The sequence below is a fragment of the Arachis ipaensis genome, chromosome B7 (genome assembly GCF_059453495.1).
Source record: "Arachis ipaensis isolate K30076 ecotype BB chromosome B7, ASM5945349v1, whole genome shotgun sequence".
NCBI lineage: Eukaryota > Viridiplantae > Streptophyta > Magnoliopsida > Fabales > Fabaceae > Arachis > Arachis ipaensis.
In genome coordinates, this window is record NC_142442.1 from 126,625,934 (window position 1) to 126,692,615 (window position 66,682).

Genomic DNA, 66,682 nt, shown 5'->3' on the forward strand with positions numbered 1-66,682 from the left:
ATATACATACATACAACATCCCAGGTCCTGACCTGTTCAAGAGGTCTCTAAGCTGGCACCTAGGCTAGCCTAGACTCTATACTCACCTAGTCCCTCTAAACTTCTAAAGCAAGAGAAATTACGTTCTAAGTCTTCACAACTCAAGTCAGGTGGAACGTCATCAAAAGATAGATCATCTGCTACTCCTGTGCACGATCAGACTTTTCCACAAGACGTCTCTCTGGTACCTCATGAAGTAGCCACACAACAGGAGTCTCGTACACGGGATTTAAGTTAAAGTGCGCATACGAACGGGGTGCAAACGTTGGCTGGTCTCATAGTATATACATATAAACAGAGAACGATATTCACCCTAGACTCAGAAGACTATCTAGAGCAGAATCCTCTTCTTGCGAACGGTCATCAGCGAACTATGGTAAGGTACTCTTACTTCCATCTGAAGGGGGAAGGGAGAGAGAAGGGATAAGAACTGGAGAGTTCTTAGTAGGGCCGGGGTTATTAGTTACGTTCATTTATTTGGGGTCGATTAGTTGACGAATAACATAATATAGTGAAGCAGTAAATAGAAGATAAAGATAGAAAGAGAAAGTAGAGACAACAGAAAGCAGAACACAAACAAAAGAATACAAGAAAATAAAACATAGAAATAGCATACAAGCAGACAAACATAAAGAAGTAGATCACACACAGAAAGGAATACAATAGAGAATGATGCGCAGACAAGAATGATGCATGTCTAGCCCTAGCGCAGGCCATGAGCTCATGTGTTAGTTGGCTGCCCGCAATCCTGACATTTATCCGGTCACGAGTAATCCTGATTTCCCGGATACGATTTTCCGTTCCTAAATAAATGCGCATATAATAATAGCCGCTCATTTGAGACAGCCTCTGCTTACTGCAGGAAAATATATATATACTCTGCTCTGCTATGGAGAAGCGGAAAATGGCTGTCGGTAACTTAGTTTCCCTACAGAGGCTCTAGGTTGCATTAAGCAACTAATATATATATATATAGCTCTGGGTTGCATCAAGCAACTAATATATATATAAATATCTCTTTATTATATTACTCTTCTCTTTATATCTCTTTACTCTGTTCTGGTTTCTCTTTTCTCTGTATCTCTTTACTCTATTTTAATTACTCTGTTCTCTGTATCTCTTTTCTCTTCTCTGATTACTCTTTTCATCTGTACCTATATCACTCTTTTTCTCTTTATCTATTTACTTTACTCTGGTTACTCTGTTTTCTGTGTTTCTCTACTCTACTCTGATTTCTCTGCTTAACGTATGTATTTAAAGCTTATGTAAATTTTGGTATGAATAGTTAGTCTGTCCCAAGTATAGGTTCATTAAGTCTATACTGAAACAGTTTAACTTTTCATATTATACCTAACCCTAGTCGCAACTCAAGTACTAACTAAGTTGCCCTAGTTCGTTCACTAGTCTCTGTCTGTTTTTCTGTCGTTAAAATTTTACAGACTTTTTCTTTGGTTTTTATCTTTTCTTTAACTTTTTATCTTTTATTTATCTTTGCCTCACTAACATGTTATTACCACTCCCTAAGTGTTTTATGAAGGTAATTATGAGTTTATGCACTTAAAGTTGTCTTTCTAAAGCTTTTACAAAAAACTGCCTTTTCGCATTATTTTATTATTTTTATTAAAATATTATTTTTAATTAAATATTATTATTTATTATTTTATTATTAAATTTTCGAAAATTACCTTGTCTTTACCTTTTAACCTTTAAAATTAATTTTTTACCCCGGTAACTTTTAATATTTCTACTTTAACCACCTTAACTTTCAGAAATTACAAAATAACCCCTCAAACACCAAAATATTTACTTCCTTGCCCTTTCTAAGATCTAAAAGGTGTTCTTCAATGTTCTTCACCACACTCAAAGTGTTCTTCGTGTTCTTCGTATATTCTTCAGATTCTTTCTCTGTTTTTACCCGTTTTTTAGTCTTTTCAGCAACCGATTTTTACCAAAATTCAAAATAAATTCCCAGCTACTAAAATCCCATCTTCTCTACATGATTTTAACACAAATTGAACCCCAATTTAGGGCCTAGGGTTTCGTTTACCAGCTGCTCCAAGAACATGAACTCAAAGCTTGAATTTCATCAAATTTCATCAAATTTTCACCAAATTTTCAACAAGAATCACTCATATAAACAATCAATTTCAAGCATAGTCAAACCATATCATAATCACGCAACTCAAAAACATTCAATCAAGATTAAATTTGTCAAACCCTAGCTGGTTTTGCTGCTCCAAATTCAGTTATACTTTCAGGTTGTCCTTAAGCACTTTTTCCTCCTAAATCACATCAAGAACAACTTTAAATCCACAAATGCTCAACTGACCAAATCTCCATCAGCAAGTTAGGAAGGGATATCTCACCTTAGACTTGCTGTAAATTAATGTTTCTTGGCCCTCAAGTCAAGTTAAGCATGATTCCTAAGGAAGAACATCAAGAAAACACATGTTTAAGCATGTTTCCTTGAAAACTGAATTGAAGAGGGAGGGAGACAGCCATCTCACCTTATTTCCAGCCTTGATAAGTCACATGGTTATGTAGAGGAAGAAGAGAGGATCATTTTGGTGAAATCGGAGTTTTGATTTGAGTTTTAGTTCAGAAGAAATCAAGCTTTGAAGATTAAGTGTTCATGAAAGTTTCTCTCTTTTCTCTCTTGTTATTTTCGGCCAAAATGATGAAATGAGACAGCCTTGGAGGTCTTGGGGGTGTAAGGTGAGTTGTGATTGGTTGGCTTAGAGGTGGATTAAAATAATATTAAAATATCTCTGGTGTACAACTACTAAAACTAGGTGTATCGGAACACTCGTAAAAACATCTCTAAAAATTATTTTCTGAGCTACTAGCATAAATGACACTAGTAACATATTTATTATGAGAATAAAACATAAATAATTAGGCCTTAGCATTGCTAAAGTCATCAGAGAGTGCTGGTGCTAAGCTGCACCAGTAAACTGTAAACCCGGTTAAACCGATTTTCTGTTTTTAACTAAAACAGACCAGGTAACCTTATAATATCATTCAAGAATTTTCTAATACTAATACAATGATAATATTATACTATTATTTCTCTCCTCTCATGGATCGAGTCCGATTCATCAAACAGAGACTATTTACGAAAATCAGAATCAAAACTGCCAACCGATACGGTTCAAAAACTAGGTTCTTCGCGATTGCATTATCGAGCTTGCCTCAGAGGAGGTTCTAGCTTAAGGATGACATAATGACAATGAGGATTGAGATGCTTGATGATATATCAGAGGTGTTACCTTTACTGATCTTCCAGAGAAATCCGTACTTTCAGAAAAGACCTCACGTACTCGAAAATCAGGGTTGTTACAGGTTACCTCATTGGGAGTTCTCTGCACTCTGACATAGAGAATCCCATCTTTTCTTGTTTTTTTTCTGTTTATCCGTAGGAACATAGACAAGGAACCTCTTTTAGACTTTGATCCTGGGCCAAAAAAGACTCTCAAGCGGCGTTTGCAACAAGCAAGACTTTACAAGGTTGCAGAATCCACTATGGATCCTAATAATGCTGTTAATGCCAATGTGGCAAATTCGAATGAGAATGAGAAACATAGGAGAGTGCTTGGCTCTTACTCTACTCCTACTGCAGATCTTTATGGAAAAAGCATTGTGGTGCCTCCTATAGCTGCGAACAACTTTGAGTTGAAGCCACAATTGGTCACCCTGGTGCAACAAAACTGCCAGTATCATGGTCTTCCCCACGAAGACCCAAACCAATTTATTTCTAATTTTCTGCAGATTTGTGATACTGTGAAGACAAATAGAGTGAATCCAGAGGTGTACAAACTCATGCTCTTCCCGTTTACTCTGAAGGATGGAGCAAAGCTATGGCTAGATTCCCAACCCAAGGAGAGTTTGGATACTTGGGACAAGGTTGTTACTGAGTTTCTTACTAAATTTTTCCCACCAAAGAAGCTGACTAAGCTTAGGGTGGAGGTTCAAACCTTCAGACAGAAGGATGGTAAAACTCTTTATGAAGCTTGGGAGAGGTACAAGCTACTGACTAGGCAATGCCCTCCGGACATGTTCTCCAAATGGACTCAACTAGATATCTTTTATGAAGGTTTGGGTGAAATGTCCAAGATGTGCTTAGATAATTCTACAGGTGGTTCATTACACAAGAAGAAGACACCAGATGAGACTATTGAGCTTATTGAATTGGTTGCTAGCAACCAATATTTATACTCATCCAACAGGAATCCTGTAAACTCTGAGGCTCCTCAGAAGAAAGGTGTTATGGAAGTAGAAGCTCTTAATGCTATTCTTGCTCAGAACAAGCTTATGTCTTAGCAAATAAATCTACTTACTCAGAAGATGGGTGGAATGCAAGTCTCAGCAATCAACACCCAAAATCCACCTCAAGAGGTCTCTTATGACATGGCAGGTAATTTTGTGCAAAATGATAATTATGATTATGCTCAATCCTCTTCTGAACAGGTTAATTACATGGGGAGTGGTCCTAGAAATCCCAACAATGATCCATATTCTAAGACATACAATTAGGGGTGGAGAAATCACCCAAATTTTGGGTGGAGAGACCAACCTCAGAGAGCTTAGAATTTCAACAATAATTCTCAGGGCGGCTTCCAACAGAACAATCACAATAACCGCCAATTTCAGTCTCATCAACAACAACCACCTCAGTAGGGAAATTCTAAATCCCAAGAAGATTCTAATTGGGAGATGATGAGGAGTTTTATGCAGGAAACCAGAGCCTCCATTAGAAACTTAGAGGTGCAAATAGGCCAACTGAGCAAGCAAATACCTGAGAGGTCTGCAAGTACATTTTCAGGTGATACAGTGGTGAACCCAAGAGAAGATTGCAAGGTTATTCAATTGAGAAGTGGTAAAACAGTTGGCTCTGAGACAAAGGCCAATGAAGAGCTATTTGAAAAGGAAGCTCCAGAGGAGAAGAAGGAAGAAGTGGAGCACGCCCCTCCAAAGCGTGCAGACAACCCATTCCCTGACTCTCTTGACACTTATCCTACATTGCCAAAGGCTCCTGAATACAAGCCAAAAATGCCATATCCTCAGAGGCTTCAGAAGGCTTCCAAAGAAAAGCAATTCTCTAAATTTTTAGATGTCTTCAAGAAGCTACAGATCAACATTTCTTTTGTAGAGGCTCTTGAGCAAATGCCTCTCTATGCAAAATTTATGAAAGAATTGTTGACCCACAAGAGGAATTGGAAGGAACAAGAAATAGTGGTGTTAACCAAGGAATGTAGTGCCATTATCCAACACAAACTTCCTGAGAAGATGCCTGATAAACCACTATTTTATGGTTTATCTTGTGTTTAATTGAGTGGTTTAATCAAGTCTTTACCCACTTATTCATATGATTTGTATGATTTTACAATTCCTTCCTAAGTTGTTCTATGGTTGAAAACTTGCTTCCTAGAGATCTTTAATTTGTATATTTTAATTCTCCTTTATACCATTCGATGCTGTGATCCGTGTGTTAAGTGTTTCAGGCTTTATAGGGCAGGAATGACTTAGAAAATGGAGAGGAAGCTTACAAAAACGGAAGGAACACAAGAAACTAAGGAGATGACCAACGAGTACCGACGTGCGCGCATGGCTCACGTGAGCGCGCCGGATGGAGAAATTACAGCGACGCGTGCGCGTGCCTGACACGTACGCGTGGATTGGAGTCTATACAAAAGACACGCATGCGTGGACGACACGTGCGCGTGACAAGGAAATCATCCAAATGATGCGCACGCGTGACTGACGTGTAAGCGTGACCTGCGCGATCTGTAAAATTAATAGAAAATGCTGGGGGCGATTTCGGGCCGCGTTTTGACCCAGTTTTCGGCCCAAAAATACAGAATAAAGCCAGGAAACATGCATAGACTCAACACAGACGTACACACATTCTCATTAGGATAGTTTTTAGGTTTTTAAATTTGAATCTAGAGAGAATTACTCTTCTTCTAGGTTTTCTTTACATTCATAGTTTATTAGTTTTATGCTTCTGCTTTTGGATATTGAAGAGTCATCACCTCCGTTGAAGATATGATTCTAGTTTGTTTCCTTACTCTTTTATTTATTCCATATTCTTAATTCTTGTTTAGAGTGGTAATTGGATTATTTTCATGGATTGTTAATGAAAATGATTACTTTTATCATTAATTAATTTTCAAAGCTTTATTTTATTCAATTCATCATGTCTTCTTCTTATATTTTTCTGAGTATTATATTCATGTCAATGGAGTAGATTCCCTACTTGACATGGGGGTTGATTAAAAGGAGACACCTGAGTTGGAAGGCTTAAGTGATGGTTAAATTGGAAGTTATTGGCTAGTTCTGTATTTACTAACGCTAGACCTTCCCAAGGGAGAGAACTAGGATTTGCAAATAAGAGTTAGCTCAATCACTTGACTTTCCTTTATTTAGTAAGGGTTAACTAAGTGAAAATAACAACCTTTTTGATACTACACTTAAGAGATCCCAACAAGGATAGAACTTCCGATTAATCATTCCCCCAATCAAGGCTTTTTATTCTGAATAATATAAATTCCTTTTATTTTCATTGCACTAAATTACAATTGTTTATTTTCTGTTACTCAATTCTCAAAACTCTCGGAAAACTCCTGATTAATAAATTAGCACCCTTTCTAGCAACTCGTTGGGAGACAACCTGGGACTCATACTCCCAGTATTTTTATTTTAAACTTTTGTGACAACCTTTCTAAATTGATGAGGCAGATTTTAGCTGGTTAAGAGCTATATTCACAACACTGTTCTATTACATTATAATCTCTTAATTGGTCTAACTTCTGCTGCTCGTCAGTTTTTGGCACCGTTACCGGGGAGTTATAATTGTGTGCTAAATTATTAGTTAGTGTACATATTTTTATTTTATTTGCATAATTTATTTTATTTTATTACCATGAGCTATATGTTTCTTTCATTGAATGACGCGTTCACTGCCTGATCTGAGCTTAGCCATATTTGATCCTGAAATTAAAAGAACTATTTCACGTATTAGACGAGCTCGACGTAGGTTAGCCTCATCTGAAGGCGAATCTGAACTGCCATCTGAGGAAGAAACAAGCTCCTTTACTACTGATTCAGTTGATTCACGTGCAGATAACATGGCAGCACCTAGGAGGATTACTCTCCAGGAAGCTGGAGCCCAAGATGATACACTGCAGCCATATCAAGTGTATCATCCAACTCTGGCTGCAGATTTTGAGCTGAAGACTGCATTAATCAACTTGATGCCCAAGTTTCATGGCTTACCTGCTCAGGAGCCCATCAAGCACCTCAGGGATTTTCAGACAGCCTGCTCTACTATTAGGCATCATGGTGCAAATGAAACTTCTATTCTGTTAACCACCTTTCCATTTTCTCTTGAGTGAAAGGCAATGGAGTGGTACTACTCCCAACCTGAAGCAACTGTTACCAACTTGGATACGCTCAGGAGAGAATTTTTGGAAAAATACTTTCCAACTGAAGTTACAGACAGACTAAGGAAAGAGATCTCCTGCATTGTTCAAGGAGAATCAGAGACTCTTTATAAGTATTGGGAGCACTTTAAGAACCTTCTGGACGCATGCCCCCATCACATGATTGACAGGTTAGTGTTGATCAGCTACTTCACTCAAGGCATGAAGCCTAGGGATAAAACTACATCAGATGGTGCTAGTAATGGTTCTCTGAAAAAGTACAAGACCGCAGATGAAGCATGGCAACTGATCAGTGACTTAGCTAAGTCTACTAAGAACCACAGGCACAGGAACAACCACTCAAAAGCTGTTACAGAAGTTTCCTCTAGCACTGAGACTTCTGCTCTTACACAGAGTATATGTGAGATGACCAACCTACTAAAGCAGATGCAGTTGAACCAACAACAACAAACTCATCCTTCCCCACCACAACAAAGCCAACAGCTAGTCCCACAAAGGGTATGCAGAATCTGTGCTGATTATAGTCATTATACTGATGAATGCCCGCAGCTCCAACAAGAAGATAACACTGTGGTAGCTACTCATAACTTCTATGACCGCCCGAATCAAGGATACAATCAACAAGGCGGCAACTACAACCAAGGTGGGAACTATAACCAAGGATGGCAGGACAACTCCAACCAAGGTTGGAGAGATAATTCCAACCATGGCTGGAGGGACAACTATAACAGAGGAGGCAGAGATAATAATAGAAATCAGAGGTGAAATAACAACAATAGACAGCAGAATCAGAACCAACCTTACAGAGCTCCTCACCTAAGACAGTCACAAGGACCCCAGCATAACCAACAACAAGTCCCACAGATCACTTATCCTACTTCCTCATCAAATGACGAGATACTTCGTTCTCTTGCACAAGGACAACAAGACATGCAGACTACACTGAACTCTACTTTAAATGGTTTGAATGCCACTTTACAAGCTCTCGCTGCCCAGATAGATTCATTACCTACTTCCACTAACCAACCTTTAAGCTCCAGTGGAATTCCTTCTCAACCCTTACCTAACTCCAAGGGTGGCATCAATGCCATCACTTTGAGGTCCGGAACCACATTGCCAGAGAAGAATTAGGAGGAGCCAAGCCAAATAGAACACGCCCCAATTGAAGACTCAGTGGACGTGGAAGATGCTGAAATGGAAGATGCTAAAGAGGAAGAAGAAGTACAGAACAAGGTTGAAGAAGAAGTAGCTCAGCCAAGGAATGGAGCACCAAAAGATGCAGAAGCTGCAAGTGGCGCTATCCCTATCCCATTCCCACACCTTGCAAGGAAGTCCAGAAAGCAGATGGAACTTGATCCCAAAATGGTAGAAATTTTCAAAAAGGTTGAGGTAACTGTTCCCCTTTTTTATGTTATTCAGCAAGTACCTAAATATGCAAAGTTTCTGAAAGATTTATGCATACATAAAGACAAAATTAATGAATTAGAAACTATTCCTTTAGGTAGTTCTATATCTGCTTTAATGGGAGGTATACCTGAAAAATGTAGTGATCCAGGTCCATGTATGGTTAACTGTACCATTGGAGGTGTAATATTTTCTGATTGCATGTGTGACTTAGGAGTGTGTGTTAGTATAATGCCATTGTCTATATATGATACCTTAAGGCTCCCTCCCTTAAAAAGGTCGGCAGCTCATTTTGGGTTAGCAGATAAAAGCATTATTACAGTAGTTGGAATTGCTAAAGATGTATTAGTGAGCATTAATGGGCTCACATTTTCCATTGACTTCTATATCCTGGAAATGCCCCCTAATGACTCAGAAAAACCATCATCAATCCTGCTTGGAAGACCATTCCTGAAGACTTCGAAGTTCAAGCTGGATGCATTCTCAAGAACTTACTCCTTTGAGATAGATGGCAGAACAGTGAGTTTCAGTTTAAATGAAGCTATGAAGCACCCTCCGGAAGATCATTCTATCTTCTAGTGCGACATCATTGATGAAACTATAGCTGAAGTTCACCAAGAAGTAGAAGAGAAGCACATGGAGCAAGGTCCAAGTGTGGGGACACCCTCTGAACATAATGAAGACACTTTACCATTATCACTAGCCCCGGATGATCTAGAGCCTAGCTATGAGCAGAAATTGGAATTGAAGCCCCTTCCTCCATACCTCAAGTATACTTACCTTAAGGATAATCAGAAGTTCCCAGTTATCATTGTAAGGGAACTCACTCCACAACAGGAGGAGCAACTGCTCAGTGTACTGAAAAAGTACAAGATAGCAATTGGGTGGAGCTTGGTAGATATAGTAGGCATCATCCCTCAAGTTTGTGAGCACAGAATATATTTAGAAGAGGAATCAAAACCTGTCTGTCAACCCCAAAGAAGGTTGAATTCCACCATCCTAGAACTTGTCAAGAAAGAAGTGACCAGGCTACTTGAAGCAGATATCATTTATCCCATTGAAGACAGTGAATGGGTCAGTCCAGTACAAGTGGTGCCCAAGAAATCTGGAGTCACAACAGTAAAGAATGAGCATGGAGAGCTCCTGACAACTAGAGTGTAGAATTTATGGAGAGTTTGCATTGACTATAGGCATCTCAACTAAGCTACTCGCAAGGATCACTACCCCTTGCCATTCATTGATCAGATGCTTGACCGCCTGTCAGGTAAATCCCATTACCGCTTTTTAGATGGTTACACAGGCTATTTTCGAATTCATATAGCTCCTGAAGATCAGGAGAAGACCACTTTTACATGTCCCTTTGGAACGTATGCATACAAAAGGATGCCTTTTGGCTTATGTAATGCACCGGCTACTTTCCAAAGATGCATGATGAGTATCTTTTCAAATCTTATTGAGAACTATATGGAAGTTTTTATGGATGATTTTAGCGTATATGGTGATTCCTTTAACCTTTGCTTGGATAGTTTAGCTAGAGTATGAGATATGTGTGTTAGTTCAAACCTTGTATTGAATTTTGAAAAATGTCACTTTATGGTAAAACAAGGGATTGTTCTAGGACATGTTGTGTCTAATACTGGTATTTCTGTAGATCCAGCAAAGGTAGATGTCATTTCTAGTTTACCTTATCCCTCCTCTGTGAGGGAAGTCCGTTCATTCCTTGGCCACGTAGGGTTTTACAAGAGATTCATTAAGGACTTCAGTAAGGTAGCATTACCTTTATCCAGACTATTGCAGAAAGATATTGAGTTCAAGTTCAGTGAGGATTGCATGCAAGTATTTGATAACTTGAAGATCGCCCTGACTCAAGCTCCAATTGTGAGAGGACCAGACTGGAGCCAGCCTTTTGAGATTATGTGCGATGCCTTCAAACATGCAGTAGGAGCGGCGCTGGCTGAGCGTGAAGGTAAGGATCCTTTTGTAATTTCTTATGCGTCTAAGACCTTAGACGCTGCTCAGTCTAATTACACTACTACTAAAAAAGAGCTTCTAGCTATTGTTTTCGCTATGGATAAATTCTAAGCCTATTTACTTGGTACTAAGGTAGTAGTGTACTCAGACCATGCAGCTCTAAAATATTTATTAGCTAAAAAAGAGTCCAAACTAAGGTTGATATGATGGATACTATTGCTGCAAGAATTTGATTTAGAAATTAAGGATAAGAGTGGTAACCAGAATTTAGTGGCAGACCACTTGGGTCGCCTTGAGCACATTAAGGATGACTCCACTCCTATAAATGATACTTTCCCATTTGATAGTTTGCAAGCAGTATCCGAAGTAGTTCCTTGGTATGCACCTGTAGCTAATTATCTAGTTAGCCATACTTTTCCCCCTAATTTTACTAAGCATCAGAGAGACAAGCTGAAAAGCGAGTCTAAATATTATATATGGGATGATCCATACTTATGGAGGTATGGTACTGACCAGGTAATTAGAAAGTGTGTGCCCCAATCAGAATTCCAGTCTATTTTAGTGGCCTGCCACTCTTCTGAGAGTGGAGGACATTTTGGCCCTCAAAGAACAGCTAGAAAAATCTTAGACTGTGGATTCTAGTGGCCCACTCTTTTTAAAGATGCTGCTGAATTCTGTAAATCTTGTTCCCCATGCCAAAGGTTTGGTAATGTATCCAAGAGGGATGAGATGCCTCAACAGATTATGCTTTTCTGTGAAATTTTTTATGTTTGGGTTATTGACTTCATGGGTCCATTTCCAAACTCTAATGGTTACCTTTACATACTGTTACCTGTAGATTATGTTTCTAAATGGGTGGAAGTCATTCTTACTCGTACTGATGATGCTAACACTGTTGTTTCCTTTGTTAGAAACCATATTATCTGTCGCTTTGGATCACCACGAGCAATCGTGAGTGATCAAGGCACTCACTTTTGTAACAGGAGACTGACAGGATTACTAAAGAAGCATGGGATTGTTCATAAAGTAGCAACAGCTTATCATCCCCAAACCAATGGACAAGCAGAAGTGTCTAACAGGGAGATTAAATGCATTCTGGAGAAGATAGTAAAGCCTCATAGAAAGGACTGGAGTGCCAGGCTACAAGATGCACTCTGGGCATATAGAACAGTATACAAGACACCCATTGGGATGAGCCCCTTCCGCTTAGTATACGAAAAGGCTTGCCACCTTCCAGTAGAGGTGGAACACAAGGCTTTCTGGGCTGTGAGGGAGTGCAACATGAATTTTGAAGAAGCTGGTGCTGAAAGGAAGCTGCAACTAGCAGAATTGGAGAATCTTTGCCTAGAAGCATATGACAACTCCAGGTGATACAAAGAGAAGATGAAAGATGTCCATGACAAGCACATAAAAAGGAGAGAGTTCAGACCAGGGGAGTTAGTTCTTCTTTATAACTCCAGACTGAGACTCATGCCAGGTAAACTGAGATCAAGATGGGAAGGTCCCTACAGAGTAGAAAAGGCAGAGCCATACGGAGTTTTTCACCCGCGTTATCCTTCTAGTTCAAAATTTATTAAGGTCAATGGACATCGCCTAAAGCTTTATCATGGAGAGAAGATGAAGGATCACAAAGAATTAGAGGTTTTCCTCTTGGAAGACCCAGCAACAGAAGCAGAGTGAGCCCGAAGAACGTCCAACTTAAGGACGTAAAAGCAAAGTGCTAGGTGGGAGACAATCCACCATGGTATGATCGTTCTATTTCAGTCTTAGTTTTATTTTACTTTATTCTATTTTGTTTTTGTTAACGACTCTTCTCATAATCTCTGCATATAGCTTGCATTTGCATTTGCATACTGCATAAAAAAAATGCACGCGACGCGCAAGCGTCGCTGACGCGTCCACGTCATACGTGCCTTCAAACCAAGAAAAAAAGAGGCAGAGAGTCACGCAGGAGCGTGGCTAGAGGTGTACCTTAGGCACAAACACGCCCACGCAAACGCGTCCCTGACGCGTCCGCGTCGTTTACAAAAATTAGCCTCCCACGCGTGCGCGTCGCCCATGCGCACGCGTGACCCTGTGAAATCGACGTAAAGAGGTGTATGGCAGAGAGTTATGATGGAGTGGGGCTGGAATGGTGCTGGAAGCACAAGCCCTATTACGTGAATGCGTGCCCCACGCGTCCGCGTCATTTTTAAAAGAGAGGCCATTCACGCGTGCGCGTCACCCACGCGCACGCGTCACGCTGAATTTTGACAATGTGCGTATGAAACAGAGAGTTGTGCGTATGCGAGGCTACGCCCGCGCCAATGGCTCAGTTCATTTCACGCGAACGCGTGACCCACGCATCCCCGTCACCTGAAATTATCACGAACCACGCGACGCGTGCACCACGCGTCCGCGTCACCTGCGCCGCACATTTTATCCAGATCAGCGCCAGATATCTTATCTTTTCTTCCCCTATCCTAATTTTTTCTTCTCCCTTCTTAATTCTTTCTTCTTCTTTCTTCCTTCTTTTTTCTTTCTCACTTTTTACTTTCTCCCTTTTTCTTTTTCACATCCATTATCAAGGTTCTTTTCTTCTTCCTTCTTTACCTTTTCATTATTATTTTTCTTTTTCTTTTATTCATGTTTTCTTATATTTTTCTTTCTTTTTACTTTCATTATCTATATTTTCTTAGCCTTTCTTTTTTTTTTTTACATTCTTTTAATTGGTGTTGGAAACTTAATTGGGTGATTATTTTCTTCTATATTTTTGCTTGTGGATTATTAAGGAATTGTTTGACAATTATTAATTATTTTAGGGTTACTTGCATGTTGAAATTCAATACTCTCCATACTATATATACCATGCATGCTAAGTGTTTGTGAAAAAGCCCGTACGGCATTACGCATTTTTAAATTATTCTATTCTCCTACTCTAATGCCTGTTTTTCACAAAACCCCTTTTTATATATTATTCATTGAATATAATTGTCAATACAAATAGGTTGTTAGTTTAACAGACTTGATAATCAAATTGGGTAATTAATGCTTGATCTATGCTACTCATGCCTTTCCCGGTATGCCAATAAACATCTTGCATTAACTTGCCATAACATGTACTTGCTATATTTCCATTGATGAACTTCTCACATGTAGTCGTGACCATGTGTTAACGACATCCTTCTTTACCGTGCATTGATTATCACGTGTCATATCCTCTTCCTTGCTCTAACCCTTAGCTTTAAAAGTTACTTACCTTTTCACTTTTCAGGATGGCCACCAAGAAGGGTAAAGAGAAAGCTACTCCCAAACCACCAGTAAGGAAAGGAACAAAAAGAGCACTAGCTGCAGAGCCATCTTCAACAGCAGTAAAACCCTCAACAAAGTGAATCAAGAAGATCATTAAGGTCGATGAAAAAGAGAAAGCCTTTCCAGCAAAGGACACTGCGCGGTTCACTAACCGCTACTGTGAGCAGATGTTCCCTATCCTGACAGAGAGGAACTATAATAATGAATACCTTCTCGTCATCCCGACCAACATTATTGAATTTGTTGAGCCCCGCATTGAACGAAGACAATGGGGATTCCTACGGAGATAGCCACGGCAGGTTAACCTTTCATGGGTAGTTGAATTCTACTCCAATTTTCACATGTCAACTATGCAGTCTGTCTATGTCCATCAGAAGTAAGTTCCCATAACTGAAGAGGCCATTCAGCAAGCTTTAGATCTTCCCCTTGCTCCAGAAGGATTAGACGCATTCCAAGAAGCGTCATTTAAACGCCAGACATACCAATTTGACTGGGACGCCGTTCTCAGAGTTATAGCACAACCTGGCAGCAGATGGATCTATGGATACCATCGATCCCGACCTAAGGGCATACTGGCTTCAGCACTCACCTTGGAAGCTCGATTATGGGCACAGATCATGACCCATTACGTCTTTCCAAGCATTCACGAGTCCTCCTTCACTGTAGACATGGCTGTTCTACTCTGGTGTATCCTTACAGACCAGCACCTCAATTTACCAAGACACATTCGGCATGCTATGGGACACGTACAGATTGCGGGTAACCTACCCTTTCCCGCCTTGGTTTCAGACCTAGTCTCAGCAGCCGGAGTCTCCTACAGAGCTAGGGACACCAAGACCATGATTTCACGGGATGATCAGATAGTCCCTAACGGGAAGTATATCAGACCTCCAGCAGCCACTATCAACCAGAGCACAGAACCAACGGAAGATATCTCTTCCCCTACCACATCACAAGCACCTTCAACAAACCAATTGCTCCATCAAATACGAGATTGGACCAGCTTGACCGGCAAGGAAAGCAAAGAGAGCGCCCTAACAAGCGCAGATTTACATACCTCAAGGAGCTACTTGTTGGTAACCATCCACCTGAAGAAGACCCAGACACCCCGGACTCCACTTTATTTACCAGCACAGGGAGCCATGACGGTCCCGATTGTGGAGATGCTGCTACCAGCCCCCCTTTGTTCCTGACTGATGGCACCGAGGACGGTGCCAAGCTTTAAGTGTGGGGAGGTCGGTCAGTACCTGACTTCCGGAGGCAACTGCTCTTTCTTAGCACCAATAAATTAGTTATTTTTCTTTTGTTTAGGATAGTATAGATTGCATAGTAATAGGTATTTGCATGCATGTTCTAATTTGTTCAAAAATAATATGTTTCTTCTCAAGACTTTATTTTGAAAAAAATTTTCACTAATTTAAATAAAAAATTTTTGTGTTAAATTTTTTTGAAGACTGTAAATTGGAACATAAATGATAGCTAAGAACACACAACCCGTGAGATTTGAGCTTAATTATATGGTTACAATATTTAACCATAAAAATTTTATTCTTGTGTGTTTGCTTCTCTATGATTGTAATCTATATTTTGTTCCATCCTATATGTCCAATGTTTAATGTGTTATATGCATGCATATGATTGAGGCCATTAATTGATTATTAACTCACTTATCCCAAATAGCCTTCCCTTTCATTTACCTTTGTTAGCCACTTTGAGCCTTTTAAATCCCCTTTGTTCTATATTTTACCACATTACTAGCCTTAAGCAGAAAAATAAATTAACTACCCCAAATTGAATCTTTGGTTAGCTTAAGATAGAAATTGTGTGTCAATAAAGTGTGGGAAAATTGTGGGAAACATGAGTTAATAAGGGAATGTGTCATGATAAAATATTAGAAATTTGGGTACCTACTCATGTGAAACTAGAAAAAAAAATTAAAAATCCATGTGCATTGATAAAAGTTATGTTTACTTTTACTTTTAATTAAAAAAATCCTAAAATATTCAAGTAATTAAGTAAGTAAATGAATAAGGGGACAAAATTACACCAATATTAAGTTTAATGAAAAGATCAATGCATGTGTGATACAAAGTTAAGAGAAAAGTTGATACATGAGTATGTAATACAAAAGTGGGAAAATTTTGGGTAGCTAGGCATGATTTAAGAAGAATATAGAGTAAGTATATGTAGGAGCTTAGGTTAATCAAGGATTCAATTTATAGCTCACTTAGCCATATATATACCCTCACCTTTACCTTAGCCCCATTACAACCTTGAAAAGACCTCATGATGTTTGCATTGGTACATTAAATACTTGTTGATTGGTTAGGTGAAGAACAAGGTTTAGAAAGCATGATTAGAGAAGAGTAGAGTGATTACCCTATACACTAGAATGACTAGAGTGCATATACACCATCAGTGAGGGTTCAATGCTTAATTCTATGTTCCCTGCTTTCATGAGCTGTCTTCTTACAAGTTTACTTATTTCTACTGTATGATTTTAATTAGTGATATTTGATTTATATTTGTCTTGAAGGACTTATTTGTTTTTAACCAAGTAGGCAAAACTATCTTAGCATATAATTGCATCCATATACATAAGTTGCATTGCATTGCATGAGTCTTACTTTTCCCTGCTCATTCATTTTATCTCCTTGAGCTAAGCACGAGGACATGCTAATGTTTAAGTGTGGGGAGATTGATAAACCACTATTTTATGGTTTATCTTGTGTTTAATTGAGTGGTTTTATCAAGTCTTTATCCACTTATTCATATGATTTGCATGATTTTACAATTCCTTCCTGAGTTGTTCTATGGTTGAAAACTTGCTTCCTAGAGATCTTTAGTTTGTATATTTTAATTCTCCTTTATACCATTCAATGCCGTGATCCATGTGTTAAGTGTTTTAGGCTTTATAGGGCAGGAATGGCTTAGAAAATGGAGAGGAAGCTTACAAAAATGGAAGGAACACAAGAAACTAAGTAGATGACCAGCGAGTACCGACGCGCTCGCATGGCTCACGCGAGCGCACAGGATGGAGAAATTTACAGCGATGCGTGCGCGTGCCTGATGCGTACGCATAGATTGGAGTCTGCACAAAATATGCGCACGCGTGACTAACGCGTATACGTGACATGTGCGATTTGCAAAATTAACCAAAAATGCTGGGGCGATTTCGGGCCGAGTTTTGACCCAATTTTCGGTCCAGAAACACATAATAAAGCCAGGAAACATTCATAAACTCAACACAGACGTACACACATTCTCATTAGGATAGTTTTTAGGTTTTTAGATTTGAATCTAGAGAGAATTACTCTTCCTCTAGGTTTTCTTTACATTCATAGTTTATTAGTTTTATGCTTTTGCTTTTGGATATTGAAGAGTCATCACCTCCGTTGAAGATATTATTCTAGTTTGTTTCCTTACTTACACTTTTATTTATTCCATATTCTTAATTCTTGTTTAGAGTGGTAATTGAATTATTTTCATGGATTGTTAATGAAAATGATTACTTTTATCTTTAATTAATTTTCAAAGCTTTATTTTATTCAATTCATCATGTCTTTTTCTTATATTTTTCTGAGTATTATATTCATGTCAATGGAGTAGATTCCCTACTTGACATGTGGGTTGATTAAAAGGAGACACTTGAGTTGGAAGGCTTAAGTGATGGTTAAATTGGAAGTTGTTGGCTAGTTCTGTATTTACTAATGCTAGACCTTCCCAAGGGAGAGGACTAGGATTTGTGAATAAGAGTTAGCTCAATCACTTGACTTTCCTTTATTTAGTAAGGGTTAACTAAGTAAAAACAACAACCTTTTTGATACTACACTTAAGAGATCCCAACAAGGATAGAACTTTCGATTAATCATTCCCCCAATCAAGGCTTTTTATTCTAAATAATATAAATTCTTTTTATTTTCATTGCATTAAATTACAATTGTTTATTTTCTGTTACTTAATTCTCAAAACTCTCGGAAAACTCCTGATTAATAAATTAGCACCCTCTCTAGCAACTCGTTGGGAGACGACCTGGGACTCATACTCCCAGCATTTTTATTTAAAACTTTTGTGACAACCTTTCTAAATTGATGAGGCAGATTTTAGCTGGTTAAGAGCTATACTCACAACGCTGTTCTATTACATTATAATCTCTTATTTCCCCCTGCCTTTCATTGATTAGATGCTTGAGAGGTTAGCTAGTCAAGCTTTTTAATGTTTTCTAGAGTGATATTTTGGATATAATCAAATTGCAGTGGACCCTCAAGATCAAGAGAAGACGGCATTCACATGCCCCTTTGGAGTATTTGCCTATAGGAGAATGCCTTTTGGACTTTGTAATGCTCCAGCAACTTTTCAGAGGTGTATGCTTTCAATTTTTTCTGATATGGTTGAAAAGTTCATTGAGGTATTTATGGATGACTTTTCTGTTTTTGGTAATTCTTTTGAATCTTGCCTTAAGCATTTATCTCCTATCTTGAAATGGTGTCAAGAATCAAACCTTGTTTTAAATTAGGAAAAATGTCATTTTATAGTTACAGAAGGTATTGTTCTTGGACACTGGATTTCAAGTAAGGGAATTGAGGTTGATAGAGAAAAGATGGAGGTAATTGAAAAATTACCACCACCAACTAATGTTAAGGCAGTCAGGAGTTTCTTAGGTCATGCAGAATTTTATAGAAGATTTATAAATGATTTTTCTAAAATTGCTAAACCATTAAGAAACCTGTTGGTTGCTGATATTCCTTTTGTCTTTGATTCTGATTGTCTGCATGCTTTTGAAACTCTGAAAGCAAACCTTACCTTTGCTCCCATTATAGCTCCCCGTAACTGGGATTTACCATTTGAATTAATATGTGATGCCAGTGACTTTGCTATAGGAGCTGTTTTAGGACAGAGGCATGGTAAGCTTGTACACGTCATTTACTATGCCAGTCGTGTGTTAAATGATGCCCAAAAGAATTACACAACTACAGAAAAGAAATTATTAGCTGTTGTGTATGCTGTTGATAAGTTTAGGCCCTATTTACTTGGTTCTAAGGTTATTGTTTATACTGACCATGCTACTTTGAAGTACCTTCTAACCAAGCAGGACTGTAAACCAAGATTAATCAGATGGGTGTTGCTCCTTCAGGAGTTTGATATTGAGATGAAATACAGGAGATGGTCAGAAAATCAAGTAGCTGACCATCTCTCCAGAATTGAGCCTGAAGCAGGAGTACCACCACCCACAGCTGTCACTAAGACGTTTCCGGATGAGCAATTGTTCCTCATTCAGCAGGCTCCATGGTTTGCAGACATTGCAAATTATAAGGCCATGAATTTTATTCCAAGGGAGTACAGTAGGCAACAAGTAAAGAAGCTATTGACTGATGCAAAGTACTACATTTGGGAGGAACCGTACCTTTTTAAATGGTGCTCAGATGGTATAATCCTGAGATGTGTCCCGGATGAGAAAAAGCAACAGATTCTTTAGCACTGTCATGGTTCTGATTATGGTAGTCACTTTAGTGGTGAAAGGACAGCTACAAATGTCCTTCAGAGCGGGTTCTACTGGCCGACTCTCTTCAGGGACTCAAGAGCATTTGTGAAGCACTGTGATAGATGTGAAAAAGCCATGAATCTCCCTGCCAACCATGAAATGCCACAGCAAGGGATTCTTGAGGTTGAGTTGTTTGATGTGTGGGGTATTGATTTCATGGGACCTTTTCCACCCTCACATTCAAACAACTATATTTTAGTGGCAGTTGATTATGTGTCCAAGGGAGTGGAAGCTGTGGCTCTACCCACCAATGACGCCAAGGTGGTAATGAGCTTTCTTCAGAGATATATCTTTAGCCGGTTTGGTGTCCCAAGGACACTCATTAGTGATAGTAGAAGCCACTTCTGTAATATACAGCTGGACTCACTTCTGCAGAGATATAGAGTCCGTCATAAAGTGGCAACCCCCTATCACCCTCAGACAAGTGGACAGGTTGAAGTTTCCAACAGGGAACTCAAGAAGATTCTAGAGAAGACTGTCAGTGTTTGAAGAAAGGATTGGTCTAGGAAGCTTGATGATGCTCTCTGGGTATACCAGATAGCGTACAAGACTCCCATTGGCATGTCCCCTTATCAGTTGGTCTATGGCAAAGCCTGTCACTTGCTAGTCGAGCTGGAGCATAAAGCTTACTGGGCGATCCGGTATCTGAATCTTGATTCAGAAGCTGCAGGAATCAAGCGAATGCTTCAGTTGAATGAGCTTGATAAATTTAGATATTCAGCCTATGAGAATGCCAAGCTCTATAAGGAGAGAACCAAGTTATTGCATGACAAGAAGATTGCCATCAAAGTCTTTGAGCCAGGACAGAGAGTGCTTCTGTATAATTCAAGGGTCAAACTCTTTCCCGGGATGTTGAAATCCCGGTGGTCAGGATCATTTGTGGTTACCAGAGCTTCACCATATGGTCATGTGAAAATACAGGAAGAGAATTCTGACAGAAAATTTACAGTGAATGGCCAGAGGTTGAAGCACTATATTGGAGGCGAGATTGATCGCCAGAGGTCTGCTCATCTGCTGAATTAGCAGAATTGACCGTCAAGCTAGTGACGTTAAAGAAGCACTTGTCGGGAGGCAACCTGATAATTTTGTATCCTTAGTTATTTTTCGTAGTAGTAGTTTTCTTACTTATTTGATTTTTATTGAGTTTTTACTATTTTTCTGATCATGCAGCTATTTTAGAATAGGAACCGGACACTTCAAAAAAAAAAAGAGCACACGACGCACAAGCATCACTGACGCGTACGCGTCACATGTGTGTGCGTGAAAAATAAAAGTGAACAGAGAGTTGAGCAAGAGTGGCGCTGGAACTATGTTTTGCGCACAAACAAGCCCACGCGTACGCGTACCTCACGTGTGTGCGTCGTTTGCACTTTTAGCCACCCACGCGTGCGCGTCTCTGACGCGTACGCGTGACCCTGAAAATCGGTGTCAATGAGTGTTTGGGCAGAGAGCGGTGATGGCTTGGGGCTGAAATTGTGCTAGAGGCACAAACTTGATCACGCGTATGCGTCCTTGACGCATGCGCGTCCTTTCCACAAATGGCCATCCACGCGTGCGCGTGCATGACGCGCACACGTCATATGAAAATTTTGGTTCCCAGGCCAAGCGAACAGAGAGTTGTGCATGCGCGCGGCCGTCTTCACGCGATTCGCACAAACCAAGGGCACGCGGACGCGTGCCAGACGCTTACGCGTCACTATCAAAATCGGGCGACCCACGCGTACGCGTGCTGTACCCGTACGCGTCGCCTGCGCCGCACACCTCCACTAGTGCGCCGTCTAGTTTTAATTTTCGTTCTCTCTCCCTCCCAAATCCTAATTCTCTCTTGTTCTTTTATCCTTTTATTCTTCTTTCATCATCCTATTTGTTTTCATTTTCAGTTCTTCTTTAGTTGAGGACAAGCAAACCTTTAAGTTTGGTGTTGTCGCTACGCTTATAGCTTTTCTGCTTATTTTAAATAGCACCAAAGGGAGATGAATGTTCTTCATGGAGGAATGAGATGGCCACTAGCATAACTGAGGTTGAGTTCCTTTCATTCTATTTCTCTTCCGTTCTTATTTTGTTGTTTTCTATTTTCTGTTGCTTTGATTGCCTACATGGTCTTTAGTACTTTCAGTTCTTAGAATTAGTTTCATTCTGTTATTTGTCTCATGTACCGCTCACTGAACTTAAATCTAAAAAAAAAAGAAAAAGAAGTGATGTATTGCATGAGAAATTGAGTTTATATTAAAGAGTAGTTTTATTCACTTATATTTAAGAATTGTTTTCATTCTTCATCTTATGAATTTGGGTGGAACGGAAGTATGACCCTCTTTCTAATTGAGTTCTTGTATAACTTGGAAAAGCTCTTTACTTGAACAACAGCTTGAAAACATATTCTCCTAAATCTCTAATTATCTGGACTTAATGGGATACGTGACATATAATCCTCTTATATTTGGATAATTAGGATTTTTGTGGCATAATAACTAGAATTAAACTTCACCCCCTAATTGGAATTAATTGACCAAGGAATTGGCTATTGATGAAAGTTAGAGGAGACTAGAAAGGTCTAAGGAATTAGGGTCTAGTCACATATAGTTTACCATGAATTAAATCTTGCATGATTAAAATAGTTAGTAAGAAAAGTCAATCCGGAAAATAGATAACTCTGAAACCTTAACTGCCTTCTCCATATTTTATTCCCAACTTATTTATTTGCCTGTCTTCTGTTTAATGCTTTTTGAACTCTCAAACACTATTTTCTATTTGTCTAAGTAAATCATTTAACCATTGTTTCTTAGTCCATCAATCCTCGTGGGATCGACCCTCACTCACCTGAGGTATTACTTGGTACGACCCAATGCACTTGCCGGTTAGTTTGTGGTTGTAAATTCCGCATCATCCACCCCATACTATTATATATTGTTGGAAAGCTGTGAATGTCTACTTTCCAATGTTGTTGGAAGAGCATCGTTTGGAGCTCTACAGCTCGAGTTATACTCCATGGAAGGTGACGAGGTCAGCTGGCCTTACTACAGGTTGATACTATGTTTATCTTTGCACTTTCGGAGAAATTTTTATCCCTCAAATTTAGTGTCCATCATGTAGTTCCATATATGCTTGGAAAGCTCTAGATTCCTACCTTCCAATTCCTTTGGAATCACCTCATTTGGAGCTCTGTAGCTCAAGTTATTCTTGTTTGAAGAAGACATAGTCAGGCTATCAAGAGCAACGTTTGTGGCAATGTTGGTGAGCCAACTTTGGCCACCAACGTTGCTTGCTCTCCTTTTTCTCTGCCCTTCCTTTGCTTCTTCTTACCTATCATCAACCAAACAAAATGCATCAAAGTATTGCCATAATCACAAGATAATGCATCATTCATATCATCAAACAAATCTTGCATAAATCTCATGAAAATGCACATAATTAACAATGTATGATTGAATCAAGGCATGCATATAATTCTCATCCAAATACTTGCTTATAGCTCAAGAAAATGCATGAAACTACCCTAAAACAAACTAAAAATGGCTTGTGAAACTAGCCAAGATGTCTTGGCATCACACCTGAATTTCGAGTTCTTTAGTGATGTTTATTTATTTATCACATAATAAAATAAGAAGCTACTATTTGATACTAATATTCTATGGTCTATGATAGGATCTAGCAGAATTAGGAAATTTTATTGATGAACTAGGAAATGTAAAGCACATTCTCTTATTGAAATACGCTGTTGGATCTAACCAATTCTGGAGAGAATTTTTGTCTCTTGAACTAACAAACGAAACAAAATTTTCTAACTGACTAAAAACTAACTAACCCTTAGAATTTATTAGCAGAAGCCCCTATGCATACGCGTGGGTAATAGTAGTGTTTGGATGTTGTAACTGCTTTGCTTAAAACATTGAATTGAATACTAATATTGTATGTAACATACATAATGCTCTTTTGACCGATTTGAACGCATGGTAATAAGACATAATATGGATAAGGTGTGAATATTAAAAAAAATACACAAAGAAAATAGCCATTGAATGTTTTAGTTGTGTTGTACTATGTACTTCCATATTAAAGATGTGAGGCTCCAAAAATAGTGCAAATAATAAAGAAAACACAATAAACAAAAGAAATATAAAAGATAGCAACCTGATAGAAATTAACACAGTAGTTTAGATCTAGGCTTTAATGGGAAATTGCAGAAAAATATGAGTAACCACGAATATCCACTACTTTGTTAAGTAACATTTTGCCGTTTTTGCATCAACATGGAAATATAAATGGACAGAAAATATTATAATTTAACAAAATTTTGAAATATTTGGAAGTAACCCAACCAAGGCAGCATAAAATGAAAGAAATCACGTTAATAGGATTTGAAAAGAGTTTAATATACTAAATAAAGATCTATTCGTCGGAGCACAATATGGTTTTTGTTCATGTTTTCTGTTTATATAGCAAGAAAGTGCAACATACTTTCAAAGGAATAGCTTCAAACTTGTTCAAGTAATAAAAAGAGTAAGAAAATTAAAAAGGTAAATTTTGTGACGTCAAAAGAGAATTTATCCTTCTTTAATGTTGTTAGTTGTAGCTTTGACATTTGGACTTGCATAGATTGCTGAGAAAATATAAGTAAATTTATTTTAATGAACTAACTGAAGCACATGGATATTGACTGATACAAATAGAATATTGTTTCAGTAGTTTGTTTTAAATGACCAGTATATAATTGTAATTGGGAATTTTACGAAAATGTGAAGTATAATAAAAGTGGAGTTTAGCAACATGAAATATTGATCATGCCAAAAAAGATAAGGTAGATAATACTTTGTTTCAAACATTACGCATTATGAAGAATCAGGATATTGATGACATAAATTGAAATATTAAAAGACTGAAGCATTATTTCTTTTTTGATAAACATTACTGCATAAAGTTAGAATGTGATTAAAAATAAAAGCTAACCATTTCAAAGCAAAATAACATTCTGCAGTAGATGACTTATCCTTCTAACTTGTCTCTGTTAGCATGCATGGGCAGGCTTGATTCAGAAGCTCACTACAAAAAAAATGGTATAAAATGGCATCAACATAATGACAATTTTAAAATACTGTCGATATATTCATAAATTGAGGCAGTTTGTGTGGCTGCCATAATTTTCTTGTGGAAAGCGGCAGTTTTTTTAGTGAATTTGGCAGTTTTAAACGCCAGTATCTCATTATCTGCTTCATTAATATAAAAATCTAACTCTTGTATTTTACTAATAAACTCTGTGTTAACTCCATCGCAACGTGAGAACCAAGAAGAAACTCCAACGCAGCGTGAGATCTGCGATCTCATCCACGACGCTCTCTTTTGTCGGCAAGCTCCTCCATCAACGCTTTTCTTTCAGCTGTGATCTCCTCCATCAAAGTTTCCTGCTCCATCGTGTTGTGCTTTGTGAAACTTCTCTTTCTCCATTTTCATTGAACTAGGTTTATATACAAATCCACATTCTTTTCTTTTAATTACATATATTTAGTATTTGCTAAGTGTTACTACTTCTATTTCTTTAATGCTAGGTTTTGATTTTCTCTTTGTTAGCAAAATTGGGGGTAAGGTCTTCATGAAATTCTTTCAATTTTTTTACATGCATGTATACAAATTTGCATTCGCTTCACAGTTTTTATTTGTAAATATGCTCTCTGTTGGTGATTTACTTATTTGCATAGCACGTGTTTGATGAATTGCTTGAATGCTTATTTTTCTTTGTTCAATGCAATAGAAGATTCTAGAATCTCAATCGTGGTTTTCTCCAGAAGCTATGGGGATTCGACGTGGTGGTTGAAGGAATTGGAGAAGATAATGGAGTGTCAAAGCAGCAAGGGTCAGAAGGTTGTGCCGGTGTTCTACGGTGTTGATTTATCGAAAGCTGGGGCGACGTTTGCATACCGGGAACTGCTCAAGGAAGTTGCTTGCCTTCCAAGTTTTGTTACATATATCAGTAGGTACTTTTAAGTTTTAAGGCTGTTTGATTTTAAGAGAAAATAATGTTGAACTGAAAATCTTTGTTTTGTCTATGCATTTATTCAATCATTGTTGTATGTGACATATCTCTTTTTCAGACATATCAACAAATTCTTTTATTAGCTTGAAACTTGTTTATGTGATTTGTTAAGTTATTTGCTTTATGGAGCAATGAAATTGTGAACTATAATCGAATCCATAATCTGCTTTTTGTTCTAAGCTTCTGTGCTTTGTTCAATGTGCTATGTTGGACCTTATAGAACAGAATATGTATCTTGATAACATAATCAGATTAAAGATATTTTAAAAATTGATATACATCATCTTCTGGGAAGTTCACCAAGTCAAAATTTGGATAATGCTTATCCTAACACTGTTGAAATACTTTGGTGACATAAGTGATCATGATATATGAGAGCCAAAAACAATTTTTATATAAACTTTTAACAAGTTTGAAGATGTCAACTGCTAGTGCTAAAAGTCTATGCCCATGCAATTTTCTTAAAGCTACATTCCATGGATTGTTGGACTACTTGCTCTTTTTAGAATATTTATTTCCTAATTAATTTGTAAACAAATATATTATAAGCACTTGATTAGTAATGTGAGTGTGACAATGGTTCATAGCTGTTATTGACAATGCGAGTCCTTGACTAAGTAAGCTTGTTGATTTGGATTCTAGGAGCAAGAATTTAAAGGTGGCCTTCACGGTAATGCAGTGAATATGACAAATCGATTTGAAACTATTTAAAGATGGAATCTACTTAAATAAGAAGCACTTGAAGATAGAGATCATCTTTTCATTCATTTGGTAAGTATTAACATGTTGAACTTAAATAATCACTTAATCAAATCTAACAAGTAAAAAAAAGTGATTTTAAAAACAAATAGATCTTAACTAATTCTTTTATACTTTATTAAATATATATATATATATATATATATATATATATATATATATATATATATATATATCATTTTACTATGATATATTTTTGTCATGAAGCATTTTTCTTTCTGTATCAAGTTTCTTCCTCTTATAGTAGAGGGAGATGGATAAGATATTAGGATTAATTAAAATTACTTTATAGGAAAATTACTTAATTTTTTCTCCTATAAAGTAAAATTACTTAATTTTTCCTATGTTATAGTGGCTTCGCTTTACTTGCATGCCAGGGTTTTGGATTAGTACGTTAAAATGCAGTATAATTTTTCTTGCTGTCATTTTGCCTTATGCAAATCTCTATTATTTGTATGCAGAGATTGAACAACAAAGTTTGTTTATAGTGACTTGTTCTCAATTATACAGAATTCGGATCAGTGTTTTAATCATGAGATTGTGCTTTTGACTCATTTTTTACTTTTTTGGGTATGTCACAATGTTGTGGTGTTCTAATACTTGTTATGTTATCTGCTTTTGCAGTGAATCAACATCAACTGCCAACACTCTTGTGGCTTAGAGTGAGTTGTTCAATTCGATGATAGTGTCAAGTTCTACCCTCAGTGTACTTTTTGATAAGCAGCCTTAGTTCTTTTTCCTATATTTATGATGATGTTGATCTGCTGATAATTTTCTTTTATTATTTTGAATGTTGATTATTACTTAATTTGTTTGAGCCTCTAGTGAGTGCACACTTGGTTTGACTTGTCTTGATCATTTTTTTGTTTAAGAGGTTGACAGGTCGAAATGAAGTAGCTATCTCAGCTGATGACTATAAATTTTATTCTCCAAGACACAAGTTTCGACATGCTGCATCAATTTAACTTTCCAATATCCCTGATATCCCTGTAAGTATGATGTGCCCGATTTTGGTGAATAAAGTGATCCTTGTAACATATCCAATAATATAAGCAATTGCGGACTTTGTTTTGTTTACAATGTCTAACTAGCATGCTCTGGCTCTGAACATGATGTGTTTTATCATCTGCTTCCACTATGGTACTGATTGTTGTGTAATGAAACTAATTCTATTGAGTGTGATAATTTAGAGATTGAATAAATTGTAATTGTTGCAATTATTTACATTCAAACTTTAACCAGTGTTTCATGGTTATGACTTGTTAACAGAGTTTCCCAAGAGCTGACAATTCTTCTACATTGACTATTAATCAAGGATTTCGCTAAGTAAGTAATTATATATATATATATATATATGTATGTAGGTATTTGGTTCTTGTTTTGTCTTCAGATGAGATGGTTGGTGATTGCTGTATCTTTTCTTTGGATGTTTATTACATTAAATTTAAGGATCTTCTCTTGTATCATATATAAACTATATTTTGATTATGCTATATCTTGTTCCTTCCCTTGTGGCTTGAGAATAATATATTTGCTTTATTTATTTCCTTGACTCTTTTTACTTTATAAGAAAAAATTAATTTTCATATACACAACTACTTGAGAAGGAAAAATACACAATATAAAAGTATATAGATATTCACTTTTAGTTATGCCAAAAGTACTATTTTTAGGAAATTTGCTTTGGTAGTATTTCATGACTTTGCAACTATTATTATGTATAAGAACAAAACTGAATTTAATTGTGAATTTCGTCTTTGGTTGAGATTGATATTGCTACCAACCGCTTAATGAAATCTGATGATAATGTGTTGGTTAGTTTAGGTTGCTTAAGAGATTGGACTTTCAGAAATGAAGTTCAACTTATACTTATGGGTTATGAGGTATGTGAAATGCTATTTTTCTGCACCTCCTTACTATAAAAAATTTGATTGTGTACTTGCAAGAAATAAATAACACACTGGATTTGCAAATATGCATTTAGTTCTTATATTCATGGATATGTTCCTTATCTTATTTTATATCTTGTTTAGAATACAGTAGAAGCTCCTGGTAATCCAGAGATTTTGCTTTAATTGAGAAGGAAAAGGTGTCGATCAAGGATAAGATTTCAATGTAATACTCCAAGTTTATCATTATTTTACTTTAACTGACTAAGGTTTTTCTTTATTAATCCAGCCTCCTTGCTGCTCTGCTGGTGAAGGATCTTGTGTTTCAAATGGAGCATGCAAAGATTGCACAATGGTAACTGTACAAATGTCTGCTATTTTTTTATTTCTCCTTTTATTCTTTTGGATATTTTGTAAACTAAACTATGATGATTTTTTGTTTTGTTCTGAGGCCTTAATCAAAGAATATTTGAATTGTGTAGTATTTTCGTCATGCAGATTTGCAGAATGATCGTCCCTCCACAACACAATTTAAGGATAAACTTCCATGGTTTCTTAGTTCTCTGCATTCTACTGATTGTGCAAAAGGTGGTCATGGGGCTTACACCAGCAGTGTAGATCTGAAAGGTTTGGGTCAAATTCATTCTTTCAAGTTCTTTTTTTCTTGTTTAATTCAATTTAGCGATGGGTTGAGTTAACTTGGAAGCCCAACTAGTTTAAGTTCCTATGTGAGTACTATCTGGGCTTAATTTTAACAGAAACCTTCGAAAGAGTTAACTCTTTTTCCCAATTAATTGCTGGCTTTCACGTTGAAACTTCTTCTAGGCTAGAACTTTTCCTTCTAGTGATTGTGACAAAAGATTCTCATTATGGTAGTAATCAATTTCTTCATGTGCTTGTTATATCTTCTTTGTTTTGTTTTGTTTTATGTTTTTTTGTTTTTTTTAATTAATAAAATTCTTCCCATGCTTGTTTTAACATGTTCTTTTCATTGCTTTTGGTTTTCCATGGCAAGGATATCCTTAAATGGTGCAACAGAATTGTAGATTTAGGTTTTTGCTTTGACAATAGCTTATCGAAATACCAACTTTATTGTGGAGGGTACCAGTTTCTGCAGCTGAGACCTTGTATCCCCATGACAAACCTATAATTCAGGTTTTATTTAGTGCATTGTCTATGCCAAAAAGTTCTCGTTGTTCTGCTTTATCTTCTTATTTCTAATTCTGGAATGCAAAATTCTGTCACAGATTTAAGAATAGGTGGATTTTATTGAGGTTTTATCATGAATTTGTGAATGTGAACCCATTGATTTGTCTGATGAATTTTCAGTTAGTTAGCAGGGAACATGAAGAATTCTTGAGACTTGTCAAAAAGAAGGTATGCAAATTATTATAGAATTCATATGTCTCTTTGCCTTTGGTAATGAATTTAATATCTATAGTAATATATAAGTATAAATATGAAAAATAATAGATAGTTAAGAAGAACTGGTGATAACAAACACAATTCCCAAATGTATTGATAGAATAATAGAATATATAACCATAGGAAAATTATAAATAGGAGCAGATAAAGAATCTAAATGTGTCAATTAATTCAACAACCAGAGTGAATAACTACTACTATTTGCACTTTTCATTTTAAGCAGATGGCAAAATTTTGGTGGAAGATATTTTGAAAATGGACTGCCAGAAAGAAGATACACAGGAAGAAACAAGATCATGATATTATGTTATTTTTCTTACTTTCAAGGTATTAGCCAAGCTAGTTACCTCGTTTTATGTATGAGATGTATGTGACACACTACTAGAAATTGGAGCCAATCTAAGTGAAGATATTTAGAATTAAAAAATATTATATTTGATACTTTATTTGTATTGGAGTTATTACTTTTGATTTTCAATTACTAAAAAATTATATATTATGTTTAATACTTTATTTATGAATTACGTAATATTTTGTTTATGGGTTATGATTTCTTGTTATTGTGAAATTGTATACAAAAAAATTATTTGTTTAATACAGTAAAAACAACGGTTAAAACTACCTTTCTAAACGAAAAAAAATATCACTTTTACCCGGTAAAAACCGCGGCTTGTAACTGCCATTTTAAACATGAAATGCCATTTTAACTCGGTAAAAATGACAGTTTCAAACGTCATTTTAACCAATAAAAATGCCACTGTCAAGATAAAAATGGCGGTTCAAAATGTCATTTTAACCAACCAAAAATGCCGTTTTAATCCGGAAAAAAGGCTGTTTCAAATGCCATTTTAACTAACCAAAAATGCCACTCTGCCAAGGTAAAAATAGTGGTTCATAAATGTCGTTTTAACCAAACAAAAAATGCCATTTTATTTGAAAATAATAGCGGTTTGAATGTTGTTTTAACCTATCCGAAAACGCCGTTTTAACCCAAGAAATTGTGGCAATTTTCAGAAAATTGTCGTAATAACCAGAATGGTGCCCTTACATTGCTTTCTGAAACCATCATTTCTGGTAATAATGGGGGTTCAAACCATTGTAAATACCCAAAAAACCCGCCATTTTAACCATATTTTTTTGTTGTGGCTGTGGAAAAATATATTCTTTTAAGTCACAGTAGTTGCGATAGGAATATAATAGCAATTTTAACAGTAATAGCAAAATGATAATCATAATGGTAGAGTAGTGCATATCGGTATCATTTGAAAGATTTCTAATAATTTCTTGGTATACCACATTTTGTGTTTCGGTTGAGTTATTGGATTTCTCATGGGATATTACAATTTTTAATCTACTTTTGTTGGTAATCCGTGAAACTACCTCATAAAGTTATCCATGCATGAACACTGGTTGTTTAAGAAGTAATCCTACATGATTCGAAGATTGTCCTTGATTCTTGTTTATTATGATGGCATATGAAACCATCAAGGGAAATTCTTTGCATTGAAACTTAAAAGGAAATCTTGCATCAGATGGGATTAGAGTCATTCTTGGTATGAAAACTTTTTCACCAGTTTTTTTCCTGACAAAACTTCAGCTTCAATAACTTTATTTTCAAGTCTTGTGACAATCAATCTAGTTCCATTACAAAGATTCGCTAAATGATCAATATTTCGTATAAGCATCACAGGATAGGCTTATTTAAGTTGTAGCTCATGACTGGGGAAGCTGGATGATTTAATGGTTGCTGAAAATTCCGCTGTGTGTATGCTTTCAAACGTGTTGTTAGCTCCATCTTTAAAGCATGTGGAGTTAGAACTCACATATATTTTCATTTCATTCCATTTAAAGAAAGCATATAATTATTAACCTCTTAAACAACATTATTGGTAAGGGGTTAAAATAGCTCGACCTTGGAGATGTTATAGATTACAAAAATTATTTAAGTAAAATACCTCGAACTATTGCTTCACTTGGATCATTAAATTCTCTAATTAACAACTCTGGTGGAATGGCTATCATACTGCAACCATCATCCGGGTCTCCTAGGTTATCATCTCCTATGGCAAGAATCCAACTTGCAAATTCTTTCAATTCCTCAACACTGTGATCCTCATGTATCGAGTTTAAATGCATATTTTGAGTCAAATTTAAAATTTGACATTCTTTCCACAAATAAGATGATTTAATTGATGTGTCAACAATTTCTTATCTAGAACCCTTTGTTATGACTAGAAGAATCTACCTGAAATCTCCTCCAAAGACAATTTTTTTTCCTCCAAACGATAAATGCAAACTTGCATCATTGGTATGACGCAATAAGTCCCTCATTGTTCTATCTAGTGCCTTAAAACAAAACCGATTCATCATAGGAGCTTCATCCCAAATAATAAGTTTCGTTATTGAAATTAATCCAGCTAACGGACTTCCTTGTTTTATCGCACATTCATCTGGAGTAAGAGGAATTGCAAATCTAGAATGTGTGTGGTTCTTCCACCAGGTAACAAAAGCAATGCTATAACACTTGAAGGAATAGTTAACACGATTTCACCATTTGATCTAAGAGTAGCGGAAAGAGTCTTTCAAACAAAAGTTTTTCCTGTACCTCCATAACCTTATAAGAAGAGTACCCCATTGGAATTTTGTAACACCCTAACTATCAAAATGTCACGCTTCCAGCTGCGCCACTCTGATAGCTCGGGTATTACGACAACTCTTAAAATATTTAGTACTAAAGTATAAACCTGTTTAAAACTTTAAACCGTATAACCGCTCCAACAATACTTTTCGATGAGTAATATACATCCATACATATAATACCACTTACAAAACTCACAAAAAATACATATATATATACGTGTACATATTAATAGTTTTACAAGCATTAGCTAATACAATTCCTATCCCTCTTATAGAATGTATAAAGATAGAGGCGAGGGAACAAAAATACTAAAACAAAACAGAAATATCATCTAACAGAAAAGAAATAAGCTCTTCCGAACTTCATCGTCCGTAACCTGAAAAAGAAAAGACCTGTAGGGGAGTGAGAACATCATCCTCGAAAGGGTTCTCACTATAGGGTTGCAGAATTACTATAATGGGATACGCGAGATAAGATTGTTACAGTGATTAATAACCGCCTTATGCATCTTTTCAAAAGCAAAGGTTTACTATAAAAGAAAAATCTGAAATCTTTTCCAAAAGAGGAACTATTCATTTCTTAAAAATTCAAAAGCCTTTCAAAAGGTTTATCTATACTGTACCAAATTAGTTTTTCATACTTTTCCAAACCAGAAACATCAACCAGACATGGCCTTCGGCCCACCTCATAATCAACCACGGCTCTAGACCCAGACAACCCAAACAACAACCAATCACCACAGTCCAATAGAGTCTCAGTCGCAAACACAAATAGGAAATTTCAAGCACAAACAAACAGTTACTACAAGTAGAACAATTAGCAGTTAATCACAAGTAATCACAAAGGCAAACCAAGTACAATATGCACACCCAAACAATGTCACATAGATGCATATGATGAATGCCTGTCCTAGTGGCTGATGAGTCTCATCTGTCGGTTATAAAGCCAACCCGACAAGTCCTGGTAGCTAACCATTGGACTGTCCCTCTGTCGTGCATCCCCAACTCGAGTTATTCACAATCATAATCATAATTCACATCCAACACCCTCACTGGTGTATATTCACGGGGCCGAGCTCATCTGGAGCTTTCACAGTGTCTGGTCACACTTACAACATAGGGTCAGCAGAGTATCGAGTCTCAACCTGGAACACGTGGTGGCTAGCCTCTGCTTTCACACAGGGACACTCGTATCTCAGATAATGAGAAGTGCAACAATCACTTTATCAGCTCAAAATCATTCATATTCATACCTAGCCATCCGACTCATAACATACTCCACAATCAGCCATAATTCATTATCATTTACAGCCATTCCGGCTCATAAAATATTCCACAATCAGCAGTAATTCATTATCATATACAACCATTCCGGCTCATAACATAATAGCACTTCCACTATCCAACATCATCAAATTCATAAAATCATCATTCAAGCCATAAATCACTTTTTGTCAAATTTCTTTTCTTAGAAATCAAAATCAATTCCTTCCAGCCTTAGCTTTAAACTCTCCATTTCTCAAATCGTTACAGGCTCACAAGCCACTTTTCCTCAAACGTAAATTTCTCTTTTTAAAAAAAATCACATTCCTCAACATCTTTCCACAACATTTCAAAAACCACACCAAATCAAAAGTCTTTTCTGAGAGATTCAAAATCAGTCATCTTTAAATAGGATTTGGTGACAAAGGTTCCTCAGCAAAGTCTCAAGGTTTTAGGGGAGAATAACATAACTCATTTCCTCAAATTCGTTCAAAATATTTAAAACATTGGCTTCCTGATTTGAGTAATAAGAATAGAATCTAAGCCAGGCTAAGCCGTGTAATCAATTACTCCAACCACATTTTCAAAGTCTTTTCCTTTGCCTATACAAAAACCAATTTCAACCCCATGTTTAAAAATCTGAAACGTTTCCAACGGCTCGGAAATCATTTTAGTTTTGTTAGACCAGAATTCAAAGAATACTTTAAACCTTCCCTAAAACGTCGAAAATTGAAATTTGTAAATCGAAATCCAAGTTCTTTCAAAGTCACTAAAACTTCTATAACTAAAACTTTTAAGTCAAATTCAAACAACATAAACCGTGTTTAAGTCAAAACCAAGGAAACCTAAACTCCTTCCACCCCTTAAACAGCCTTAAAAACATAATTCTCTTCCAAATGACTTGCGCCCCAAAATATAGTGATTTTCTTAGGAAACAAAGCTAAGGCATAATCCTCTTTTCCAAGATTCTTTTCAAAACATAATTTTATCACTTTCATAAATAATTCAAGTGAAGAAAATAAAAGTCTTAAATTCACAATTCTCCAAGTGAAATAGTAAAGGCCTTAAATTCATAATTTTTCGAATAACGTTTCCAATTAAAGTCCCGGATCTTATAGAAATTTCGACAGAACCTCCCCTAAAACTTGGACTTTGCCACCCTTTCCGGGTCCCAACTAAACCATTCCGCAACCCTCTTCAAGGGGTTCAAAACCAAATCAATTTAAAATCAAGCTGTTTCCAAAGGTGTATCATGTTCAGATTTCAAGAACACCAAATCAAATTCAAATCAATTTCTAACAGAATAAACTCGATTTCAAAGCTTTTACAAATTAACTTTAAAAAAGCATTTCAAGAACTGTCCGTTTCACGAAACCGAACAATAACCCACCCAATCAAGCATTCATATTCATCCAAGACAACCAACAATTACATAAGACTTATACAATCACTCAAAGATAAATTTTCTCATGTAAATATCCATATATAATAATTCTAATTCATAAAATGTGGTTTTCTGAAAAGGCCCCTACCTCGAGGTCGCAACTAAAAGAAACCGGAGGTGAAATTACGGCGAGACAGCTGGCTAGGCCACTACTAACCACTCAACAAGTTCAACCGAGATAGCAGCATTGTCAATCTCTTATGGCAGTGACGATAGTTGTAGCAAGACAAGGATTCAAATTGGATAAGAATCAAAAGCAAACATAACTCTGGAAGATTCAAAACAAATCAAAGACCAGAATTGAATTAAAACAAGAACATGGCAATTAAAAGTGACAAAACAGAACGTGCCAATAGGTCAGAACTAAGGAGAAGGGCAGACCAGAATCAATGTAATAGGATTTAGAACTAGCGGCAGCAACGTTGACATCAGTTCTTTCGGAGCAAGAACAACAACAACCTCAGCATCAATTATGCCTTTTATGAACGGTAAACCAGCAGCAACTAAAATAGTAATCATAATCCTATAATTAAGCCAAGAAGAAAATAGAGGAACAAGATGAAAATAGAGCAGAGTTTAAAGCGTTACAGTTCCAAGAATAAAAGAATCAGAACCAGAACAAGAAGACTGATGCTTTCTCCGACTCGAAGGGCAATGCATGACTCACCAGCAACCGTGGCAGTGGCAGAGGATGCTTCTTTCCTCACCTCTGTATGCATTCTGCAATGGTGGTTATGGCAGCATCTGGTGAGTTCCCCCTCCTCCAGCGGTGACGCAGGTGGCTTCCGTGATGGTGGTTCTCCGGTGACGACACCAGCCACAATAGGGACGGCGGCGGTGAGACCCCAAAAGCACCAGCGCGGCTCACTCATTCCTCCCCGTCGTGTTCGTCTCTTCTTCCTTAGCTCAGCTCGAGAACAGAGTAGATCCATGGTGTGATGATGGCACGGCGACGCGGCAACATGAGCTCGCAGTAGCAGCACCCAGGCGCGACAGCGACGGCGCAGGACAGCGTCCCTTCCTCCTCTTCTCTCGCGCTAGCTTCGATGGGTCAACAATGACGGAGGTGCGGCGCGAGCTCTCTCTTCTCAATAGCACAACGGCGGCGATGGTTTGACAGCAGGTTGATGGCGTCACAGGAAGCTTCGGTGGCAACGTGGTGGTGCGACGGCGAGCACGGATGACGACAGTGACGACAGGCAGTCACTCGTTCCTCTCTTCTCTTCTCCTTCCTCCTCTTCCCATTTCCCCTCTCTATTTCCCCTGTTTGGTGTATGCTACTGGGTTTGGGGAAGGGTAACTGGGTTAGGGTTTCGGCGACTGGGTCAAGGGTTTTGGTGAGGTGAGTGTGTGTGAAAATTAGGGTTAGGGTTAGTTTAGTAATTTTAAATAAAAATAGGGATAATATAGTAATTAGAAATAAATTTTAATCCAACAATAATAATGTATAGAAATACTATTTGTTCATCAATTTTACAAATTATTTTCCAAAACAGTAGTATTAATATTTTAAATATTAATTATTTAGTCCAAATCATATAAAATTCTTATTATTTCATAACTACTAATGTTATAATTTAAATATATAAAATAACTCAATAATTATGAAATTACATAAAATCTTTATTTTAATTATCAAAACTTGATTTAATTATTCTCAATTTAATAATTTTTGAAAATAAAATATCTAATAATAAATAAACTTGAAATCAGCTCATAATAAGATTTCTCAAAAGTTTTTGGTCTTACAAATTTGATGTGACAGCTGTTATTATTTTGTCATAAACATGCTTTTGGTCTGTGTTCATCTGCGATAAAAACTTATTGTGTTGTTCAACTAACAGTGCATGATCATAATGAAGCTCATCTAATATTAACTTATTTTGAGAGGCTTCTTCTATTGTGAACTGAGTGTCATCTACATCAGGAAATAACATTGTTGAAAATTCTCGAAGTGACTTTCCATTTCTATTTAAAATTTTCTCAATGTCAAGAAGAGTAAGTTGCAGCAATTCAGGTTCTGATACAACCAAATCTACATGTTGAAAATCAATTGTATGTAAGAAACTATAAGACTAAGTGTGTAAACTTTTTTGTTGTCGATATCGAGTAATAAAAACCTTTTAGGTCACAATACGAAGGAAAATTTGAAAAATTGAATAAATATCCATTTAAACTTAATCTTAGAATATGTAAAATAAATTGAAAACCGAAAAGGAGAGCATGAGAGTGAACTTGGTAGGAAAAACATATTTTCCATGTTCATGTTGTATTCCATTTGATAAGAGACTCCAGCATTTTTGCCAAACTACTTCCAATTTAATCAATGAATGTGTCCATAGTAGTGTGACAAATAGCTTACGCAAATAATATTCTAAAACCCTAATGACTTGCTTCTTTGATAACATCAATATATTCCTGATCATCATCCAATAAACTTCGGACATAACATGCATCTCAAAACGATGAATATACAACATTATTGTAGGTTCTAAGATCTCTATAACTTTTGGGGCCTGATAAATCACTATTTTATGGTTTATCTTGTGCTCAATTGAGTGGATTTTATCAACTCTTTACCCACTTATTCATACTATTTGCATGGTTTTACATTTGCCTTCCTAATTATGTGCTTTGATTGAAAACATGCTTCTTTGGCCTTAAGTTTCCTATGTTTAATCCTCTCTTATTACCATTAGATGCCTTGATATGTGTGTTAAGTGATTTCAGAGATTACAGGGCAGGAATGGCTCAGAGGATGGAAAGGAAGCATGCAAAAGTGGAAGGAATACAAGAAGTTGGAGAAATTGCTAAGCTGTCCAGCCTGACCTCTTTGCACTCAAACGGCTATAACTTTAGCTACAGAGGTCCAAACGACGCGGTTCCAGTTGTGTTGGAAAGCTAACGTCCGAGGCTTCGATTTGATATATAATATGTTATAGTTTCTTTGACGCTAGGTGACACGAATGCGTGCTCCACACGGCCGCGTCGCAGTTCCGAAAATCAGCGTTGCAGATTTCTTCTCCAGCGATTTCTGGGCTGTTTCTGACCCAGTTCTCGGCCCAAAAAACACAGATTAGAGGCTATAAAGTGGGAGAATGCATCCATTCATAAGGACAAGCTTTCATATTCACAATTTTAGGATTTAGATGTAGTTTTTAGAGAGAGAGGTTCTCTCCTCTCTCTTAGGATTAGGATTTTAGGATTTCTATTAGTTTAGTTCAACTCATCTTCAGTCACAGGTTCAATATTCCTTTTATTTTATATTTCTCTTTTACTTTCAGATGCTTTAATGCTTGTATTAGTTATGTTGCCTAATTGGCTATAAACTCCATGTTAGACTGGATTTCTTTATTTAATATAATTTGAGGTATTTTATAATTATGATTGCTTTCTTTTATTTATATAAATAATTTAGATTTTTCCCTTTTGGCTTTGATTGAGTCATTGGAGACACTTGAGTTATCAAACTCATTGTTGATTGAAAATTAAAATTCTTTAAGAATTAATTCGAGTTCCAATAACTCTGACTTTTCCCAAGGAAAGACTAGGACTTGAGGAATCAGAATTAATTCATCCACTTAACATACCTTCATAGTTAGAGGTTAACAAAGTGGGAGAAAAATCCAATTCTCATTACAATTGATAAGGATAACCAGGATAGGACTTCCAGTTTTCATACCTTGCCAAGAGTCTATCTTATAGTTATTTATTTTATTCTTATTATCATTCAACATACTGCTTCCTTACTTTCAAAACCCCCAATTTACAAGACTCATAACCAATAATAAGAACATACCTCCCTGCAATTCCTTGAGAAGATGACCCGATGTTTAAATACTCGGTTATCAATTTAAAAAGGGGTTTGTTACTCGTGACAACCAAAACTTTTGTAAGAAAGGTTGATTGCTTGGTTTAGTAACTATACTTGCAATGAGAGTTTACTATAACTTCTAAACCATCAATCTTCAGTTCTTTCAAAATGGCGCCGTTGCCGGGGGATTGCAAACGTGTGCCTTATTATTAGTTATTGTAAATATTTACTTTTTACTTGTTTATTTGTTTTTATTTTTGTTTTTATTTTTTCTTTTTCGTAAATTAAGAGGTCATTGGTTTTTATTTAGTTATTAAAAATTTTTCAAAAAAGAAAATTTTTTTCTTGGTGTTCATTTTGATCTTCAAGTTGTTCTTCGTGTTCATCTTGACCTTCAAGTTGTTCTTAATTGTTTTCTTCGTTTTGATCTAAAAATTTTTAAGTTTGGTGTCATTTTATTGTTTTTCTCTTTCCTCATTTAATTCAAAAATATCTTTTCTCTTTATTTTAATTGAAATTTTCAAAATTTGCATTAAAAAAATTTTCAGATTTTTATTTTTATCTTATCTTATTTCAAAAATCAAATTTCAAAATTCAAATTTAAAAATTTTCAAATTTCAAATTTCAGGTTTCAAAATTCAAATTTCAAAAATTTAAAATTCAAATTTCAAAATTCGAATTTCAAAATTTAATTTTCAAATTCAAAATTTAAATAACCTTTTAATTTAAAATTATTTTTATTTTCGTTTTTAATTTTTATTTGCTACTATGAACTCTCACCCCTTTGGCTATGAGTCTGGTTACAATTATGTTGCAGAAAGAGGAAATTACAATGAGAACAGGCATCAAGGTTGGAACAATCAAAGATGGGAGGAGCCACAAGGATTTGATCGACCCTCATGGCAACAACCCCCTCCAATGGACTATTAACAACCACCATCATATGCCTATAAACCCTCTCCTCAACATAACTTTGGACCACCATACTCACAAGCCCCTTTCCACCATTCACCTCCATATGACCCTATCCCTCATCCACCATACCAACCACCTTATGAACCATATGAACCATATATAGAACCACCCCAATTCCAACCCAATTACTCCCAAGAACCACCACCTCCCTATGCATCATGTCCGTATCCATCACCCCAAGCATCAACGGAGCAACTCAAGGAAACATGTGAAAAATTTAATGCCACACTTCATCAATTGAATCAAGCAATAAATCAATTAGCTTCCTGACGTTCGGACACTCAAGGAACCCCCATGGCTTCATGTGGGCAATCTAATGAAGAACGTAGCATGAAGAAGATATTAGAAACTCCAGTGGACAGTACGGAGCATGACTTTGTACTGGAACAAGTGGAGGAAGCTGTAATTATCGAAGAAGAAGAAGAAGTGGTTGAAGACTTGGGAGATGCTGAACCTCCATGGGAAAGTCAAGACATAGAACCTCCTTCCAAGACAGTTGCATTTGATGTTAAGGAGGGTGTACAACCTCCAGGACATATCATAGTTGAAGACTTGGAAGAGGTTGGTCAAGAGATAGATAGTAAAGAAGAAAAAGCACAGCCTCCCATGCCCTTGGTAAGTAATGAAGAAAAGATTGAATTGGAAGAAAGCTACCAAGAGGAAGAGGTTGAAATTGAAGAAGCTTGCAAAGAGGTGGAAGTTGTCAAAGAGCACAAGGGAGTGGAGCTTGAAATCACCTTGCCAAAGTTATTGGAGACCCCTCCCCCTAAGTTGCCATCATCCTTCACAACATTCAAGTGGGTAAAATTCATATCCCTTAGCTTTCTAATTCCACTTAAATATGGGCTACTAGAGACGGATGGTCAACTTAGAACTCTTTCTGGCATTAAGAGTAAGAGGAAGATGGTCAGTGGTAAGAACTGTCCTGCAAGGTTCATTATGGTTAGAAGCTTTAAGTTTAAACGCAAAGGTTGGTGTAAAGCTCAATTGAATGGGTCTAGGAAGTTGTTTGGATGCTTCAGTGAGAATTCTAAAGCTGAACCTCCCGGATGGAATCATGATAATCAACTTGAAGACGGGTGCAAAAGCAAGGTTTGGGACCCCGGAATTCATTCCAACAATCAACACTCTTGGGGCCTTGTCACTTGCTTTAACTTACTTGAAGGGTTTCTGTGCCTAGTTTGGGACCCCGGAGGCCATTGGAACCACAAACATTGGTGGAGATTCCTGGATGAATACAAGCATAAGCCACTATAACAGGGAGCTCACCAAATGTCCAACTTAAGGACTCTAACTAAAAGTGTTAGGTGGGAGACAACCCACCATGGTATGATCGTTCTTTTTTTTTTCAATTTTATTTAGTTTTATTTGTTTTTGAGTTTTATTTTATTTTATTATATTGAACCTGGAGTTTTGCATCACATTCATATTAACACTGCATTCTGCATCTTTTCAGATTAAAAAAAAAGCACGCAACGCAACGAGGCAGCGTCGCTGACGCATCCGCGTCACCAGTGCAATGGGAAGAAAAGAAAACGAACAGAAAGTCACGCGAGAGTGTGGCTGGAGGCGCGCCTTTAGCATAATTTTCCCCACGCGACCGCGTCGCTGACGCGTCCGCGTCAGGTGGGAACATTGGCCTCCCACGCGACCGCGTCACCCACGCGACCACGTGACCTGAAAATCGACGACAAAAGGGTGCATGGCCGAAAGATGAGCTGGAGTGATGCTGGACTGGCGCTAGACGCACACACCTTACCACGCGGACGCGTGACCGACGCGACCGCATCATATCCTCATAATGGCCACTCACGTGATCGCATGCCCCACGCGATCGCGTCATCCTGGATTTTGGCAATACTCAGTTTTGAATAGAGAGTTGTGCGAGCGCGAGGCTGCCCTCGTGCCAGTAGCATAAACTATGTCACGCGACCGCGTGACCGACGCGACCGCGTGACCGACGCGACCGCGTGACCGACGCGACCGCGTCGATTAATTTAAGTGCAAGTCACGCGACCGTGTCCCCCACGCGTTCGCGTCACTTGCGCCGCACAGCTTATCCAGATCAGCCAATTATCTTATCTTTTCTTCCCCAATCCTAATTTCTTCTATCTTTTCTTCTTTCTTCTTTCTTTCTTACTTTATTTCTTTCCCTTCTCATTCTTCTTATCTTTTATTTTATTTTATTTTTTGTATACTTTCATTCATTGCATTTTAATTTTGTATATTTTTATTTTCTTTTCTAAATTTATTATTTTACCATTGGTGTTCAAATGTTCTTATTCAACCGTTATATCTTTTCTGGTATTATCTTAGTGCTTATGACTTGTTTTATTCTGATTGGGTAACATTATTTAAATCAATGCTAATCTTTTATGATACTTGTACTTCTCTTGTATTGATATGAACTTATACTATCTTGCATTACCCACATTTTCCTCTCCTTTGTTGCAAATTTTGCACCACTAGTATGCCATGTGCTTATATTATTTTCTCACATACATGTTGAAGCTTCCATGTAAATGAGACCCTTATCATTTGGCATTAACCCAACCATACTTTATTTATTTTCTTATCTTTATTATTGGGTTACCTTTCTTCCCTTTTTCTTTCAGGATGGCCACCAGGAAGAGAACCGGAAGACGTTTATATGGGGAGACAAACAAGTCCATCTGCACAATCCTTGAAGAAAAGCGTCAGTTGAAGCAACCCGTCCACTTACACATCTTAGCATGCACCGAGGACGGTGCAATCTTTAAGTGTGGGAAGGTCGATACCGATCTCCATGGGTTAGTTACTCTTCTATCTCAACACCAATAGTTTATTTTTCTTATTAGTTGTTGCATTTACATGTTTAATTGCATGTTTGTTTGATTTTATGCATTTAGTTACTACTTGGTTGAAGTGATATTTTCTTTTTCAAGAAATTTTTATAGTATTTCACTAATTTAAATTGAAAAAATTTTTTGTGTTAAACTTGTTTGAAGTTGTATTTGGAACATGAATTATAGCTAAGAACACACAACCTGTGAGATTTTGAGCTTATTTACATGGTTATATTATTTAACCATAAATATTTTATTCTTGTGTGTTTTCTTCTCTATAATTGCAATCTTTGCTTTGTTCCATTCTATATATCCATTATTTAGTGTATTTACATGCTTGCATATGATTGAGACCATTATTTGTTATTAGCTCACTTATCTCAAATAAGCCTACCTTTTACATCACCCTTGTTAACCCCCTTGAGCTTTTTAATCCCCTCTTGTTCTATAAACCACATTACTAGCCTTAAGCAGAAAAACAAAATAAAAATCTCAAGTTGAATCCTTGGTTAGCTTAAGATAGATATTGTGTATAATTTAAGTGTGGGGAATTTTATGGGAATATGGGATGATATGAAAAAGTAGGGAATTTAAAGTAAATAAGTTATTTGAAAATTTGGAAAGCATGCTCATGTGAAATCAAAATAATTAAATTACCATGTGCATTAAAAAAATTATTAAGTAATTAAATAAGGGGATACAAAAAAAAAAAAGAAAAGAAAAAAGAAGAAAAATAATATTACCCCAAATGCAAAATAAAAAGAATCAATGCACATGGGACAAAATTCAAAAATAAGTTTGATACATGAGCATGTAATACAAAAGTGGGAAAAATTTGGGTAGCTAGGTAAAGTATTTTTAAATTATATAAAGTATGTATATGTTAGGTGAGATCTTAGACTAATCAAGGATTCACTTTGTTAGCTCACTTAGCCTTATATATATATGCCCTCACCCTTACCTTAGCCCCATTACAACCTTGAAAAGACCTCATGATGTTTGCATTGGTACATTAAATTTCTGTTGATTGGTTAGATGAAGAACAAAGTTTAGAAAGTATGACTAGAGAAGAGTAGAGTGATTAACCCTAGACACTTGAGAGTTAGAGTGATATACACTACCAGTAAGGGTTCAGTGCTTGATTCTATGTTCCCTGCTTTCATGAGCTATCTTCTTACAAGTTTATTTGTCCTTTATTGTATGATTTGAATTAGTAAAATCTGATTTATGTATATTCTTGGGGAATTTGATTTACTTTTAACTAAGTAGGTAGAAACATTTTGCATGTAGTTGCATTTCATACATTCTATCATTCCTCTTCACTCCTTTATAGCTTCTTTTGAGCTTAGCATGAGGACATGCTAATGTTTAAGTGTGGGAAAGTTGATAAACCACTATTTTATGGTTTATTTTGTGCTCAATTGAGTAGATTTTATCAACTCTTTACCCACTTATTCATACTATTTGCATGGTTTTACAATTGCCTTCCTAATTATGTGCTTTGATTGAAAACATGCTTCTTTGGCCTTAAGTTCCCTATGTTTAATCCTCTCTTATTACCATTAGATGCCTTGATATGTGTGTTAAGTGATTTCAGAGATTACAGGGCAGGAATGGCTCAGAGGATGGAAAGGAAGCATGCAAAAGTGGAATGAATACAAGAAGTTGGAGAAATTGCTAAGCTGTCCAGCCTGACCTCTTTGCACTCAAACGGCTATAACTTTAGCTACAGAGGTCCAAACGACGCGGTTCCAGTTACGTTGGAAAGCTAACGTCCGGGGCTTCGATTTGATATATAATATGCTATAGTTTCCCTGACGCTAGGAGATGCGAACGCGTGCTCCACGCGGCCACATCGCAGTTTCGAAAATCAGCGTGGCAGATTTCTTCTCCAGCGATTTCTGGGCTGTTTCTGACCCATTTCTCGGCTCAAAAAACACAGAATAGAGGCTATAAAGTGGGGGAATGCATCCATTCATAAGGACAAGCTTTCATATTCACAATTTTAAGATTTAGATGTAGTTTTTAGAGAGAGAGGTTCTCTCCTCTCTCTTAGGATTAGGATTTTAGGATTTCTATTAGTTTAGTTCAACTCATCTTCAGTCACAGGTTCAATATTCCTTTTATTTTATATTTCTCTTTTACTTTCAGATGCTTTAATGCTTGTGTTAGTTATTTTGCCTAATTGGCTATGAACTCCATGTTAGACTGGATTTCTTTATTTAATATAATTTGAGGTATTTCAAAATTATGATTGCTTTCTTTTATTTATATAAATAATTTAGATTTTTCCCTTTTGGCTTTGATTGAGTCATTGGAAACACTTGAGTTATCAAACTCATTGTTGATTGAAAATTGGAATTCTTTAAGAATTAATTCGAGTTCCAATAACTCTGACTTTTCCCAAGGAAAGACTAGGACTTGAGGAATCAGAATTAATTCATCCACTTAACTTACCTTCATAGTTAGAGGTTAACAAAGTGGGAGAAAAATCCAATTCTCATTACAATTGATAAGGATAACCAGGATAGGACTTCCAGTTTTCATACCTTGCCAAGAGTCTATTTTATAGTTATTTATTTTATTCTTAATATCATTCAACATACTGCTTCCTTACTTTCAAAACCCCAAATTTACAAGACTCATAACCAATAATAAGAACATACCTCCCTGCAATTCCTTGAGAAGACGACCCGAGGTTTAAATACTCGGTTATCAATTTAAAAAGGGGTTTGTTACTCGTGACAACCAAAACTTTTGTAAGAAAGGTTGATTGCTTGGTTTAGTAACTATACTTGCAACGAGAGTTTACTATAACTTCTAAACCATCAATCTTCAGTTCTTTCAGGGCCCTTTACAATGTTCAATAACATTCTTAGGTAGTATAATTCTCCAGATGATGGAGGAACAAAGAATAATCTCCCAATAACAGAATAACATTTTCTTGGCTCCCAAATCCTAAGAGATGGCTTCCAAACAAAATTTATTGGAAAATCATTGTAAGTTAATTCTCTTGCAGCAGTATATTCTTTGTTAGCTTTAAACTAAGCCATAAAGATTTATTCTCTGACAGTTGCTTTATCAACAATAGTTTGTAATGCATCATCCTCCTAAAAAAGAATTGTATGTTCATCAGGCAAGTGAAAACTTAATCGTTCAACTGATGGTCTTCTATAGTGGATGTCAAATGCAAATATCCTCCAAGCAGATTCACATGGAGAAATGTATTGACAATCATAAAATTTTTTAACTTCATTAATAGTAGTGGCTGAAGTTTCATCTCCTTTTTTAATAGAAAGAAGCTGTAATGCGATCAGTTCCCTTGTTGACATACTTAAATAAGTATTTAATTGACCTTGATTGACTTCACCACTCGATTACATTATGGGCTATACAGCATCTAGACTCTAGCCTACAAATTGGATCAATTCATCCAAATTTACAGCAAGAACAAAAGCACACCAGCTACAGTGACATGTTTATAAAATTTCCAGATACTCTCAAACTATGATTGGTAATTTATGGCTAATTAGCACATCTTCACATTTTCAAAGAAACTGTAGTTCATAAATACTCATACCCTATCTCATTAGGTGGAGAACATAGATCATTCAATGGAGCAACTACGACAAAAATTAAAGCATCTATCAAAAATAGCATCAATAGTAGCATAACTAATCCTGGGTAAAAGAGAACAGAGAACCAAAAAAAGATAAACAATTGAAAAGAAACCTGATGGTTTATTGGAGCTCCGCCATAAGTAACAACCACCTTAACCCCTGTTTGATATGCAAACTTCCTAGCCTCTTCATGTATCTGAAACCAAATCACAACATTTCCCATATATTTTCACTGTAAAACTGCACCAAATTTAAATATGTCCAAAACAAAGCTCAACTCAATGGTAATAAGAGATGAGTGTTTGCTGTTCATCAATGAGCTTATACTCAATAAATGATGTTATGCTCAAAGGCCATGCTCATCAGATTCTTATGAGTAGCAGCATCTATGGAGTTAGGCCTCAAGAAACAGGAACATCAAATTCATGTTCCTTCAGCTTGTCCCCTGAGAAATCACAGATAAATCATGTTGCTGCTCAGTCTATTTCCACAACAATATTGTCTAGTTCCACTATCATGGGGAAACATAATCATTATGTGATTTCATTGGCATGCCAAAGTATGAACATGAGGCTTTTGGTACCTAAACCAAAAGCACTACTCCCTAAAGTTAAGAGTACTATGGGATCTATGACTTGGCCAAGTGGCTTTCTTCTTGGATTTCTTGTATGTAATTCAAATTCTAAACCTACAAATTCTGATGAGTCTGAAGATGATGGGAATGAGAGAGATGAGTTTAATGAGTCAACTATCAAATTCTCACATGTTAAGAAAGTTTACATAGATTATTATGTTATAAGTATAAGCTGCACATTATTCTGCCCTATATACAAATGAATTAATAGACTAATAATTAAGAACATAAGCATATACACATTTAATAAAACCAAATTATCTTTGTCTGATAATTTAAAACCAGTTACTCAGTAATTACAAATGGAGTGTATTTGGATATGTCATTGCAATAAAGACCAACATGAAAAAGAAGACATGTAATTTCAAAACCATTGGGGAGCAGAAATATGGAAATTACCGAATCATTAAAACCATCCTGAAGATAATGAAAGTATTCATAGGAACCTTGAACAAGAGAAACACTTCCCCCAGAAACTGCATAAACCATAATATTTTCAGATAAATTAGAGAAAAATTACATTGAGACACAGAGCAAAATAGCACTTACCCCCATAACATTTTCTTGATATGTATGGCAAATGCAGCGATGTAAGTAGCGCAAGATCTGTTTTCAATCATAGCACCAAGAACAAAGATTTAATGATGTATAGTGCCATGATTTTGGCTTATGCAAAAGCTAATTATATAAATGAGGCATTTGATATATTTGCTCAGATGACTGGATGTGGAATTAAACCAAATGAGATAACCATGGTGTGCCTCCTTTCGCTATGTGCAAAATCTGGATCACTTAAAATGGGTAAGTGGATACATTCTTACTTAGACAAACAAGGAACCAAAGCAGATATGATTCTGAAAACTTCTTTGGTGGACATGTATTCTAAGTGTGGAGACATAGATACAGCTTATGGACTATTCATCAAGGCCAACGACCGAGATATTTCTATGTGGAATGCCATGATATCTGGTTTTGCAATGCATGGTCATGGTAATTCAGCATTGGAACTCTTTGCTGAAATGGAAGCACTAGGAGTTATCCCTAATGACATAACATTCATTGCAGTTCTTCATGCTTGTAGCCATGCCGGATTGGTTCAAGAAGGGAAGAGGCTGTTTTGCATAATGGTTAATGAATTCAGTTTGGTCCCAAAGATTGAATACTATGGATGTATGGTAGACCTTCTCGGTCGAGCAGGATCACTCGAAGAAGCTCAAGAACTAATTAAGGACATGCTTATGAGGCCAAACTCGGCCGTATTGAGATCTTTTCTTGCTGCTTGCAAAATTCACAAAAATGTGAACCTTGTTGAATGGGCTGCAAAACAGTTTCTATCATTAGAATCCAAAAAATGTGGATATAATGTCCTAATGTCAAACATCTATGCTGCATCAAACAGATGGGAAAATATTGCTGATATAAGAAGAGCTATGAAGGATGCAGGGATTCATAAAGAACCAGGTTTTAGCTCCATTGAAGTGCATAGAATGATTCATGAATTTGTAACGGGAGATAGAAAACACCCAGAAACACCAAAGATTTATGAAATGATTGCTGAGATGAGAGAAAAGCTAGAACATGCTGGATACACTTCAAATGTATCTGTTGTTCTGAAGAACATAGATATGGAGGAAAAAGAGAGTGCAGTAAATTATCACAGTGAAAAACTTGCAATGGCTTATGGTTTGATTAGCACAGGTCCTGGAATTCAGCTTCGGATTTTGAAGAATCTCCTAACTTTAACTGTAGATAGCAAAATATTTCATATAACAGAGATGCATGATAAGATCATAACGATAAACACGAAAAGTCTGGAGATAGAATATGTAAATTCTTCTATGAAACTTAACAACAACAAACAAAATAGTGTTGTGATAGTATTTTCTAAAAGAGACAAGTAAATGTTAAAAGAAATATCCTATCCATGCCAAATTACAGAACATATATTGCTTCATTTCTATCTCCCTTGTGATAGCATCTCATAAGTCCTGTGCTCTATAACTTCCATCATCAAAGTATTATCAATTAACGCTACTAGCTCACAAACCCCAATTTCCAATCCCTAGATTGCTTCATTACATGGCAATATAAAAACAATGAATTGATTGAAGTTAATTTCAAAATACAACCCCAGCAGAACATGCAAAGCAAAATTAACACCAATCCAAACGAACACTTAGATATTAGAAGAAACAAAAAATTGAAAAAACTAACCACTCGTATTCTTGAGAGGATAATATACTGGCAACTTGATCGAAAGCTCACAACGAATCAAGCAACCATTCTCCCACACATTTCTCTGAATGTTCTTCTTCAACAACTGAATCAACCTCTTCGAGGCTATTCAATTTTCCACTCTCTGACACGAAAAATTTCAGCTCGCCAGAACCGGCGGCGACTGTTCCGATCACCGGTCGATTATCCCCTTCCTCTTCACTATATAGAAGCTTCCTCAGTTTGCGAGCAGCATGAACTGCTGCTTGAGCATCGGCGCCGGCTCTGTAAGCAAGCACTCCAATTACTTCAAAGCCTTTAGGAATCAATGTTCGAAGCTCCTCTATTTACAAATTCTAAAACACGAGACAAAGAAAAAGTTAAAGTGAATTTATGATTTGAAATTGATAGAGAGAGAGAGAGAGAGAGAGAGAAGGAAAACCTGATTCTTTATGGAGATCATCGGAGGAGAGGCGAAGGAGGAGGGAGAGATCATCCTGATGCGACGGCGGAGCGACGGCGGCGCGGCGGCGATGGAGAAGGAAGGTTGAAGTATGTGAGGTGAATTCAGGGGTAAAATAAGGGTTGGTGAAAATTGAAATGGTGAATTTGGGGAAATGAAGGAAACGCGGGGAGTGAGGGGGGAAAATTTATTTTATTTATAAAAATCGACAACTTACCCGTCGATTTTAATTTGAAAAAAACGACGTCTTAGCCATCGATTTTATACATTAAATCTGTACCATCCATTTAATTTTAAGAAGTGATTAAGACCGTTTAAATTTATCGACGACAAAATGTGTCGATATTTTAAATAATAAAATAGACGCTACATTCGTCGATTTTAAAATAAAAGTATTTTCCGCCTACAACTCGTCGACAATGTGTCGATAATGAGAAGATGGTTAAAGGATTACCAAAAAAATCGACGACTTTGCTGTCGATTTTAATATTTTATTTTTAATTATTTTTTTAATAATATCGACAGCAAGCCGTCGAAAAATATCAACGGAAGAGATAGTCTTCGATTTTTAGCGTCGAAAAATATACTTTTCTTGTAGTGGCCTTAGCACTATCACCAAGGAATAGATCATCAAGTGTGTTAGGCGGTTGTTGTAAAAGAGGCAATTGAACTTGACCTTGGTGAAAAGTGAAAACATAACGTAAATTTTGGATTAACAACATTAAAGTGTTTGTCGATACTCTCTTCATACCAAAAAATGGCGCCACAATGCTGGCACTGATATGTTGGGTTCCCAAAGTCTAGATAAGCTGGAGCTGAAATATTATAGTGATAAGTTAATATGTATGTTAGTTAAAGAAGGAAATAAGTAAATTATGATAAAAATTTACCTACCGGAATCACGTTTGTAGTATTATGGTTCTCATCCATTTGCTCTGCTTTATATAGATTGGTATCAGAGTTGTGTATTATTTATACTGATGGAAAATGGGAAATGATCTCTTTATAGATATCAATGAAACCGACCTTCATCAGGAAGTTGGTTTGGTAGCTGCACATGATTAATATTGTTATCCTCGTCGTGTGTATCTGTAAAAAATTCATACAATACCGTTATATGTTTGTTCTGAAAGGTAGTAAGTTAATTCAATAGATACAAAGACTTTTGGTAAATACCTCCTTCTTGACGAGTGTGGGGAACACTTTCAGAATCAAAGTTATCAACATTTATGACTTCGCTCTTAAGTTACATGAATATTGCACATCTGTCTAAAGAATAGAAATCACAAATTACCTCTATGAAAATAATCTAGTCCATCTCTTTTGATAGGAGAACTTGCATGTTTAGAAAGTTTAGTTATAAACTGGATTAAGCGATGATTATAGGGTCGGGGCTAGATTAAATTTTAGGGAGGGGCAAAAAATTAAAATAAAATAAAATTTATAAACGAGGCTAAACTAAAATTTATACATAATTTATGAAGAAAATTTAAAGTTTGGGTGGGTCATTGTCTTACTTTAGTTGGATGAGACTCCGCCCCTGATAATTACATAAAAAACTTAAGATACGTGGGAAAACATGAGAAGTGGAAACTTTGGCTTCATGTAGTTATGCACAAGGACGATATAGGAATTTAGCAAAGGAGGAGTCGAAAATTAAATTTTTGTATAAAAAAATATTAATCAGCAGTTGTCAAATAAATAAGTTACCTTAGTTGTCCATATTTTTTTTTTCATTTTAGATTCAATAAACTAATATAAAAATATCTATTTTAATTTTTTTGTTAATTCATTTGCTTTGCTAAGTATTGATGTGATAGTAAGTTTTATTTTTATGCTTTTTTTTTTAACCAAAGATAGGAGACTCGAATCCGCAACCTCTTAATTGAGTATGGAGAGACTATGCCATTTGAGCTATTATTCATTGGCATATGTATTTAAAAATATTTTTAAATAAAAAATATAAAATATACTCATTTTAATGAATTGATTTAATATGTTATAATTTTAGTATCACGAGAAAAATAAATAATTTTCACGTACTATAATATATATAGATTTTTTAACAAATATTTAAATATTGATATTATTATTATTATTATAAAAATTTAGCTATTTTTATATGATAATATATGTAAAAATTAAGTGGAAAAAAAGAGAAGAAACAACCGAATAAAATAAAAGGAATGTTATTATAAATATTAAAATACTTTTTATATGATAATTAGTACAAAAATTAATTGAACAGATAAAGGAAATGTAAGAGAGAAAAAAAGAATAACTAAACCAAATATTAAACAAATAATGTAAATGTGTAAGTGGAGATTTAAAATCTAAGTACACAGATATAGTAATCCTCTTTATTATCATTGCACTATAAACTTTATTCAAGATATGTCATTTATTATAATAACCTAAATTTTTTGGGGGTCAAGACCACTGCACGTCCCTTAGATCCGTCCCTGGCCATGCATGTAAGGTTAGAATTTAACAAACTAAGTGGAAAGTCCAATGATTTTGTTTAACAGAAAAATATATAAATATAAAAAAATTAATTTAAAATTGTTTAAGATATCAATATATTGTTAATGCAATTTATCATCAAGCTTAAAAAACCAATTTGATTATTATTGTTTTAAACAGAAATAAATTAAACCGTGGTCTCCCTTGTTGGCAAATACGGGTTTATTGTAACACCCTACCATACAGAGTCTTATGCTTAAGTCATAAGACAGAGATGGCAAGGTATTACGACCTCTAAAACAAAAATTTAGTACGTATAGTAGTATGAATAATTGATTATAACTAGGAGCCTTTGTAGAAAAAGGGGTAAACAAAAACCGTAACTCGAACGCGTAACACTCCGATCGATAACGTAACGAGAAAAGGATAAGCTAACGCAAGATCATATATATAAAGAGTGTCAAAAACGGGAATATCAAGACTCAAAATCCGGCTGCGAAGATAACCGGTCCGAGCATAATAATATATACATATAATAAAATAAGGAAACCCCAAAGGAAACCCAAAGGGACACAAATACATACAACCTATTCTCCAAAATCCCCTCTAGAAGGAGTCATCACAGTTTGTATTATTTAATGGAGATAAAAGTATCTAAACAAGATATATAAACCAAAACAGAGTCCCAAGAACAAAGGATCTTCGCTAATCCAGAAGTCTCCAGCATGCCTCAACGAGAAGCCTCGCGTCCTGCATCTGAAAACCACAAAATCCGCATGGGTGAGAACCAGAGGTCCCCAGCACGGTAACAGCTTCCACATATATAATACATAATAATAGAGGAAAGCCAAAGGCAATCCTAGAACTTCCTCCAGATAATATCAAAGCTTATAAACAAGCTAAACCATATAAGGGTATCTGACTAAAGATTCTTCAGTCTAACTAATACTTCCCTTTCCAATTCCTTCAAACCTCCCAACCACCAGCAGGAGTATATAATAGCAAACACAATTATATCAGACAAAGAATATACAAATAGGAGCAGTTAAGACATTTAGACAATTAGCAAGTAATATGCAGTCAAATAGGCAATCTCAAACAATTCACATAGTATGCATATGATGAATGCCTGTCCCTAGTGGCTGATGATATCATCTGTCGGTTATAGAGCCAACCCGACAAGTCCTGGTAGCTAACCATTGGACTGTCACTCTGTCGCGCATCCCCAACTCGAGTTATACTCGTTATAAACTTGATCATAAACATGATCCATATCCATCACCCTCACTGGTGAATATTTCGGGGGCGAGCTCATCCGGGTCTTTCACAGTGCCCGGCCACACTTACGACATAGGGTCAACAGAGTCTCGAGCCTCCACCTGGAGCACGTGGTGGCTAGCCACTGCTTCCTCCCAGGGATCTCGTGCCTCTGATAGTGGAAGTGCAAATCTCAATTATCAATAATTCAGCATAAGCATGCATAAATTCTCATCCATGGATCAACATCCATATCAGCCATCCGGCTCACGGTTCAGTCCAGAACCAGCCAATATTCATATTATACACAGCCTTTCCGGCTCATGGTTAAATCCATAACCAGCCGTTTCATTAGCAATTACAGCCTTTCGGCCCATGGCTTAACAAGCACTTCCACCACCATCCTCTGCATCTCACATAATCATCTTGATCCTCATTGATCATTCATTTTTCCCTTGCTTCACTCGCAAGTTACCTCATTCACTAGCCCCTTTTTAATAGCTAGGCATGTCATAATGATTTAAGACATAAATGGTGAGATCGGAGGCTTAGAAGTATGAGATTTGGCTTTTAAAACTCAAAAATCAACTTTGGGATGAAAACAGGGCCACGCGTACGCGCACTCCACGCGCACGCGTGGATGGCCTCAAAAACTCATCGACGCGCAAGCGTCATGCACGCTAACGCGTGGATTAAAGATTTGCCAATCGACGCGCACGCGCCAACCACGCGTACGCGCGGGTGTTCTCGTGCCCCAGGCACAACACTGGCACAGTTCTGGCATAACTCTCTGGAAAATGGCTGGGCATTGGGTGCAGCACAATCGGCGCGCCCGCGCACATCACGCGCACGCGTGGATGGCGCTTTCTGGAAGATCGGCGCGTACGCGCCAGGTACGCCCACGCGCAAGGGGTCATTCTGCTAAAAATTTTCTAAGTTAAAAGCTGCAGAATTCACAGATTTAAACCCCAATCTTCCAACGGACATAACTTCCTCATTTTAAATCGTCTTTCACCCGTTCTTTGAACGGCATGGACATCCCGGATCCAATTTCATTTCTAAACAGATTTGGTACAAAACGGAGATCCGTAGTCCAAGTTATGTCCCGCCAAAGTGTGCCCAAAAACCATATTTTCATACAAAACCACAAAGTGCCAATTTCAAAACAAGCCATTTCCAACTCTTTTCAAAACCAATCAAAACATGCCAAGTTCATCCCGTTTCTTTGAAATCAATCAAAATATATCAAATTCAACATCAAGCCTCCTCAACTCACACATTGACACATTACCACAAATTACCAAAATCACTATCTCATCATTTTACCCCACTTCACCCAAGTGGCTCAAACTCAAACACATTGATATATCATATACTATTCCTCATGCCGATTCTCAACAACACCAATTCCAATAAATTATTATTGTACACAATCAACATCATACTCACCATCAACATGGTTCAACCCACAATTCAACCATAACCAGTCATCAAGTATATATATCACAACATGCATATTTCTCATACATCATACCACTAAGGCATTAATAATCATCATCACATATATGACCACATCATATATCTCAATCATTCAACAACATCAACAATTCAATGCCTATCTTAGGGCCTCTAGCCTAAGTATTTCCTACCACATTACATATTAGATACGGGAAACCGAAACCATACCTTAGCCGATTTTCCCAAGCTCCCCCGGAGCACTTCCAAACCACTTATCCACAAGCTCTCAAGGCCTCAACACCTCCAAGAACAGATTTTTCACCACCAAACCCTTTCCAAGCTTTTCAAAGTCACCAATCAAGCTCCAATACCCACACATACACAACCTAAGCCACAACCATCATACTCATACACAACATCTCAAAACCCAAACATCATAGAACAACAAAATCACACTAGGGTTGAGAATCTTACCACACCCAAGGTCCAAGGAGACAAGATTAACCTTCTCCTTCAAGAGAGTTGGGTCCTATAACATCAAAGAACCCAAAATCTCAACATTTTACCCATGAAACTCGAAAATAAGGGCTGGAATTTCGAACAGAAACACGTGGCTTACCTCAAGATTAGTTGTATGGGTTTTGTAGAGCTCTCCGCGCTGAAAGCGTGGCCGCAAACGGAGCGGCAATCGGAGCTCTAGATCAAAAGTTATGGTGGTTTGAAGATCAAGTGAGAGATAGAGGTTTGAGAGAGTGTTCTTCCCCCATTTCCTCTCTTTTTCAGCGTGTTTGGTGTTGTGTGAGGAGAGAGAGAGTGCTGAAAACTAGGGTTTTGGTTTAGTTATGTTGGGCCAAGGGCCCACTTTGGGTCCGGTTGGACCGGTTTGGCCCGTTCGGTCCAATCTTGGTCCGATTTCCATAAAATTGGTACCGAAATTCTCGTCTCAATTTCCTCTATCATATTAAGCCATAAAAATATCATTTTAGGCTTTCTAGAATAAATTCTCATTTATGGGTTAATTAGCCGTTAATTAACCGGGCTTTACATTCTTCCCACCTAATTGGGAATTTTGCCCACAAAATTCAAATGCAATTACCTGAGAATAAATGCGGATAATCCACTCGCATCTCCGACTCAAGTTCCCAAGTGTGTTCCTCAACACCGCCTCGACTCCATGCCACTTTGACTAATGAAACATCTTTTCCACGCAACCGTTTAATACTAGTATCATCAATTCTGACCGGAGCCACTGGAAGCGTCAAATCTTCCCTTAACTGAACCGACTCAGGTTCTAACACATGGCTAGCATCAGGAGTGTACTTCCGAAGCTGCGACACGTGAAACACGTCGTGCAGGTTCGAGAGATAAGGTGGTAGAGCCATCCGATACGCCACCGGTCCAACCCTCTCCAGGACCTGAAATGGACCAATGTATCGAGGATTCAACTTCTTTGCCTTAATCGCCCTACCTACTCCTGTAGTTGGAGTAACTTTCAGGAAAACATGATCTCCTGCCTCAAATTCTAAGGGCTTCCGCCTTTGATCGGCGTAACTCTTTTGACGCCTCTGCGCCGTAAGCATCCTATCTCGGATCTTCTTGACTTGTTCAGTGGTCTCAGCTATCATTTCCGGCCCCAACAAGCCTTTCTCTCCAGCTTCATACCAACATAGTGGAGATTGACATTTTCTCCCATACAAAGCCTCATACGGAGCCATTCCGATGCTCGCATGGTAACTATTATTGTATGCAAACTCTACTAACGGCATATACCGATCCCAACTCGCCGGTTGGTCCAAAACACAAGCTCTCAACATATCCTCTAGTGTTTGGATCGTCCTCTCGGATTGACCATCTGTTTGGGGATGGTACGCTGTACTCAAGCTTAATCAAGTTCCAAAAGCTTTCTGAAATGCACCCCAGAACCTCGAAGTGAAACGAGGATCTCTATCAGAGATTATAGTAGCAGGTACACCATGGAGTCTCACAATCTCCTTTATGTATAACCGAGCTAGCTCCTCAAGGGTGTAAGTCATCCGAACGGGTAAAAAGTGAGCTGACTTCGTCAGTCGGTCCACGATCACCCAGATAGCATCAAAACCAGTCCTAGTCCTTGGCAATCCCGACACAAAGTCCATTGCAATACTTTCCCACTTCCATTGCGGAACCTCTAAGGGTTGCAACATCCCGGAAGGTCTTTGATGTTCAATCTTTACCTTTTGACAAGTTAAGCACTTTGAAACATATTCCGCCACATCATTCTTCATACCCGGCCACCAAAACATCGCCTTTAAATCATGGTACATCTTAGTACTTCCCGGGTGAATGGAGAATCCGCTTTTGTGTGCCTCCTTTAAGATATCTTGCCTCAAAGTGCCAACATCCGGCACAATGATCCTACCCTTGAATCTCCATAACCCATCTTTTTCTTCCGACACTCTCCACTGTTTTCCTTGCTCGATAGCCGGTAACACCTTCCATAACGCTTCATCATTTTCATGAGCCTTTAGGAGTTCGGACTTAAAGTCACTCGAGATTTCTAATCGGCTCAAACACAAGGTTCCAGATACTTCTCGAGCACCAATTTTTAGACTCTCGAATCCCTTGAGCAACTTCTCCTCTTGAAGCATCATCCAAGACGCATATAACGACTTTCGACTTAACGCATCCGCCACTATATTCGCCTTTCCAGGATGGTAATTTAACTCAAAGTCGTAGTCCTTCAACAATTCCATCCACCTTCTCTGCCTCATATTAAGCTCTTTCTGATCAAAGAGATACTTCAAGCTCTTATGATCAGAGAAAACTTGGAACTTAACCCCATAGAGATAATGCCTCCACACCTTCAAGGCAAACACAACCGCAGCGAGTTCCAAATCGTGCGTAGGGTAACTAACTTCATGAGGTCTCAACTGTCGTGAGGCATACGCCACCACATTATGGTGCTGCATCAGCACGCACCCTAGACCCTTCAATGAGGCGTCACAATACACCTCAAATGGCTCATTCGGCTCAGGTAACACTAACACAGGTGCAGTGGTCAACTTTTTCTTCAATGTCTGAAAGCTCTCCTCGCACTCAGGAGTCCAAACAAACGGAGTGTCTTTGCGAGTTAACTTTGTCAACGGCAAAGCTAATTGCAAAAAGCCTTTGATGAACCTTCGGTAATAGCCAGCTAAACCCAGAAAACTCCTTATCTCAGTTACTGTGGTTGGTTGCTTCCAATCCATCACAGCTTCTACCTTGGTTGGATCTACGGCTATTCCCTTCTTACTCACCACGTGACCCAAAAACTTCACCTCACTCTTCCAGAACTCACACTTAGACAGTTTCGCATAGAGTTTCTTCTCCTTTAAAATCTGCAACACGGTCCGCAAGTGTTCCGCATGCTCTTCTTCAGTCTTGGAGTAAATTAGTATATCGTCAATGAAGACAACCACGAATTTATCCAGAAACGGACGGAACACTCTATTCATGTAATCCATGAATACTGCAGGAGCGTTCGTCAACCCAAAGGACATTACAGTGTACTCGTAATGACCATAACGAGTCCTGAAAGCGGTCTTAGGGATATCCTCACCCCTCACCCTTATCTGGTGATAACCGGATCGCAAATCAATCTTAGAGAAAACCCCAGCTCCTTGTAACTGATCCATGAGATCATCAATCCTCGGCAATGGGTACTTATTCTTTATGGTGACCTTGTTCAGCTGCCTGTAATCCACACAGAGTCGCATACTTCCATCTTTCTTCTTTACCAGTAACACTGGAGCTCCCCACGGGGAAACACTTGGTCGGATAAAGTTCTTACCCAACAATTCCTCTAACTGAGACTTTAGCTCGGCCATCTCTAACGGTGACATCCTATAAGGAGCACTTGAGATTGGTCCCACCCCAGGCACCAATTCAATAGCAAACTCGACCTCTCGGTTAGGTGGAAATTCCTCAATATCATCGGAAAACACTTCCGGAAACTCACACACTACCGGAATCTGATCCAACCTTTGATCATCACCCGAAACACCCGCGGTTAACAACAGGATACCCTGACATTCGGTTCCAGAACAGTTCACCATCATTGAATTCAAGTAATAATTATTCACCACAACCGGCCCTTCTGTATCCTCCGGCATAAAGTACACCGACTTGGTAGAACAATCAAGCAGGACATGGTTTTCGGATAACCAGTCCAATCCCAAGATAAGATCAAGACCGATCATCGGTAAGCAGATTAGATTATGGACAAAATCACGCTGCTTGAACCTAAACGAAACTTTCGGGCATCCTAGTCTAGTTACCATGGCTTCATGGGTAGCATTATACACTTTTAAGTCATAACCTAAGGTTACGATCTTCAACCCTAACTCATGGGCTTTCTCAAATGCAACGAATGAATGCGATGCTCCCGAATCAAATAAAGCATTTAAAGTTTGACCAGCCATTTCACAGTTACCTCGAATGAGTGTCTCGGATCCCTCTGCACCCACAGCTGAGGTGGTGAACACCCGACCAGTCTGTTGTGCTTTCCCAGCACCTTGCTTTTGCTTCTCTGGACAACTTGCGGCTTTATGCCCCGCCTTTCCACAATTGTAGCACAAACCCCATCCGGCCTTGCATGGTACTCCCGGATGGTGACTCCCACACCTAGTACAAGCTTGTTCATTCTGAGGTTGCTTCCCAAACTTCTTCCCTTGGAAATTGTTGTTGTTGTTGGGCCTCCTGAAAGAGCTTCCCCTCTTGAAAGACGGACCTCTAGGTGCAAAGCCCTTCCCTCGGTTCTGTGGAAATGAACCTTTGTGACTCCCTTTCTCAGCGGTTGCCCTTTTCACACACTCCTCAGCAACCCTACACTTGTTCACTAATTCGGAGAAAGTCCTAATCTCCATTGGTCCTACTGAACTGAAGATATCACTACGGAGTCCTCCTTCATACTTAACACACTTCCATTCCTCATATTCCACCGGAGTCCCTTGGCACATACGAGAGAACCTGAACAGCTCCTCAAACATGTCAGTATACTCTGATATGGACATAGTACCCTGCTTCAGCTGTAACAATTCAAGTTCCTTAGCCGTCCTAGCAGAAGTCGGAAAGTACTTCTTATAGAACTCTTCTTGAAAGACATTCTAGGTGATATAGTCATCACCCTGCTGCAGAAGACGTCGGATGCCTTGCCACCAATGCGACGCTTCACCGGTGAGCATATAAGTGGCAAACTCGACATGCTGTCCTTCAGGTACCACTTGTGCTTGTAATGCTCGCTCTATAGCCTGAAACCATGTATCAGCCTCAGTCGGGCCAGTAGTTCCCTTGAACTTAGGCGGATTAACCTTCAAAAAGTTTGCCAAGGTCATCGGACCCTGAACTCCACCTCCATCATTACCATGGTTGTTCATCTGTTGACCAAGAGCCTCAGCAGTGGCTTGCATAGCAGCAGCCATGTTCTCCAACGCAGCCATAAAGTTCACCGGGTCATTAGGGTTATTCTCCGGTGCACGAGCATTCGTACGACCTCTCACACTACCTCTACCGCGTCCACGAGGCGCCATCTGGTTCCTATACACACCCAACAATCGATATTAAGTTGATCAGTCTCAATATCGGAAGTCTAGTGCTTCAAAGTCCCAAATGCATGCTCATGAACGTTTATGCCAATTATATCAAGCAGATATACTAATAGCACATAACACACACACAGAGAATGCACAGAAGCATAGTCAGTCCATCCCTCAGGCTCTATAGGAACGAACTGCTCTGATACCATAATGTAACACCCTACCATACAGAGTCTTATGCTTAAGTCATAAGACAGAGATGGCAAGGTATTACGACCTCTAAAACAAAAATTTAGTACGTATAGTAGTATGAATAATTGATTATAACTAGGAGCCTTTGTAGAAAAAGGGGTAAACAAAAACCGTAACTCGAACGCGTAACACTCCGATCGATAACGTAACGAGAAAAGGATAAGCTAACGCAAGATCATATATATAAAGAGTGTCAAAAACGGGAATATCAAGACTCAAAATCCGGCTGCGAAGATAACCGGTCCGAGCATAATAATATATACATATAATAAAATAAGGAAACCCCAAAGGAAACCCAAAGGGACACAAATACATACAACCTATTCTCCAAAATCCCCTCTAGAAGGAGTCATCACAGTTTGTATTATTTAATGGAGATAAAAGTATCTAAACAAGATATATAAACCAAAACAGAGTCCCAAGAACAAAGGATATTCGCTAATCCAGAAGTCTCCAGCATGCCTCAACGAGAAGCCTCGCGTCCTGCATCTGAAAACCACAAAATCCGCATGGGTGAGAACCAGAGGTCCCCAGCACGGTAACAGCTTCCACATATATAATACATAATAATAGAGGAAAGCCAAAGGCAATCCTAGAACTTCCTCCAGATAATATCAAAGCTTATAAACAAGCTAAACCATATAAGGGTATCTGACTAAAGATTCTTCAGTCTAACTAATACTTCCCTTTCCAATTCCTTCAAACCTCCCAACCACCAGCAGGAGTATATAATAGCAAACACAATTATATCAGACAAAGAATATACAAATAGGAGCAGTTAAGACATTTAGACAATTAGCAAGTAATATGCAGTCAAATAGGCAATCTCAAACAATTCACATAGTATGCATATGATGAATGCCTGTCCCTAGTGGCTGATGATATCATCTGTCGGTTATAGAGCCAACCCGACAAGTCCTGGTAGCTAACCATTGGACTGTCCCTCTGTCGCGCATCCCCAACTCGAGTTATACTCGTTATAAACTTGATCATAAACATGATCCATATCCATCACCCTCACTGGTGAATATTTCGGGGGCGAGCTCATCCGGGTCTTTCACAGTGCCCGGCCACACTTACGACATAGGGTCAACAGAGTCTCGAGCCTCCACCTGGAGCACGTGGTGGCTAGCCACTGCTTCCTCCCAGGGATCTCGTGCCTCTGATAGTGGAAGTGCAAATCTCAATTATCAATAATTCAGCATAAGCATGCATAAATTCTCATCCATGGATCAACATCCATATCAGCCATCCGGCTCACGGTTCAGTCCAGAACCAGCCAATATTCATATTATACACAGCCTTTCCGGCTCATGGTTAAATCCATAACCAGCCGTTTCATTAGCAATTACAGCCTTTCGGCCCATGGCTTAACAAGCACTTCCACCACCATCCTCCGCATCTCACATAATCATCTTGATCCTCATTGATCATTCATTTTTCCCTTGCTTCACTCGCAAGTTACCTCATTCACTAGCCCCTTTTTAATAGCTAGGCATGTCATAATGATTTAAGACATAAATGGTGAGATCGGAGGCTTAGAAGTATGAGATTTGGCTTTTAAAACTCAAAAATCAACTTTGGGATGAAAACAGGGCCACGCGTACGCGCACTCCACGCGCACGCGTGGATGGCCTCAAAAACTCATCGACGCGCAAGCGTCATGCACGCTAACGCGTGGATTAAAGATTTGCCAATCGACGCGCACGCGCCAACCACGCGTACGCGCGGGTGTTCTCGTGCCCCAGGCACAACACTGGCACAGTTCTGGCATAACTCTCTGGAAAATGGCTGGGCATTGGGTGCAGCACAATCGGCGCGCCCGCGCACATCACGCGCACGCGTGGATGGCGCTTTCTGGAAGATCGGCGCGTACGCGCCAGGTACGCCCACGCGCAAGGGGTCATTCTGCTAAAAATTTTCTAAGTTAAAAGCTGCAGAATTCACAGATTTAAACCCCAATCTTCCAACGGACATAACTTCCTCATTTTAAATCGTCTTTCACCCGTTCTTTGAACGGCATGGACATCCCGGATCCAATTTCATTTCTAAACAGATTTGGTACAAAACGGAGATCCGTAGTCCAAGTTATGTCCCGCCAAAGTGTGCCCAAAAACCATATTTTCATACAAAACCACAAAGTGCCAATTTCAAAACAAGCCATTTCCAACTCTTTTCAAAACCAATCAAAACATGCCAAGTTCATCCCGTTTCTTTGAAATCAATCAAAATATATCAAATTCAACATCAAGCCTCCTCAACTCACACATTGACACATTACCACAAATTACCAAAATCACTATCTCATCATTTTACCCCACTTCACCCAAGTGGCTCAAACTCAAACACATTGATATATCATATACTACTCCTCATGCCGATTCTCAACAACACCAATTCCAATAAATTATTATTGTACACAATCAACATCATACTCACCATCAACATGGTTCAACCCACAATTCAACCATAACCAGTCATCAAGTATATATATCACAACATGCATATTTCTCATACATCATACCACTAAGGCATTAATAATCATCATCACATATATGACCACATCATATATCTCAATCATTCAACAACATCAACAATTCAATGCCTATCTTAGGGCCTCTAGCCTAAGTATTTCCTACCACATTACATATTAGATACGGGAAACCGAAACCATACCTTAGCCGATTTTCCCAAGCTCCCCCGGAGCACTTCCAAACCACTTATCCACAAGCTCTCAAGGCCTCAACACCTCCAAGAACAGATTTTTCACCACCAAACCCTTTCCAAGCTTTTCAAAGTCACCAATCAAGCTCCAATACCCACACATACACAACCTAAGCCACAACCATCATACTCATACACAACATCTCAAAACCCAAACATCATAGAACAACAAAATCACACTAGGGTTGAGAATCTTACCACACCCAAGGTCCAAGGAGACAAGATTAACCTTCTCCTTCAAGAGAGTTGGGTCCTATAACATCAAAGAACCCAAAATCTCAACATTTTACCCATGAAACTCGAAAATAAGGGCTGGAATTTCGAACAGAAACACGTGGCTTACCTCAAGATTAGTTGTATGGGTTTTGTAGAGCTCTCCGCGGTGAACGCGTGGCCGCAAACGGAGCGGCAATCGGAGCTCTAGATCAAAAGTTATGGTGGTTTGATGATCAAGTGAGAGATAGAGGTTTGAGAGAGTGTTCTTCCCCCATTTCCTCTCTTTTTCAGCGTGTTTGGTGTTGTGTGAGGAGAGAGAGAGTGCTGAAAACTAGGGTTTTGGTTTAGTTATGTTGGGCCAAGGGCCCACTTTGGGTCCGGTTGGACCGGTTTGGCCCGTTCGGTCCAATCTTGGTCCGATTTCCATAAAATTGGTACCGAAATTCTCGTCTCAATTTCCTCTATCATATTAAGCCATAAAAATATCATTTTAGGCTTTCTAGAATAAATTCTCATTTATGGGTTAATTAGCCGTTAATTAACCGGGCTTTACATTTATGTTATATGATTCATCTTATTTTCTTATTGGATTTTTAGTAATCATTATTCATATAATTTTTTTAATAATATTTATTGATATATATTTTTTATAATTCTGTTCTTTGTTTTTTTAATTTGGATTTTTATAATTTTTACTGTGTGAATTAGCATATACTTTATTTACTATTGTTATTTTTTATAATATAAATTATTTATTTTATTAGGAAGATCAAATTAACTAAAAAAGAGTACTAAAAAGGAACACTAAAAAATATAAGCCAGAAAAACTTAAAATTATGTGTTAGAATATAGTATTTTTTTGATTCAGTATTCTTTTTTTTATGTAATTTGATCTTGCTAATAGATTCAATAATTGAATGGACGAATGTTTGTGTTGTGGAGTTAACTTCTTTATATAGGAAAAAAATTAACAAATTGGGTAGAAAGGCCAATGATTTTATTTAATAAAAAAGATATAAATATAAGAAAAGTAATTTAAAGTTGTTTAAGATATCAATATATTATCAATGCAATTTATCATGAAGGTTAAAAAACCAATTTGATTATAGTTGTTGTAAACAGAAATAAATTAAACCTTGGTTCTTGTAAAATGATACCAAGCTTAAAATTCAAATGAATTACAAAAATAATTATAAGAAAAGAAGAAGGTTGGTAACTCTCAGGTCATTGAAATTTAAAGTAATGAAAGAAGAATTGAAAAGAAGTGAAAAGAGAGAATAATTGATTAAAAGAACCACCACGGAGTACTGAGTACCAATTACAATATATATATAGCAAAAGGGAAAAATAAATTACTAACTAATAGTGCTATAATTATGTCTAACAAACTAACCAACTTGACAGCTATACAAAAAACAAACTCTATTATGTTACATCCCCCGCAAGCTGGTATTACGTGTTTGTGCAAATCAAGTAATCCCAGTTTGGAAAGCAAATGAGAGAATGGTCCTGGAGGAAGGGATTTAGTGAATAGATCAGCCGGTTGTTCACTGGAGACAACGTGCCTAAGATTAGAAACCCCTTTTTTGAACTTGTTTCGAGCCACATGACAATCAACCTCAACATGCTTGGTTCTTTCATGAAAGACAGGATTTGAAGCAATATAGATAGCAGATTTATTATCACAGAAGATATCAACCGGAAAAGGAGGAAGAATGTTGAATTCCTTTAGTAGTTTGAGTAACCAAACGAGTTCACAAGTGCCATTAGCAAGGGCGCGATATTCTGCTTCTGAGGACGACCTTGAAACTGTAGCCTGCTTCTTACTCTTCCAAGAAATAAGAGTTTGGTCAAGGAAAAAACAATAACCACTGATGAATTTTCGGGTGTCTTTACAAGCCCCCCAATCAGAATCAGTGTAACCAGATAGTGTGAAAGAATTGTTGACAGAGAAAAATAAGCCAGTTGCTGGTGATTGTTTTAGATACCGGATGATCCTATAGGCAGCCTTCAAGTGGGCATCAGTTGGTGAATCCATGAACTGAGATAGGCATCCAACAGAGTAGCTGAGATCTGGTCTTGTATTAGTAAGGTACAGAAGTCTGCCCACCAATCTACGATAGATGGTTGCATCAGGAAGAGGGGAGCCTGAAGCCTTAGACAGAGAAGTAGTGTACTCCATAGGAGTAGATGCTGGTTTTGCACCAAGCAAACCGCAGTCTGTGATCAAATTCAATGAATACTTTCTTTGATACAGTGCAATACCAGCATTGCTTCGTGCTACCTCCATCCCAATAAAGAACTTAAGAAGGCCAAGGTCTTTAATTTTGAACTTATCATCCAAAAACATTTTGACAGCTTGAATTTCACTCAAATCATCTCCAGCTAACACAAGATCATCAACATAAACAAGAATAGCTGTGAAAGTTGTACCTGTGGATTTGGTAAAAAGCGAGTGATCATTTTCAGATGGAGTAAACCCCAGATCAGCAAGTGCAGCAGACAACTTGATGTTCCATTGGTGACTAGCTTGTTTCAAACCGTACAAAGATTTTGTCAACTTGCAGACTAAGTTTGGATCGGAACACTGCAACCCCTTTGGAAGTTTCATATAAACGTCCTCATGTAGGTCTCCATGGAGAAAAGCTATATTCACATCAAGTTGATGAAGATGCCAATTCTTTGCTGCTGCAACGGTAAGAAGAACACGCACAGTGCTCATTTTCACAACGGGACTAAAGGTGTCAATGTAATCGACTCCAGGAATTTGAGTGAAACCTTGGGCAACAAGACGTGCCTTATGCCTCTCGATAGTGCCATCTGGGTTGAATTTTGTGCGAAAAATCCACTTACAACCAACTGCATTCTTTCCAGGAGGAAGAGAAGTGATGATCCAGGTTTTGTTTTGCTCAAGAGCAGTGAGTTCTGCCTCAATATCCTTCCTCCAACAATCATGCATAACAGCCTCAGAATAGTGTTTGGGGTCCGAGTTATTTATGAGAGCAAAAGTGAAGGCTTGGTGCTTGGGAGTAAATAATGAATATGACAAATGGTGAGAAAGGGGATACTTACATGTTGAAG

The 66,682-nt window shown here is 37.5% G+C and overlaps 3 protein-coding genes and 1 pseudogene across 3 annotated transcripts; 3 read left to right on the plus strand and 1 right to left on the minus strand.

The window, feature by feature from the left end:
• Window positions 1–28,263: 28,263 nt before the first annotated feature.
• LOC107610186 (uncharacterized) lies at window positions 28,264–30,087 on the plus strand. The gene is made up of 4 exons (XM_088494958.1): window positions 28,264–28,356; window positions 28,652–28,717; window positions 28,845–28,989; window positions 30,011–30,087. The coding sequence occupies exons 1-4, from the start codon at window positions 28,264–28,266 to the stop codon at window positions 30,085–30,087; spliced, it is 381 nt and encodes a 126-aa protein (XP_088351084.1).
• A 2,703-nt stretch (window positions 30,088–32,790) lies between these two features.
• On the minus strand, window positions 32,791–36,066 carry LOC110264332 (uncharacterized). Its single transcript, XM_088493105.1, has 3 exons — window positions 35,802–36,066; window positions 35,516–35,637; window positions 32,791–32,820 (listed from the first exon to the last, which is right to left on the minus strand). The coding sequence occupies exons 1-3, from the start codon at window positions 36,064–36,066 to the stop codon at window positions 32,791–32,793; spliced, it is 417 nt and encodes a 138-aa protein (XP_088349231.1).
• Window positions 36,067–46,662: 10,596 nt separating this feature from the next.
• Window positions 46,663–47,205, plus strand: LOC107607627 (uncharacterized). The gene has a single exon (XM_016309557.1). It carries the CDS (start codon window positions 46,663–46,665, stop codon window positions 47,203–47,205), a length of 543 nt encoding a protein of 180 aa, XP_016165043.1.
• A 360-nt stretch (window positions 47,206–47,565) lies between these two features.
• On the plus strand, window positions 47,566–48,903 carry LOC107607628 (pentatricopeptide repeat-containing protein At1g08070, chloroplastic pseudogene; annotated as a pseudogene).
• Window positions 48,904–66,682: the final 17,779 nt, after the last annotated feature.

Bases quoted from the DNA above. Each gene is read 5' to 3' on its own strand.
- LOC107610186 (XM_088494958.1), top strand. From the start codon at position 28,264: ATGAAATCTGATGATAATGTGTTGGTTAGTTTAGGTTGCTTAAGAGAT. The intron at 28,357-28,651 runs GTATGTGAAATG...TTATTAATCCAG, and splicing joins TTATACTTATGGGTTATGAG to CCTCCTTGCTGCTCTGCTGG. The intron at 28,990-30,010 runs GTTTGGGTCAAA...CATTTTAAGCAG, and splicing joins CAGCAGTGTAGATCTGAAAG to ATGGCAAAATTTTGGTGGAA.
- LOC110264332 (XM_088493105.1), bottom strand. From the start codon at position 36,066: ATGGATCTACTCTGTTCTCGAGCTGAGCTAAGGAAGAAGAGACGAACA. The intron at 35,638-35,801 runs GTGAGTCATGCA...TTACTATTTTAG, and splicing joins TGCCACTGCCACGGTTGCTG to TTGCTGCTGGTTTACCGTTC. The intron at 32,821-35,515 runs GTCTGCCCTTCT...ACTCCCCTACAG, and splicing joins ATCCTATTACATTGATTCTG to GTCTTTTCTTTTTCAGGTTA.
- LOC107607627 (XM_016309557.1), top strand. From the start codon at position 46,663: ATGAGTGTTTGCTGTTCATCAATGAGCTTATACTCAATAAATGATGTT.